The 72,089-nt window shown below is 43.3% G+C and overlaps 1 protein-coding gene across 1 annotated transcript; it reads left to right on the top strand.

Moving 5' to 3' along the window:
- The first annotated feature begins 5,849 nt into the window (after window positions 1-5,849).
- LOC145404705 (uncharacterized) lies at window positions 5,850-49,988 on the top strand. The gene is made up of 3 exons (XM_080276256.1): window positions 5,850-6,108; window positions 44,664-44,795; window positions 49,890-49,988. Exons 1-2 carry the CDS (start codon window positions 5,850-5,852, stop codon window positions 44,771-44,773), a joined length of 369 nt encoding a protein of 122 aa, XP_080132382.1. The 3' UTR covers window positions 44,774-44,795; window positions 49,890-49,988.
- The last annotated feature ends 22,101 nt before the right edge of the window (window positions 49,989-72,089 follow it).

Raw genomic sequence — 72,089 nt, forward strand, 5'->3', positions numbered from 1 at the left:
CATGTGTGGGGAGGCTCCCCACATACAACCCTTCTCAATAGGGTGGAGTCAAAGGGTTTTCATCTCATCAACTCTGCTCCTCTTATTGGCTCCCTTCAACCCGTGTCTCGTCACCACACTGTTGCATCTTTATCTCTTTTCTATTGTTACTTCAATGGTCACTGCTTCTCTGAACTGTCTGCTTGCGTCCCTCCACCTCTATGCACCCGTCTAGTAACAAACTCTCATCCCTTTTCTGTCCAACTCTCTTACTCAAGAGCCAACCGTTACTCCCGTTCCTTCATTTATGCAACAGGTCAGCTCTGGAACTCTCTTCCTCTGTCTGTATTTCCTGCTTCCTGTGATCTCCAGTCTTTCAAATGCAGTGTATCCAAGCACCTTGAAATGATCAGATCTTGAAATTGGCTCTCTCTCTTGTATTGTTTTTGTCTTTTCGTTGGAACTAACAGTTTGCAGGCTCCTGGCCTTTGGCTCCTTCTTCCTAGCATTAAAAAAGAAAAATGCTTAGTCCCAGGCTCCTACACTTCTCATGGGGCAGTGTAGGATTGGATGATGGATGGATGAAAAGATTATCTGTTTGGGATTGTAGCAACAGCCCTCTGTCTGTGTCAGGGTTGTTGATATGCCAGGCTGATGCCCTGGTGTTGAAATCACCACCCAGGATGATGCTGGGTATGTTAGTGATGTCTGTTTGTGGAGAGTAATTGTCTGGTACTCTGGGGGATGATTGGGGGGGAATGTGTGTATTGGCGATAGTTGTGTGTGATTTGTTACCAGTGCGTATTTTAATTAATTGTATTTCTGTTGCGGTGTCATGTGGGGGGAGAAGTGACTTTGTGTTTGCACTGGTATCTGAAAAGTTGATGGATTTGTGTACCAGGGTGATGAGTCCATTGCCACCACCATCAGCCTGGTCTTGTCTAATGGAGGTGAAATTATGAAATGTAGATGTTTTTTGTGTTCTGTGTAGTTTTGTTTCATGTAAGATGGCAGTGTGTATGTTTTGTTGTTTGATGAATTTTGTGATTTCTTGTTTTTTGGTGTTTATGCCATCTGTGTTTATTGGAAGAATGTTTATGTTGTGTGTACAATGTGTGTTGGGTGCTGCAGCACAGGGGGTAGGTAGGGGTGTGGGTGGAGGGGAGGGGGTAGGAGAAGGTTGTGATGGGTTCAAGGGGTGGAATGGGAGGGTTTGGGGGATTGGATGATGTGGGAAGGATCAGTGGGTTAGGCTGAGGAGGTGTGGAGGAAGTAGGAGTGGGTTTGATGGGAGGGTTAGTTGGTGGGGGGAAGGAGCATAAGGAGTAGGTCCAGGTGTTTGTGTAATGTTTTCTGGATGCAAATGTTGTGCAGGTGTAATGTGTCCAGTTCTTGCAGGAATTGCACTGAATTGAACCCTGTGTTGGCTTGAAATGATTGTGTGTGTGTGTGTGTCCGACTCTGGGCATAGGCTTCACAGCCTGCTTTCAAGGCCTAGTAGCCCTCCTACATACTGCACACCTCTACATGTCATGTTGGACATATGTGTTTGTTGGTGGGTCCAGGATTGCTGTCAATGTCCTCGGCTAGAAGAAGTCTTTGAAAAATGACCACCGGGGAGTCATTTCTCGGTGTAGAAAAAAACGGTGTTGTGTGTGTTCTGTTGAGAGATGTGGTACTTGCCCGGGTGACCGAAGCCACTCCCAGGTTCTCGGGCCCCTTGAGGAGCCGGGGGGATTTCAGGTGGTTTGGCCCCAATGCTGTCCTCTCTGCTTCGAAAGCTTCTAGGGGGTGGACCCACGGCGAAGACGCTACCACTCCAGGTCCAGGGAAGAGGTAGATCAGATATTCATTCTTAGGTCTTAAGTGGAAAAGTTTCTAGAGAAGGGAAAGAAGTTGTATGCAGCCTTCATGGATTTGGAGAAAGCATATGACATGGTGGATAGACAAGGATTGTGGAAAGTATTAAGAATATATGGAGGTTGAGAAGTTGATGAATGCTGTGAAGAATATGTATGAGGGTGCTAAGGCTGCAGTGCATGTGGATAGTGAACTGAGTGAATTTTTCTCTTTGAAGGTGGGATTGAAACAGAGATGTGTTATGTTTCCATGGTTGTTCAGTCTGTATATGGATGGAGTTATAAAAGAGATACAAGGTAGGGCAGTGGGTGTTGGAGCTGCCCTAATGAGAGAGAGCAGTGTTTGGAAACTCCCTGTGCTGTTTTTTGCAGATGATACTGTGTTGTTAAGTGATGACAAAGGGGAGCTGCAAGGCTTGGTGGATGAGTTTGGGAGAATGTGTAAGAAATGGAATCTAAAGGTGAATGTAGGGAAGAGTAAAGTTATGGTCTTTGAGAGAAGTGAAGTCAGTGAATGTACAGTGAGGTGGGATGAGGAGGAAATGGAAAATGTGAGTACGTTTAAGTACTTGGGTAGTGTGATGAGTAAGGATGGAATTTTTAGAGGGTGAAGTGCTTGAAAGGGTACAACAAGGAAGAAAGGTTGCTGGTTCCTTGAAAGCAGTGATAAGAAACAGGGAAGTGAGCATGAAAGTGAAAAAGTTACTGCTTGACAGTATTGTGATACCAACTCTAATGTATGGAAGTGAAGCTTGGACGTTATTGGAAGGACACAAGTCAAGAGTGGGAGCAGTGGAAATGAGTTATTTGAGAGGAGCCTGTGGAGTCACATGGAGAGACAGTCTGACAAATGAGGAAGTGAGGGAGTGTTGTGGTTTGGATGCAGATGTGATAGGAAGCGTTAGGAGAAACACATTGAGGTGTTTTGGCCATGTGGAGAGGATGGGGAGTGAGATCTGATGAGGAGAGTGTATGTGAGTGAGGTGGAAGATGGGAGAGGGAGGGGGAGGCCAAGGATGAGATGGAGGGATGGGGTGGAGAGGTATATGAGAGAGGGGGATGTGAGCTGGGAGCAGGGCAGTGAAATGGTGGGGGACAGGGTGATATGGAGGCAATTTGTTTGTGGCCACCCCTTACAGGAGTAAAGGGTCAGGCAATAGATAGATAGATAGAGGATGACAACAACGATATTTAATTTTCACCTACCAGATTGACTAAAGAAGTTGATATAAATATTGGTAATGATGATGATGATGATGATACTGTTGTTTTTCACGTAACCAAATCGCTAAGTTATATTGGCTTCCCGTTTCACCCCATCATTTTCATAAAATATTTTGTAATGGTATCTCCAAATGATTACTTTTATCATTTAAACTTGAGGTACCGGTTATTAGATATGACCAAAATCCGTTGACTACTGTGGTGCTGTCCTATACAGTATAACTTGCTGGCAGCAACAAGAATAGCTATCTTAATGAGTTGAATTGTTGAGTGTGGGGATATCTTTTTCTTTGTATACCTGCCATCTAATTTTATATAGCTAACAGTGGATAGACTTTTCAGAATTTAAGGGTTAGATGTAGCCAAATAAACCTCTTCAGTACAAGAGGCCTTTCTTTAAGTATAATAAATTATCAGGTGGCAGCAGGATTAAACTGAAAATGACATCACCCATATTCAAGGAGTTAATCTCAGTATTGACTGAAGTGTGCCATAGGTATAGTAGTAGGCACAGGAGGTTACCAGTAGATTGGTTTCTCTAACTTAACTCTGGTTGTACAGTCTAGGTCAAGCTCTGGCTGTAATGGACTACCATTTTATTATGTGCGTTAGTTGGAGGGGAGAGAGAAAGAGGAAGACCAAGGATGAAATGGAGAGATGAGGTGCAGGTATATGAATGAGGGTGGTGTGAGCTGGAGAGATTATAGCCTGATGGTGAAGGTTAGGATGGCAAGGAGGTGATACCTTAATGGCCAGCCTTTCTGGGATTACAGTACAGTATCTGGATATAGATAAAGATATTTTAGTGATAGTAATGTAGCTACTACAATATAGATTTGTATTAAGCTGCCATGCTGAAGGATGGTTGTGATGTAAAAACAAAGTGCAGATATTTGCCATGTAAAGTGCCACCAGGGATATAGGTCAGTTTTTTAATGTACTGTACTGCAGCAGCAGCCATGTAGTGTAGTTAGTGTTGCTTGGTACAGAGCTGGCAGCCTATTAGCAATGGTGTTCAGTCTTGCTGCAGACAATTAGTACCACTCCAGCTGGGTGTCCATCCACTTGTTGTGAATAGATAGGGTTACTGAGTAGTTAGGGTAACATCTTGAGATGCCAACTGTGGTAATTTGGTTGATGCAGTTGCCTTTCATCCCAAGAGAAAATCCACCAAATCTCAGAGACCCAAGTTATGGAGGTGAACATTGCAATTTAGTGCCTCATGGTGCCTGCCTCAGCCTCTGCCATGGCTACCTGAAATACATGAATGGTGCACAGTACGGTAACCATTCATTAATGACTTAATTAGTGTGGGACTGTTTGTTCTCAGTTATATATTTATTCTGCCTATTTCCACAGGCTGTGCTCTTATACTGGGTGTTCATCAGCATCTCTGGCACAACAGGGGTTTCTCAGGATCCCAGGTGATAGTGCCAGGGTTTGAATTCTGAAGCAGACACTTTGTGCCACTCAACACAGGTGTTGATCCATCCTTCATGAGCTGGTGAGTGAAGTGAGTACCTAGGGTAACACTTAGGAGAGATAACTATGGTAACATGGATGATGCTGTGGCTTTTTGTCTCAGGATGACTGATGCACCACAGTCTCAGTGTCCTAAGATTACAGAGCTGGACACAGACAGTCCTCACTGTAGTAGCAGTGGTAGTTGTAGCCCTGAGTTCATCTGAAATGTGAGCCTGGTGGACTGCAAGGTGAAGTTACCCATCTCTGGCAGTTGAGGTATGTTTGTATAATAAGCAGAGGAGCCAGTAGGCTTTATCAGTGCCACCACATGAAGGCATCCCTCTCCAGCACCATTCCTCATTGTAAGTCAGGATGTGTTGCTAAATGTCACAGCTCCTTCCAGAAATGAACTGCAAATTGAAGGAAACTTTATAAGAAGTATTGTTTAATTTACCATGGACTTAATTGCATAACAAAAAATTGGCAGTTGCTAATGAGAACTAATTGCACCATATTAGGAAAATAGATGATTAGAGCTCATTGAGATTAGGAGACAAGAAAGTTCTATGTAGTGTACTGTAGGTGTACTTATGTCGTTTGCTGAGCCTCATGTTGATAGGTCTCCCGCTGTTGTACGTCCTCTTTCAGTACACTCAGCCCCCTGCTATCGCGCCTAATTGGTCACAGGAAACACGCGTGATAGTTGAACTGAACAATCAATGGGAAAAATTCTAATTGGTTTTTCGGTGGCCCATTTTTTTTAACTTTTAACCACTTTATGCCTACGATTTCCTGCCAATCTCTCCTCTGACATTAAATAAAGCATTATTATATTAATAATAACAGTATAATGAATAAATAAGCAACATAAAAGGCCATCAAACTTACTTTTTTAAGGATTAAGGAAGGCTTGGGTGGTTTGAAGGGTTCCGAGGCTTGGGAGTGGCTTAGTTGCCGCCAGCGCCCTCACAGGCCTGACGCTCTCTCCTCAAAATATTTTTTCTCCTCTGGTCCAGGTTGTCCAAGAAAACATCATAGTCAAAGCCCTCGTAGTCTGGCTCTTGGCTGGGAGGGCCTGGCTGTGGTTCCTGGCCAGGCGTGGGCTGAGGTTGAGGGGCCGGTTCGGGTGTAGGTTCAGGGACTGGGTGCTGACGAAAATAATCTGTGATTCGTCGCTGGTGTAGGGCATTCATGTAGGCATGGTACTTGTCCTCATAACCTTCAAGGGCTTTATTAATGTAGGATGTACGCTGTTCGCTGTTGATAGTGGTATCTTGCTCTAGAATGTGACGTATCTGGCCACCCAACTCAATCAAAGTCTTAATGTCCTTCATACTCAGCCCCTCCTCAACTTTCTCTCCTGCATCCACCTCTTCTCCTGGGCTATCCTCAGCTTCCTCAGCATCTTCTACTAGAATATCTTCGGCAGTAACTGGTGCTGGTCGTAACATATCTCGTATCTCGTCGCCAGTTGTGCCCTCAAACCCACGGCCAGCAGTACCTCTCGCCTCCTCAGCTGCAGCCTCCAGCTCTGCCACCACTAACTGGGGCTCGCCTGGTACCTTAACCTGCCTGTCCTCAGGTAAACCCTCCATGATGTTGCGCCATGCGTGATTTATTGTTGCTGGGGTAATGTTATCCCTACGTTCGACCACCAAATCAATCGCCTGCTTTATCGTAAAGCTCTTTCAATATTTTAACACCTTTTGTTCTGATTCAGTGTCTGCAGCTGTGGCCTCAGCCTCATCTTCTCCCTCACTGTCAACCAGATTTTGTATGAGTGAGGTGTCCTTAGTAGCCTGCCGCATCAATCGAAATTGTTGCCTAGAATATGCAGCCTTCACCACAGAGATAACCTCTTGATCTAGAGGCTGAATGAGAGAGGTAGTGTTGGGCAGCAGGAACTCCACAGTCACATTCGGGTTTTCTGACCTCAGAAGAGGTGAATGGCCAGGTGCATTGTCTAATAAGAGCAATATGTTGAATCTAATATTGTTGGTCTTGCAGAACTCCTCAGCGTCGCTGAGAAAACATTCATTAAACCAGTCGAGGGATAGTTTGGCCGACATGTATCCTTTCTTAGATGACAACCAGTGAACATTAAGTTTTTTCATGTTATATCCAGTGTAAGCTGTTGGTTTTTTCGCTCGGTGGACAACTGTAGGCTTGAGGCGGCAGGTACCAGATGCATTCATTGCAAATAAAAGGGTAAGTCTCTCTTTTATTGCCTTCCTCCCACGCACTCTAGCAGACTTGGAAGTTATGAATGTGCGACAGGGCATTGCCTTCCAATAAAAATTTCTCTCATCCATATTGAAGATTTGATTGGGGGTATATTGGCCAGCTTCAATGATTTTCCTGAGTGATTCCGGGTACATATGCGCAGCATCTTTGTCACCACTTGCAGCCTCACCACTTATTTTAATATTTGTCACCTTATGCCTCATCAAAAACCTATCCACCCACCCCTTTGAAGCGAGAAACACTGGTGGGGTTTCAATTCGAAGTTTCTCAGCCACACCTTGATAGTTCTCTTTGGCTGTCCCCATGATTTCTTTAGTGTCCACAGCTAAGTTTCACGTAGCCTGTCTCTCTAGATATCGACTTTATAACTGTTCTGTCTTCAGGAGCACTATGTTTGAACTTCTTCTTGCATCTGAGGCAGCAGCTGAAGAAGCAATTTTCATGTGTTTCTCAATATATTCTTTCTTTAAATAAATCCTCTCACAGTAGACTTGTTCACTCCAAACTTTTTTTGCTACTCCTCTCTATATCTCACCACCATCAATAAGCTTGCAGATTTCTAGTTTGTGGGCATATTTCAGGTTTATTTTTGGCTTTACATCCCTTGAACTTCCCACCAGCTTCTGCTCGGCGATGGTGGGTGGTTTTTTGTGCGGTCTGTCAGCCATTATATCACACACACAAAAAAGTGTAAGGAATTCCTCTTTCACTGTCAGCAGAGAGCTATCACGCATTCAACTGAAGTGGCGGGACGGTTGGGGAGCGTCAGCCAATCACGTAGGAGGATGAGTCGCAACGTTCCGGTGCGGCGTTCAGAACCCGGGCGATTCAAACTCGATGCGTGATAGCGGTCTTGGGGTGCGTGATAGCATGTATGGTTGTGCATTTGATGTCTGCGTGATAGCAGATAAACGCGATAGCTGAACGTGTGATGGCAGAGGGTTGAGTGTATGTCTAGATTTCACTTCATGTCATTTTTGGAAGTGTGTTTTAATCATAGGGGCATTTGTTTTAGTATAATAGGAGGAGTGTATGGTAGGATACTTATTGACAGAGTTAGAGAAAGAACAGAGGAATTAGTTGGAGAAGAACAGGGAGGATTTAGGAAGGGAAGAGGTTGTGTAGATCAGATATTCATTCTTAGATCTTTAGTGGAAAAGTTTTTGGAGAAGGAAAAGAAGTTGTATGCAGTTTTCTTGGATTTGAAGAAAGTATATGACAGGGTGGAGAGACAAGGATTGTGGAAAGTATTAAGAATATACAGAGTAGATGGGAAGTTGTTGAATGCTGTGAAGAGTGTGTATGATGGTGCTAAGGCTGCAGTGTGTGTGGATGGTGAACTGAGTGAATTTTTCTCTTTGAAGGTTGGGTTGAAACAGGGACGTGTCATGTCTCCATGGTTGTTCAATCTGTACATGGATGGGGTAATAAAAGAGGTACAAGGTAGGGTAGTGGATGTTGGAGTGGCCCTGGCAGGAGAGGGTAGTTTGGAAACTCCCTGTACTGTTGTTTGCAGATGACACTGTATTGTTGAGTGAAGACAAAGGAGAGCTGCAAGGCTTGGTGGATGAGTTTGGGAGAGTAAGAAACTGAATCTAAAGGTGAATGTAGGGAAGGGTAAAGTCATGGTCTTTGAGAGAGATGAAGTCAGTGAATGTACAGCGAGGTTGGATGGTGAGGAATTGGAAAATGTGAGTACGTTTAAGTACTTGGGTAGTGTGATGAGTAAGGATGGAGGTTTGGAGGGTGAAGTGCTTGAAAGGGTACAGCAGGGAAGAAAGGTTGCTGGTTCCTTGAAAGCAGTGATAAGAAACAGGGAAGTGAGCATGGAAGTGAAAAAGTTACTACATGACAGTATTGTGATACCAACTCTAACGTATGGAAGTGAAGCTTGGATGTTGCTGGAAGGACACAAGTCAAGAGTGAGAGCAGTGGAAATGAGTTATTTGAGAGGAACCTGTGGAGTCACATGGAGAGACAGGCTGACAAACGAGGATATGAAGGAGGTTTGTGGTGTGGATGTGGATGTGATTGGAAGTGTTAGGAGGAACACATTGAGGTGGTTTGGCCATGTGGAGAGGATAGAGGGTGAGAGACTGATGAAGAGAGTGTATGTGAGTGAGGTGGAGGGGGGAAGAGGGAGAGGGAGGCCGAGGATGAGATAGAGGGATGGGTTGGAGAGGTATATGAGAGAGGGGGGTGTGAGTTGGGAGTGGGGCAGCGAAATGGCGGGGGACAGGGCAGTGTGGAAGCGATTTGTTTGTGGCCACCCCGAACGGGATTGAGGCGTCTGGCAATAGATAGATAGATAGATAGATATAATATATATATGTATATATATATATATATATATATATATATATATATATGTATATATATATATATATATATATATATATAATATATACAGTCGGCGCAATGGAAGTTTGGACCCTCTATTTCGCACCATATATTTGGTAGGGTCCAAGAAATATTGTAGGAAAATTCCTGTAGTCGGTGGATTTTTTTTCTGGTGGCTTCTAGCAACCTTACAGGCTTAACACCACATGCTGTGAGTTTATGAGCTCAGTGCCTGCCTGACTTTGGATGGAAAAGCATGTCAGATTTTCTTGTCCTGCCTGGCCCTTGTTAATTTCAAAGCTCTCACCCTCCTCTGCCTTAGTGAATCATTGGAGATGGGTCCCAAGCCACTAACTGATGTTGAAAAAACCCGAATTTTAACTGTGAGAGAGGAAAATGTAAAAATTAAGGAGAGGCTTCAGTGCAGCAGTACAGCTGGGGATCTTGAAGTCTTTCTGAAGTTGATGCTGTATGTTTCTTTCAGACACATCTTTCAGCAATTCTGGGTACATATCTTTCAGTTGTCTAGCAGTCAAACGTGGGTCTTTTATCACAGCTTGCTTCAGTAACCTGTCTGTAGTTGGTGATGTCTTCCTTTTAGGTCCTAGCCTGTCTTTATGTTGGGGAATTGTGTTTTTTTGGCAGATGGCGGGCAGCAGCGAGGGGTGCCATAACGGTAGATTTTCCTCGCCCAGTTTGAATACAAATATCCTTAATTTTTACATTTTCCTCTCTCATAGTTAAATTCGGGCTTTTTCTACATCAGTTAGTGGCTTGGGACCCATCTCCAATGATTCACTAAGGCAAAGGAGGGTGTGAAAACGAGAGCTTTGAAATTAACAAGGGCCAGGCAGTATAAGAAAATATGACGTGCTTTCCCATCCAAAGTCAGGCAGGCACTGAGCTCATAAACTCACAGCATGTGGTGTTAAACCTGTAAAGTTGCTAGAAGCCACCAGAAAAAAGATCCGCCGACTACAGGAATTTTCCTACAATATTTCTTGGACACTACCAAATATATGGTGCGAATTAGAGGGTCCAGACTTCCATTGCGCCGACTGTGTATAAATATATATATATATATATATATATATGTTTGTGTGTGTATATATATATATATATATATATATATATATATGTTTGTGTGTGTATATATATATATATATATATATATACATACAGTATATGTGTGTGTGTGTATATATATATATATATATATATATGTATATAGTATATGTGAAGCGCCTGAAAAATGGAAAAGCAGCTGGGGTTGATGAGGTATTTGCAGAGATGCTTAAGTGTAGTGAAGAGAATGGAATGAAGTGCTTGTTAGAGATACAATAAAACCTCTACAATTCGGCATCCTTCAAGTCGGAAACTTCTACAACTTGGGAAGGCTCCAAAGTATTCATTTAAAAAATCATTCATTCATTCATTCATTGCCAGACGCCATGTATCCCAGACGGGGTGGCCAATGGCTTAGAGTTAATTGTTTTACAGGGAGGGGCACAAATCCTCCACCAACCCCACTTGACACGTAGGGAAACTCAAAATTCAAAAATTCCCAAAAAAGCACACGTTACAGGAAGAGAGTCGGCAAAAATTCCCCCAACTCGGTAAGATGCCGAGTTGTACAGAAATGTTTACCGGTAAGTGTTTAGTGCTTAGTTCTCCAGTATAGCACAAGTGATAAATACATTACAGTAATGGCCTTTATAGTGTTAATTGTGCATTACATAGTGTACAGTGTCAAGTACTGTACAGTAAAGGTGTGCCCAAAACTGATCTTGAGCCCCCCTAACACCTCCAAAAAATACCAAAAGTCCTCCTCCATGCCTGGAATACATCCTACAACTGCATGGAATAATGGTAAGGCAGCTTTTACTGTTTATTGTAAAAACTTTAAATTTTTGTCCATTTTTTTCCATTTTTCCTTTTTTTGTGTGTGTGTGTGCTGAAGGGGAACTTAACCCGCCCTGTCCAAGTCGACGTATGGGTACGTTGCAACATTTTGCATTTGCCAATCCCGGCGATGTACTGGTACGTCGTGCAATTGCAAGGTCCCTAATTTGCACAATTTTCAATTTTCATGCGTGATTTTTCGTAATTATACACGGGACACCTTCCTCTATTCCTCTACAAGATGCCAAGCAGGGACAATGCCTTACACTGCATAACCTCCCCCCTCCCCCCCTCACGCCATTGTCTCGGCAATTCACCTGTTGCCAGTGACCTGGCCAGTAAAGACATTCAGGGCCAGAGTGATTCCCCAATCGATGACAATGTGGAGGACAAAGTTTACATAGCATTAGAGGAAGAAACAGTCAGAAATAATGATCAGGTAATGTGGCAAAAGAAGGTCAGATATGGTGATGAGTTAGTGAGTGAAACAATGCTTATAATGCCTATATTACTGTTTGAAAACTAATATACTCTCGTACTACATATAAATTCGTACCAAGTAAATAAACAAATACAGTTTACGAGTGATGTGAAATAGATACCCTCCCATAGAACTCGTTTTCTTTGGTGCCAGCATGTTAGAAAACCCAGTCAGGTAAGGAGGTACTGGTACCTGGATCAAGTATTTTCAACCTCAGGTGAACGATTTCTCTATGAATTTTCGATGTTTCTCACCAAAAGCGGAGGTTTTAGCCAAAAAAAAAAAAAATTGAAAATACCTCAGGATTGGGGGGTGTCAGAGGTGCGAAATAGCTCAGGACGTGACGGGTTAAAGTGCATCCCTATAACTTGGCAAATAGGCTAACTCGGCAAGGCTTGCACATGTATTATGCCAAGTTGTAGAGGTTTTACTGTATGTAAGAAGGCATAGATGAGTGAAACTGTGCCTGCAGAGTGGAAAAAGGCTGTGATTATACCCCTGTACAAAAATAAAGGTGAGCGAAGTGAGTGCAAGAATTATCGTGGCATAAGCTTACTGAGTGTGGTAGGGAAGGTATATGGAAGAATTAAAATAGAGAAAGTAAGAGAGATATCAGAAGTCCTAGTGAGTGATGAACAGGGTGGCTTTAAGAGTTGCAGAGGATGTGTGGACCAAATATTTGCAGTGAGATAGATAGTAGAGAAGGCTTGTGAGAAGGACCATAAGGTGTTTATGGCATTCATGAATCTGGAAAAAGCATAAGACAAAGTGGACAGAGAAGGATTGTGGAAAGTTTTGTGCTTGTACGGTGTAGATGGTAAGCTGCTAGGTGCTGTCAAGAGTTTTTATGATGGTAGTGAACCATGTGTAAGGGCTAATGGGCATCTAAGTGAATGGTTCACGATCAGTGTGGGCGTGCAACAAGGTTGTGTGATGTCCCCATGTTTGTTCAATATATATATATGGATGGGATGATGAGAGAAGTAAAAACCTGAGTAATAGAGAGTGGGATGGCATTGGTAATGAATGGTGATGGATGGAATATCTCAGGTTTGTTGTATGCTGTTGATGTAGTACTGCTTGCAAGTACCGAACAAGAACTTGGTAAGCTAGTGCAGAGTTTTGCTGATGTCTGTAAGCGTCGTTCCTTGAGGGTAAATGTATAAAAGAGTAAAGTGATGGTTAATGAGAGAGAAGGTGACTCCTAGTGCAATGTAACAATGAATGGAGAGAGACTGGAATTGGTGAGAGTTCAAATACCTTGGTACAGTGATAGAAAAGAGAGGAAAATGTGCAAAAGAAGTGGAAAGTAGAGTGACACAAGGAAGAAAAGTAGCTGGTGCAATGAAGGCCTTGATAAGAAGCAGATACTTGAGTGTTGCAGCTGCACGTGGCTTACATGAAGGAGAGTTAGTGTCTACTTTAACATATCGATGTGAGACTATGGTGTGGCTTGAAAATGAAAAGTCAAGAGTAAGAGCAGTGGAGATGGAACTGCTGAGGAATGTATGTGGAGTACAGAGGATGGATAGGATACGAAATAATGTGATTCGTGAAAGATGCGGAGTGAGGAAGTCGGTGGACACCGGAATTGAAGAGAGTGTACTGAGATGGTATGGTCATGTGGAGAGAATGGATAACAATAGAGTGGTGAAAAAGGTGTATCTGAGCGAATTCGAAGGAGGGAGGCGGCGAGGTAGGCCAAGGAGAAGGTGGAGAGATATGGTGCATGAATGTGTGAGGAAGTGAGGTTTGGAAGTTGGTGAGGCTAGGGAACTGACAGGAGATTGAGCTGGCTGGATGAATTTTGTGAGGAGAAGTGCATGATCAGGGATTTTTGGCACCCCTTTTTAACATGGCAGCGTCAGGATTGACTCTGTTAGATACGATTATGTGAAGCTACAGAACGTGGTGAATGTTTCTTGTGTATCCGATAGAGCCAGGATTCCAGGGGCTTGATTGATGAGTGAATGGAAGCGTGGCCCATTGGATTGGGCAAATTTAGGCTGTCTGGACATTGCTACTCCTCACCCTGCCCTAGGGTGGGAAAGGAGGTCCGTATGAGATATATATATCACCCCGTTTGGGATACATGGCGTCTGGCAATGAATGAATATATATATATATATATATGTACATATGTACATATGTACAAGGTAGGGTAGTGGATGTTGGAGTGGCCCTGGTGAGAGAGGATAGTGTTTGGAAACTCCCTGTAATGTTGTTTGCAGATGATACCATGTTGTTGAGTGAAGACGAAGGAGAGCTGCAAGGCTTGGTGGATGAGTTTGAGAGAGTGTGTAGGAAACGGAATCTAAAGGTGAATGTAGGGAAGAGTAAAGTGATGGTCTTTGAGAGAGGTGAAGTCAGTGAATGTACAGCGAGGTTGGATGGTGAGGAATTGGAAAATGTGAGTACGTTTAAGTACTTGGGTAGTGTGATGAGTAAGGATGGAGGTTTGGAGGGTGAAGTGCTTGAAAGGGTACAGCAGGGAAGAAAGGTTGCTGGTTCTTTGAAAGCAGTGATAAGAAACAGGGAAGTGAGCATGGAAGTGAAAAAGTTACTACATGACAGTATTGTGATACCAACTCTAACATACGGAAGTGAAACGTGGACGTTGTTGGAAGGACACAAGTCAAGAGTGAGAGCCGTGGAAATGAGTTATTTAAGAGGAGCCTGTGGAGTCACATGGAGAGACAGGCTGACGAATGAGGATATAAAGGAGCGTTGTGGTGTTGATGTGGATGTGATAGGAAGCGTTATGAGGAACACACTGAGGTGGTTTGGCCATGTGGAGAGGATGGAGGGTGAAAGACTGACGAAGAGAGTGTATGTGAGTGAGGTGGAGGGGGAAAGAGGGAGGGGGAGGCCGAGGATGAGATGGAGAGATGGGGTGGAGAGGTATATGAGAGAGGGGGGTGTGAGTTGGGAGCAGGGCAGTGAAATGGCGGGGGACAGGGCGACTTGGAGGCGATTTGTTTGTGGCCACCCCAAACGGGATTGAGGCGTCTGGCAATAGATAGATAGATAGACATATGTACACACACACACACACACACACACACATCTGGTAGACGGGAGTTCGCGCCTCGCTCAGGTTGCGAAAAGTTTCACTGACGAAGTGGGTGGTTACTGTCCCCCTTGAGCAAGGGGACGGGTGTGTGGGTGTGTGAAGGTAACAGCCTTGCCCTTAGATCGGACTATATGAGCTCTCAGCTCCCTTCCGGGAGGGTAAAAGCTGACGATCACGACCATCAAGTGATCCTGACCGACCCGGTGAATTACACAGGATGGAAGAAAAAGGAGGAAGGTAGTAGAACCATGTCATGACAAGTATATAAACAAGATGATAAAGTTGATGTACTCAAATGTGGATGGAATGGTATCTAAATTACTAGAGATGAATGATTATGTCAGAGAAAATGAACCACAAATAATATGCCTAACTGAGACAAAATTAACACCAAGGATATCCAATGACATACTAAACTTAGAGGAATACAATATATGGAGAAGAGACAGAAATTTAAAAAAAGGAGGAGGAATTATACCCCTGGGGGTAGGGGGGTTTTCAAGAATACTCCCCCAGTATCCCTGCTTGTCGTAAAAGGCGACTAAAAGGGTTGGCGGAGGGTTAGTGCCCCTCCCCGGAAAACAACTAACTAAAAAAACAAACAAGAAGCCTCGGACAAGGACTGACCAAACGTTGATGACCCAGGACCGGACAAAGGACTTGGTAATGTGTACATGGAATGTAAGAGGAGCGAATGATGAGGTGAAAGAGAGAGAGATTGTCCAGGTGCTTGAGGATGCGAAAGTGGATGTATGTGGAATAACTGAAACAAAATGGAGAGGAGAAAGTGTGAGAGAATGGGAGTATGGATGGGGTATATGTGCAGGAGTAGATGAGAATGAGAGGGCAAAGGAAGGAGTGTGTATAGTTGTGAGTAAAAGATGGAAGAAGAGCATAAGACAGTATGGATCAGTTGGGTCAAGGATTGTGTGGGTAAAGTTGAAAGTTGGAATACAAATGTGGGCGATTGTGTGTGTGTATGCGCCAACGCAAGATCGTGCTAGAAGAGTGAGAGAAGAGTTCTGGACAAATGTGGAAGTGTGCATGGAAAAGTTTGGAAGGAGTGAGAGAGTGTTTTTGATTGGTGATATGAATGGTAAAGTTGGTAATGTGAAGGTGGATGGAATAGTTGGTGAGTGGGGTGTGCCTGCTGAGATAGATGAGAATGGGAGTGCGCTAGTGGACATTTGTGCTGGGAGGGGGTTGGTAATAGCCAATACCCTCTTCAGGCATAAAATGATCCACAGGTATACATGGCGAGTGATGAGAAGGGTGGGTGGTGAACTGAATGAAAGGAAGGCAATGATTGATTATGTGTGTGTGGATGAAAGGATGCGAAGATGTGTAAAGGATGCAAGAGTGTATAGAGGTTGGGGGAGTGGACTTTCTGACCACTACTTGGTGGTGGCCAGAATTAGGTTGCAAGTAAGATGGAGGAATAGAAGAAGGGAAAGACGAGAGGAAGGAGTAGTTGCAAGGAGAGTGGAAAGGTTACAAGAGGATGAGAAAAAGGCAGAGTATAAGAGAGAAGTGGAGGAACGATTGGGCAAATATGAATTGGAGCAGATGGGAGACGTGGAAGGTGTGTGTAAGATATTTACAGAAGAAATATGTGCAGCATGTGATGTGGTGTGTGGAAGGAAGAGAAGACGGAGGGGGGTGCAAGGAACAGCGTGGTGGACTGAAGAGGTGAAACAGGCTGTGGCACAAAAGAAGAAAGCATACAATGAATGGATGAGAAATAGGGGCGTGGAAGAAGTTGAGAGGCGGAAGAGAGAGTTATATGTGGAAAGGAAGAGAGAGGTGAAAAGATTAGTAAGAGAGAGTAAGAAGAGAGTGGATGAGGAATTTGGAAGGAATTTGAGTGTAAAGTGGAGGGACTGTAAGAAAATGTTCTGGAGAGAAGTGAAAAGAGTAAGACAGGGTGGAAGTGAAGTTAGCAGGGGAGTGAAAGATAAAAATGGTAGATTACTAGTGGAGAAGGGAGAAAAAGTGAGCAGATGGAGAGAACACTTTAAGGAATTGTTGAACGTGGAGGATGGAAGTAATGCGAGTATAAGTGGCTGGGGAATGGCTGGGAGAAGGAGGGAGGTGAGAAGACAGGAAGAAATCAGTAGGATGGAAGTTGTGGAAGCAATGAAGAAAGTTAAATTCGGGAAAGCCCCAGGAATTGATGGAGTGTGTGGTGAAATGCTGAAGCATGGGGGAGAGATAGTAGTAGAATGGATGTGGAAGATGTGCAGATTGGCCTGGGAGGAAGGTAGAGTCCCGGAGGATTGGAAGTCAGGTATAATTATTCCCTTGTACAAAGGAAAAGGGGAAAAAGAAGTGTGTGGTAATCATAGGGGCATTTGTCTTCTTAGTATAATAGGAAAAGTGTATGGTAGGTTACTTATAGACAGAGTTAGAGAAAGAACAGAGAAATTAGTTGGAGAAGAACAGGGAGGCTTTAGGAAGGGAAGAGGTTGTGTAGATCAGATATTCATTCTTAGATCTTTAGTGGAAAAGTTTCTAGAGAAGGGAAAGAAGTTGTATGCGGCTTTCATGGATTTGGAGAAAGCATATGACAGGGTGGATAGACAAGGATTGTGGAAAGTGTTAAGAATATATGGAGTAGATGGGAAGTTGTTGAATGCTGTGAAGAGTATGTACGATGGTGCGAAGGCTGCAGTGCGTGTGGATGGTGAACTAAGTGAATTTTTCTCTGTGAAAGTTGGTTTGAAACAGGGATGTGTCATGTCTCCATGGTTGTTCAATCTGTACATGGATGGGGTAATAAAAGAGGTACAAGGTAGGGTAGTGGATGTTGGAGTGGCCCTGGTGAGAGAGGATAGTGTTTGGAAACTCCCTGTACTGTTGTTTGCAGATGATACTGTGTTGTTGAGTGAAGACGAAGGGGAGCTGCAAGGCTTGGTGGATGAGTTTGAGAGAGTGTGTAAGAAACGGAACCTAAAGGTGAATGTAGGGAAGAGTAAAGTGATGGTCTTTGAGAGAGGTGAAGTCAGTGAATGTACAGCGAGGTTGGATGGTGAGGAATTGGAAAATGTGAGTACGTTTAAGTATTTGGGTAGTGTGATGAGTAAGGATGGAGATTTGGAGGGTGAAGTGCTTGAAAGGGTACAGCAGGGAAGAAAGGTTGCTGGTTCCTTAAAAGCAGTGATAAGAAACAGGGAAGTGAGCATGGAAGTAAAAAAGTTACTACATGACAGTATTGTGATACCAACTCTAACGTACGGAAGTGAAGCTTGGACATTGTTGGAAGGACACAAGTCAAGAGTGAGAGCAGTGGAAATGAGTTATTTAAGAGGAGCCTGTGGAGTCACGTGGAGAGACAGGCTGACGAATGAGGATATAAAGGAGCGTTGTGGTGTGGATGTGGATGTGATAGGAAGCGTTGTGAGGAACACACTGAGGTGGTTTGGCCATGTGGAGAGGATGGAGGGTGAAAGATTGACGAAGAGAGTGTATGTGAGTGAGGTGGAGGGTGGAAGAGGGAGGGGGAGACCGAGGATGAGATGGAGGGATGGGGTGGAGAGGTATATGAGAGAGGGGGGTGTGAGTTGGGAGCAGGGCAGTGAAATGGCGGGGGACAGGGCGACTTGGAGGCGATTTGTTTGTGGCCACCCCAAACGGGATTGAGGCGTCTGGCAATAGATAGATAGATAGAACTAAGAAAAATCTAAAAGTCAAGGAAATAAACCTAGATATACCATCACAAGTAGAACTGATTGCAGTAGAGATCGACACATCTGAAGGTAAAGTAATTGTAGCCAATTTGTACATACCACCCAGATCAAACACATGGGAAAGAGACGAATATGAGGACCTGGCAGAGAGTACAATTCAGAGTATATGATCATTGCTACATAAAATGGAAGAGAAATCGGAAAGAATTATACTAACTGGGGACTTTAATACAAATATAAATTGGAATACTCTAGATATAAATAGCCAAGAAAGCTGTTGGGACCAAAAGCTCCTGGATCTCGTACAAGAGTTTTTCTTAACGCAACACGTGAGGGAGACCACCAGAAAAAGAGGACTTGATGTACCTTCAGTGCTAGATCTAATATTTACTAGGCAAGAAAATGACATTGACAGTTTAATATATCACCCTCCACTCGGCAAAAGCGATCATGCAGTACTAAATTACAACTTCAGGATAGCATATGACATAGTAAACAGCAATGACAGTTACAAAAAGAGCCTAAACTATAAAAAGGGAAATTATCAAGACCTAAAGAAGTATTTCTTAGAAGTTGATTGGGAAAATGAGCTTAGAGGACAAGATTTAAATCCTGTATATAAAAAATTTTGTGAATTTTATGAAATAGGAGTCCAGAAGTACATCCCACAGCACAAAGAAGCAGATAAGAAAATACAGAAATGGTTCAATACAGAATGTAAAAAATCAAAAGAAAGAAGAGATTTGTTGTGGAATAGATACAGAAGACACAATAGTGAAAGGGCGTATAATAATTACAAAGAGGCAAGAAACGACTATACAAGAATAAGGAGGGAGGCCCAAAAACAGTTTGTGGAGGATATAATAAATAAAAGTAGTGATCAACCAAAGCTGTTTTACAGCTATATCAGAAGCAAAACCAAAGTAAAAGATATAATACAATCCATTACGGATGAGGGAATCACTTATACACAAGAGAAAGATATTTGTGAAGCACTAAATAAGAATTTCCAATTAGTTTTTACAGAAGAAAAAAATTTTGAGAGGGACTATGTGGAACACGCATGTCCACACATACTACTAGATATACAAATAGCAGAAAAAGTAATACAGGAGGAGTTAAGTAGATTAGACAGAGGAAAAGCAAGTGGTCCTGATGAAATTTCATGTTGGGTATTATGAGAATGTGCAAAGGAGTTAAGTAAACCATTATTTTTAATTTTCAAGAAATCCTTGAGTCAAGGGAAACTACCTGATATTTGGAAAAAAGCAAATATAGTCCCCTTATTCAAGAAAGGAAATAGACAAAATCCTCTCAATTACCGACCAGTATCACTGACCAGTGTTGTAAGCAACGTATTAGAAAAACTTATAAGAAAAGCTTGGGTAAATCATCTAGAAGAACACAGTATGATAACAGAAAGACAGTTTGGTTTCAGAAAAGGAAAATCATGTGTTACTAATCTGTTAAGCTACTATGACAGAGTAACAAACACAATACAGGAAAGGGTAGGATGGGTGGACAGTATCTATTTAGATTTCAAGAAAGCTTTTGACACAGTACCACACCAAAGACTTTTATGGAATCTGTACCATCAAGGAGGAATTCGAGGCAAACTGTTTTGTTGGATGCAAGACTTTCTCATAAAAAGAGAAATGAGGACAGTACTAAGAGGAAACTACTCATCATGGAAAGAAGTGACTAGTGGAGTACCACAGGGTTCGGTGCTGGCACCAATCATGTTTTTAGTGTATATAAATGATATAAACAGTAACACTGGAAATGAGAGCTATCTGAATATGTTTGCAGATGATGCAAAAATACAAAGGAGAATTACTAGCACAGACTCTTGTAGGGAGCTACAAGAAGAATTAAATAAACTTCATGAATGGAGTAGTACATGGCAAATGGAATTCAATGTGGACAAGTGTCATGTAATCAAGTTTGGTAAAAGTGGAAAAAGACCTGATTGGGATTATAAGTTAGGAAATAAAACCCTATACACATCAGAAAGAGAGAAAGAGCTAGGTGTGATTATCAATAACAGACTATCTCCGGCTGACCACATCAGCAAGAAGGTACGGAACATGTATACACTGCTTGCAAATATGAGAATAGCATTCACATACATAAATGAAGACATGCTAAGAAGGATAAGAACATCATTCATTAGACCAGCCCTGGAATATGCATCAGTAGTCTGGAGTCCTCATCTCAAAAAGCATATAGACAAGATTAAAAAAGTTCAAAGGGCCGCTACAAGATGGATACCAAGCTTAAGGGACCTAAGCTACGTAGAAAGACTAAATAAACTAATCTACCAACACTACAGGAGAGAAGGAAAAGAGGTGACATGATAATGCTATATAAGTGCATATCAGGGAAGGAGAAAATAGACATAAATGATTACTTAACATATGGAGAAGCATCAGCAAGAGGACACTGCAAAAAACTGCATAAGAAGAGAGGTGATAAAGACATAAGGAAATTCAGTTTCCCAAACAGAGCAGTTGATCAATGGAATGCACTACCGAATGAAATAGTGTGTGCCAAAACAATTCACAAATTTAAGGATATGTACGATAAATATGGTTTAAGACACGGGACAGTACGAGCTTGACTCATTCCTATAAAGATACAATTAGGTAGGTAAGAACACACATATACAGGCATACCCCGGTTTAACCCCTTAACCGCGGGGCGTCACTTTCATGACGCTTGGGAGCAAGGGATCATACCGTGGGACGTCACTTTTGTGATTCTGCGTTATTTTGAATTCACCCGGGCTTCCAAGTGTGGGCTTGTATCATCTATCAGTACTGCCAATGTCCAACACTAGTCAGCACTCCTAATCTCATCTGTACTCCCATCCATTGTTGACAATTTAGCCATTTCTCCCCGTTCTTGACTCCCCCCCTCCATTACCCTATCCTCTCGCCTGCCCGGCCGTGCTACGCTAAGTGAATCTTCCCTAGAATTTTTCACTGATTTCATCCATTGAAATAAGCCCTATGCCCTATTCTTATACCAAATAATATATACAAGAAAGAAATAAGGTGAGAGTGCCATACACCTGGAGTTGGCTAATTATCACCTGACAACACCTCACGTGCACTCGTTCGCTAATTTTCACTGTTCTTTTCCCCTTGAAATATGCCGTATAATCTATTTTCGTAATAAATATACATATAAGGAGGGAAGGGAGAAGCCTAAGTGATATTTACATTCACCTGGAACTACCTAATTTATAATGTATTGTCAAGATTTCCTGCCAATCATTTCAGTGCTATACATAGCTGTTTCAAGAGCTAAGGTTGGTAGTACTGAATATCCCCTAAGTAGGCCTCCACCTGGCCCTCCCTTATCAGTTCACTCTCATCTTCCGAAGTGGAGGTACGTCTGTTTCCTCTTGCTGACTTCAGGGACTTTTTCACCCCCATGCAAAGGGCCCTGTGACCTTTATCCCCTACTAAACCTCGTGTGGAAAGAGGCAAAGGGCTGACAATTGATAAAAGAGTGACAACGATCTTTCTATTGAGTAAAACAGTGCAAGTGGAATTGTAAATAATGTGTAAACAGCAAGTGATAGTAGTGAATGTAAATATACGTGAACAATGGAAAATAGTTTTATAAGTTACTTCAAGTGACAGTGCATAACACAGTGTAAATAAAATAGAAATGTAAATAACGTAAATAAAATAGAGAACGTAAATAGAAATGTAAATGAGTAGTATTATAAGAATACGAGTATATACCCTAGGAGTAATGAAAGTGAAAGTTTCACTCTAGCATGTCTGAATACTATGAGTTATGAGAGTGAAGATGAAAGTGACATTCACTCTCAATGCTAGTATACAGGACGAGAAAGTGAATGCTACGTATTTTATTCAAGAAATTGAATCCCTACAGTGACAATAAACTAATACTACTGAAGGAAACTTATGGATAAAGACTGTAGATATATATAAGTGTTATATAGTAATAGAAATATAAAGTGTGAGGGGTTTTATGAATAATAAATGACAGAGTACCAAGAGCGAACTAGCGCAAGTGCGGCGGTCATACGCGCTCTTAATTTTCATTGCTTTCACAGTGGGTTTTTTTTTGGAGTATGGATCCCAAACTACTTGAAAATCATAGAGTAGTGTTTATAGTGTTAATATCTGGCTGTGATAATCATATTACGGGTTGTCGAGAAGTGTAAAGTGGAGACTTCGTTACCCAACTTCAAAGGTCTCCACAAGTCCTACGGTAACTGACGAAGGCTCAACAAACATTCCAGGAGAAAGCTGAAGGTATGTGCCATAAGCATATGTAATTTTAATATTCTAGAACTAATAACTGATTTTTGGCAAATATTTTTTGAGAGTCTGTCGGAGCCCGAATAACCCCGCGGCACTCGCAAAACATCGGTAAACATGCCCGCGGTGTGGGGGTTAATGATCTAATTGGTTGGGTAAATCCCCATCGTTAGGCAGGGTATCATATATCAGGGTACTTTTGACATGCATTTCAATGTGGACCATTTACCAGCCTTGGGTTTCCCCCAAACCAAGTCCAAAACCCACCCAGATGAGCCTAAAAACAGGTTTAAAAGCAGTCTAAATGGCCTAACATCTGTCAAGGAAGCTAACTCAAGCCTAACACCTGTAAATAACTCACTGAAAGCAAGAAATAAAGCCTGAAAATCATAAGGAATACGTTTGAAATATCAAACACCTCTCATCACTGACTTTGAAGTCCATGTCCAGTCCTGGTCTTCATCTTTGCTATCCCCACCCCCTCCCCTGAGGCTAGGGGACATGTGGTGCTCCTCAACACTGAATCATCCTCCTCAGAGCTCTCAAACACGATCTCGAGGGGAGGGTCAGAGAGGGGTGGCGATGGAGTGTGATGTGATGATTCAGGCGGAGGCGATGGGATGTGATGAGCTGGCTCAGGCGGTGGTGATGAGGTGCGATGCAATGGCTTTGGGGGTGGCGATGGAGTGCAATGCGATGATAGAGGAGGTGGTGAGGGAGACAGCTGCAATAACCAGTGAGGTGGCGAGGAAGACTACTGCAATGAATGATGAGGTAGCGATGGAGTCAGTTGTGGTGGCTCTCGTCATGGTGAGGAAGATAGAGACAGTGGCCAAGGTGGTGTGGAAGAAGGAGGCCAGGACGAGGAAGGCAGTGATGGAGTGGCAGAGTGCCTTAGTGGAGACACAGGTGACCTGGGAGACGGGGATCAGCTGGAGGTTAGGTCCAGCACAACGGGCTGAGCATGTCCTTAGCGGGAGGTATCCCTTGGTGTTTCTCTGCTGGTTGAAGATTGGGGCGTTGCTCTGGTGGTTGAAGGCTGGGGAGATGCTCTGCTCGTCGAGGGTTGGGGAGATCCTCTCTGGGGCGCTGGTTTGGTGGGGGTCTGCTTGAAGAAGGCTGTGATCGTAGTCTGCCTGGCTGCCCTCTTCTCCTCCATCATCATCTTGTAGACTTTCATCCCCTCCTCGAGCTGATTAGCTGTGTCCCTGCTTCATCCTGGGAGGGGGTCGTATGCTCACAGTAAGTCAGTTATCTCATCCATCTTTGTTAGCATCTCCTTCAGGATTTTGATGTTCAGAGCTCGGACCTCAGGCACAACCCCCTCCTCCTCCTCCTCTGCCTCCTGGTGTGCCTGCTGGATCTCCATATTGAGGAGCTCCTTGTTGCTGAGCTCCTCTCTGTGACTCTCAAGAACCTCCTCCACATCATCCTTGTCAACCTCCCTGAAGCCCGCTTGTGCAACAGTTCAACTATGTCCTGCCGCACACACTCGAGAGGCGGAGCTCGCACGCCCTCGGGGAAGCCGGTGAAGAAGTGCAAGCACTCTGACCACAGTTTCCACCACACACTGTTCATTGTCGCCTGGCTAACCCCATCCCACACAGCAATTATATTCTCAAGGGCGTGATGTATGTTGTACCCTTTCCAAAACTGCTGCACAGTTGTCCTGTCATCACTGTTGCTGGCCATTAGCAACTGCTTCGTCGCTCAGCGTAGGTAGTAAGCCTTGAAGGCTGCGATCACCCCTTGGTCCATCGGCTGCAACAAAGACATGGTGCTGGGGGCAGGAACACCACCTCAGTATTGCTGGCCCATTCCTTCATCGTGGAAGGGTGACTAGGCGAGTTATCCACCACCACGACAAATCTGTTCGCCAAATTTTCACATGACACGGACCTCTTCAGCACACGAGAGGTACCAGTGGAGATAGGACAAACAGATATCTGAAGTCAAGCAGGGCTTCTTGTTTAACTTCCAGATAACTCCAAGATTTTCCATAACATACCCCACCGGAGCCCTGGGGTTCTTGGAGTGGTAAACTAGGAGCAGCTTCAACTTCAGGTCGCCCTTGGCATATCTCCCCAGGAGGAGTGTCAGCCAGTCTTTCGAGGCCTTGAATCCTGGCATAGACCTTTCCTTCGTCGCAAGATGTATCTTGGAGGACATCTTCTTCCAAAAGAGCCCAATCTCGTCAAAATTCAAGACTTGCTTCGCACTGTAGCCACCCTCCGCAATGATGCCTTTTAGCTTTTCTGGAAACGCTGCCGCTGTCACCGTATCTGCACTCACCACCTCATCGTACATCTTCATGTGGTGGAGGTTTGCCCACCTCTTGAACTGGTCAAACCACCCATGACTTACCTTAAAGGTCTTGCTTTCATCCAGATCCCGCCTGACCTTTAATTCGTCCCAGAGCAAGAGAGCCCTAGTGTATATTATTGCCTGGCTCGTTGGTGCCTTGCGCCAGTTCTGATCATCCACCCACGTTTGGAGCATCCGTTCCATCTCCTCCATCACAGGCTCTCGCTGGCGGGTGATACGGGACGCGGATAAGGTTGCAACCTCCCCAGCAGCAGCCTTAATGGCCTCCTTCTTCTTGATGATGGTGGAGAGAGTCAACTGGGCCAGGTGGTGAGCCAGTGCAATAGCACACACACCTTCACCTTTGTCATGGCGCTTTACCCTTTAATGCATAATCGCATCAGTTGATGGGAAGAGAGTTTTATGCCAAATAGCCTAATTGCATCAGTTGAGTGGAGCCTGTAAAAAACTGTGGAGTGCTTCCTTTGCCGCGATTATGACGTACATGGCTTCTTGCCAATGAGAACTCACCCTTAACGTGGCGGGATGGGGGATCGGTCCAACCTAGGCAGTGGGGGGGCATCCCCCCTCTGGGCCATGTCGGTGCCACCCTCTACCCCACTCCCTCACTCCCTCCTTGTCTCCCATCATGCTCCCATCCCTCCACGCACCTGCATCTCTCTACGCACCTGCATCTCTCCTCCCACCACCACCTGTGTCCCTTCCCACCCACTCTTGCCCCTCCTTCCACCCTGCTAGCCTTGTGTCCCCCCGAACCCCACCCCATCCCTCCCTCCTTGTCCCTCACTACCCTCCCACCCCTTACAGACCCCCGAGAGGTATCAGGCCGCCAAGATGTCACAGAACACACTGAAGTGTTTTCATTTCATGCAAAAAGTTGGTTATTTTTCCAACCCCCATACCTATAGGCCTATTCCCCACAGCCTAGTAATCTCCCCACACCTACATACACCTGTTTTCATGGGTGGTATAACACATGGTTGGTATGACAAAACTCTTTGAAATGACCTGTTTCAATAAGAAAAATAGGTAATCAAAATTTTTGCATTTTAGATTGTTTTCGAGGGGTAACTACTATTAACTTTTTTGACCTTTGACGTGTGATTGTGCTGTAACCATTAGGCCTGCTCAGGTGTGGATTGTGTTGTCAGGTGTGTAAATTCTTCCTACTTAGCCAAAACACAATCAATTTGCCCTTGGTGCCAGTCACCAAAACCCCCCTGAATTGCAGCAGGGGGGGGGGGTACATGCCTGAAATAATTGTGGACTCAGGGGGTTAAGAATTTCCAGTTTCACTTCTAGTAACACAGTCTTACGCACACACTTCGCAGGAACATCACCAGCACCACCACTAGCAGGCCGCTTACCACCACAACTAGGGCCTCCACTAGCCTCACCACATGCAGCACCCTTACCAGACATAATCACACTTATTTCGGGGCAAAATCACACAATATTGCACTCCACACACGTATCATTGCTGTACGCACGGCACTGCTCGAACACATTTACAATGCACTACGATAGCAACATGTGTAACATTGGTGGTGCAATATGATGCGCGGTGGGCAAGCATAAGGGAGATTCTCATCCTGAGATGGCCGGTGTGAGAAGAGCAATTTGGGTGAGTGTGGGGCGAGCGACGGCTGTGGCATCTGTGTGAGCATTTCTGCACATCTAGGGGTATCGTATATCGAGTTATTACTGTATATATATATATTTATATGTACTGTATATACAGTGCTCGTCAGAAGTATCGAGCGGCCTGCGTCCCTCCTAAGAAACAAACCTTTCAACATTGAAAAAACATATAAATAATGCATTTTATTTACCTTTAGTGCTTCGTAGGGTAGCCTTTATGCTTCTTCATAGACCTGAGACATCTTGGAAGTGAAAGGGCAAGGCTCCTGAGGTGCTGGAGGGGTATTTTGTCCCAGGAGTCACGAATGACAGCGTCCAGCTTAGGCAGAGAGCTCACGTCCTTCCCTTGGAGACTCTTCTTTACGAGGTACCAGAGGTTTTCAGTCGGGTTGAGGTCTGGGCTATTTCCTGCCCAGTCTTTCATGAATGATACCTCGCAGTCACGAAGCCTATTGGTGACCGGTTTGTCCTTGTGAGCAGGTGCACCGTCCTGCTGAAACACTCGTGCACCTGTTAGCTCGAAGGAGTCTGGTAAATGATCACACAGAAGCTCCAGGTAAACATCCTGATTCACTCTAAGGTTCTTGGGAAGTACAACAAGCTTCCCCAAACCCTTCCTTGAGAAACAGCCCCATACCATGAGTGAATCAGGATGTTTTACTGTGCTTTCAACATACCATGGGTCAAGTGGGTCAGTACCTTTCCGCCGGTACACACATGCTCCTCTGTTACAGGTGACACAAAACGTTGCCTCATCAGACCACAACACTGATAACCATTGCTCCTCACCCCAGTTAAGATATTTGTTAGCAAAGGCAAGCCTACAAAGTCGCTGGTTCTTGGTGAGAAGAGGCTTTCTCACAGGCCTGTGACTTTTGTAACCAAGTTCATGGACCCTACAAGACACTATTCTCACAGACACCCCACCAAACACTTCCGGGTTGCTCTCCTTTATTTTCCTTGCACTCACACGAGGATTAGACTCCACTGCACGTTTTAAAAGATTAACAGACCTTGGGGAAGTTTTCCTAGGCCTACCAGACCGCGGTTTCTTTGTGGGAACTTCACCACTGTTTTCCACTCGAAACCGCGCACCACCGACGCGACGCACTGTTGATCGAGCCACACCAACCAATTCACTAATTTCCTTTGTCTGGTGGCCTGCCTCCTTTAGAGCAATGATCTGGGATATGATTTCACTCGATAGTTCACGGGTAGGTGCCATAACAAAGTTTTGAAGGCCAAAACACTGCAGGACACTCGGTAAAAAATGGCGCAAAAAGAGAGGGAGATGGGGCGGAGTTCCTCTCTCTCAGGCAGCCCGTAGGTGACTGAGGCAGGAACCAACCAGCGCGTCGGAAGGCCTCAGGCTACTGTGACGTCATGCTAGCGCCACAAACTTGTGGCTCAATTTTTACCACCAAAAGTGGGTGATTCTTTTTTTACCATAAGTAATGCGCGCCCGGCCATGGGCGCTCGATATTTCTGACGAGCACTGTATATACAGTATTCCCTGTACTATCCGGACGCCCACTGTCCGGACTCCCCACTTACTGGACATTGTGGGCCTGGACCCTCAGAACCAAGAATGGCCAAAAAAAAAAAGAAAAAAAATCTGAGAGTTTTTTCCTACCCACAATTTGAAATTGGTGCACAACGCCAAACAGCTGTGTTTATGCACGTCCTCTTCACCCCCTCCTTCCTCCCCCCTCACCAGTTACCACCTAACCACCATTGTGAGGAGATGTTCATCACAATGGATGCCGCACGTGCTCGTTTTTGTGAGTAGACAGTGAATAAACTGCAATACCCCACCACTAGACCACATGGAAATTTGGCACCTGTGTGAGCATTTCAGCACATGTAGGGGTAATGTATATCGAGTTATTACTGTATATATGTATATATATATATATATATATATATATATATATATATATAGATATATATATATATATATATATATATATATATATATATATATATATGTATATATATATATATATATATATATATATATATATATACATGTATATACATATATATATATATATATATATATATGTATATACATATATATATATATATATATATATATATATATATATATATATATATATATATATATATACATGTATATACATATATATATATATATATATATGTATATATATATATATATATATATATATATACATGTATATACATATATATATATATATGTATATATATATATATATATATATATATATATATATATATATATATATATATATACATGTATATATATATATATATATATATATATATATATATATATATATATATATATATATATATATCGTTTTCGTTTTTAAAGGCTCCAACCTGCTTGCATGTGTCGGCCTTGGTCACCTAATGGCGGCTCTCCACACTGCACGATCCATTGCAGCCTCCCTGTTCAGTCCCTTAACCCTAAGGTCACACTTAATGACCTCGTCCCATGTCTTTCTCGGTCTACCCCTCATAACCCCACCCCCAATATTAACACTTCTCACCTTCCTCACCCAAATATCATCCTCCATCCTCTCCACATGTCCAAACCACCTCAATCTACCTCTCCTCATCACAACACCAATACACTCCAGTCCCATCCTACCTCTCAACTCTTCCATTGTAAACCCAGCCCCTCCAGGCCTTGGACGCAGGGACGCACTGCACATCCACCTAATCATTGTCATTTCTGTACGTCTGAGCCAGCGAATGTCTTCCTCCTTCACTGCCCAGGTCTCACTGCCATACAGCATTACACTCCTAACACATGCTGCATACAAAGACCCCTTAGCACGTAGGGAAAGCCCTCTCAATGTCAGGAGAGGCAAGAGCTCCCTGAACTTCTTCCAACCACTTCTCACCCTAGCCACAGAGCTAGCCCCAGCCCCACCTCCAGCACACATGTCTCCCAAATAACAAAACTCTTCCACACACTCAAGAGATTCACCAGCAAGTTCAATCCTTTCACGTCTGACGATCTCCACCTGCTCACCCCAGCACGCCATACACATAAAATCAGCATTATCTCGCAGTCTACCTCTGATACCACGACATCTCTTATGCACCCATTTATCACACACACTGCACAAGATGGAATTACAGTATTCCCTGTACTATCCGACGCCCACTGTCCGGACTCCCCACTTACTGGACTTTATGGGCCTGGACCCTCAGAACCCAAAAATGGCCAAAAAAAAGAAAAAAATCTGAGTTTTTTCCAACCCACAATTTGACATTGGCGCACAACGCCAAACAGCTGTGTTTATGCACGTCCCCTTCACCCCTTCCTTCCTCCCCCCTCACCAGTTACTGCCTAACCACCATCGTGAGGAGATGTTCATTGCAATGGATGCCGCACGTGCTCGTTTTTGTGAGTATACAGTGAATGAACTGCAATACCCCACCACTAGACCAAATAGAAAAATACAGTGTTGTGTAGTGTTAAGAAATTAGAATTTAGAGTGCAAAGGATTAAGTGTGGAGTGCAAAGTGGCAGTTGAAACTGGAGTGGCACAATTAAGAACAGAATGTGCAGTGTTAAACAGTCATAACTTAGAGTGCAAAGAATTAAGTGTAGCATAACACTGGATTACTGTACATGCTTCAAGAGCATTTTCAAAGTTAGGCTGGGTTAGGGTCCGGATAGTGGGCCTCTGCCTCCTGGACTGGTACTTATGACCCCTGCTCCCTGGACTGGTACTTATGAACCCTAACCTAGCCTATCTTTGAAAGCCACCTAAATAACTCCCTACCGGACATGCATAGCACCTATTTAAGACCCTATTCATACCAATAATGGACATAAAGCATGAAATAAATGAAAAGGAACCAGAGAATGAGGAATTAGAAGTGAGTATGGAAAATATTAGCAGTGTACAGGGTACTAACAGCACATCTGTGGCCGCCTCCTCTAAGGCTCTGGCAGTGGTGAAAATGCTCTTGAAGCACATACAGTAATCCAGTGTTGTGCTACACTTAATTCTTTACACTGTGAGTTATACTTGTTTAACACTGCACATTCTGTACTTAATTGTGCCACGCCAATTTCAACCACCACTTTGCACTTCACACTTAATCCTTTGCACTCTAAATTCTAATTTCTTAACACTACACAACACTGTAAATTCCCATGTGGTTTAGTGGCGAGGTATTGCAGTTTATTCACTGTTTGTTCACAAAAACGAGCACGTGCGGCATCCATTGCGATGAACATCTACTCACAACGGTGGTTAGGCGGTAACTGGTGAGGGGGGAGGAAGGAAGGGGTGAAGGGGCCGTGCATAAGCACATCTGTCAGGGTAGGAAGGAAGAGGTGAAGGGGCCGTGCATAAGCACAACTGTTAGGGGAGGAAGGAAGAGGTGAAGGGGCCGTGCATAAGCACAGCTGTTAGGGGAGGAAGGAAGAGGTGAAGGGGCCGTGCATAAGCACAGCTGTTAGGGGGGGAAGGAAGAGGTGAAGGGGCCGTGCATAAGCACATCTGTTAGGGGAGGAAGGAAGAGGTGAAGGGGCCATGCATAAGCACAGCTGTTAGGTGCTGTGCGCCAGTTTCAAATTGCGGGTGGGAAAATATTCAGATTTTTTTTTTTTTTTTGGGGGGGGGGCATTTTTGGGTTCCGAAGGTCCCACAATATCCAGTAAGCGGGGAGTCCGGATAGTGGGCGTTCAGATAGTACAGGGATTACTTATATATATATGTTTGTGGTAGGTGAGAGAGCTCACCATCCACTCACTCGATGTAGTGCTGCTGTCGGGTGTCTGCCCTTTCCTCTCCTCTATCCTTCTTTCCTTCCATCCTCTTCCATCTTCCTGTCCTTCATTCTTTCCTCTTCCTTCTGCATATTGGTGACTTTACACTCCCTCTTCTGTCTTTCTTTCCCCCATTCTTTCCTCTTCATTCTGCCTGTGGGTGACTCTACACTGACTGACAAGCCAAATGGTTTCCTGTACACCAGGAAACTATTTACTACACTGGGTGGTAACCATATAACCAGATTATGGCGCCTGGTGGTTTAGTGGGTAATTATGTGGCTCCAATCAGATTGAGCCGTTGAAGGTTTATGTCCAAGGGATGGTTGAGGTTTATTGCTCATGTAATGCCATTCAGGGATGAGTGAGGCCGGTCAGTCTCATCTTAAATGTCTGGACCAGCTTCCCTAGCCCTGGGTTCCTACGCTCCTTATGGGGCACCGTAGGATTGGATGATGGTTGGATGGTTGTACGTATATATATACAGTACAGTAGAACCTCTTTGGTCCAGACCCCTTTAATCCGGACTTCTGTTAATCCGGACAAAATTTAAAAATAATAAGCTCCAAAAATATGTTGAAAGTAATTCTAAAGTAATTTTCAGTATCGGCACGGAAAGCGATCATCATTCGTTTAGTCTCGGATCACTCTAGGTCTCAACATGGGCTCCTGTTTAAACTCACGCTAGCATTTGTTCCATCAACTAGTTCACCAACCACTAATATTTTTACACTGTAATTCAAAAGTTAATCCTCCGTACCATGCCCCTTAATGCAAGTATAGCTTCTGCAATGAATAAAGGTGTTAAAAGGAGGAGTTTACTTACACAAAAATGGGTCAGAATATTCTGCAGTGTTCAGTGATTACTGTAGGTTATTTTTTGTACTTAAATGTGCTTTACTTGTACATCAAACATTAGCTTCTTGCCCATATGGGCATTACCAATATGCCAAAGATGATAATGTATTTTTTGCCTTCATAAGGTTTATTTTTATTCCAAATATTACAGTTAACTAATTAATTTATTTTTTTGCCTACACGGGCCTTAGTCACTTACTACAATTTAAAATGTAGGCTAGTTTCTTGTCATGGCCTTACCTGTAAATTATGCAATACAAAACTATCGTACATGATTAGTTTGGTTATTTTAGTATCCTTTCATCTTTTGCAGTTACGTAGGGTTGACACATGCCACATATGTTAATAATTAACAAACATACCATATGTAGATAGTTTTTGGTATGAACTGGAGATTACCCTGATGGTCCGGACAATCTGCTAGTTCGGACAACCCTTCCCCCCATATAGTCCGAATGAGAGAGGTTCTACTGTATATATATATATATTTACACCCACCGGTGTGGGAGAGTTGTTTGTCTTTTGCTTTGTGTTTCCACCTCTACCAAGTGAATTTTTTGGGCAAGAAGTAACTGGAAACTCCTCTAGTGTTGGCAGGAGGTGGCGAAACACTCTGCACATCAGTGCTTGCCCAGAAGTTAGAGTTGGAGTATATGTTCCCGTCGCTCCAAGCTTGCACCTCCCTCTTTTTTCGTATGCATTGCAGTTTGCCCTGTTATTTTCCTAGAGTTGAGTTGCCATGCCTGGAAAGTATTGCTGAAGGGATGAGAGGGTCCATATCATTGCATGGAGGCAGGATAATGTCCCTATCAACACGATTTGTGAACGTACTGGATGCGCAAAGTCTACTGTCATGAAGATTCTTGTTGCAAGGAGTGGCCTGCCACCTGATGTCGTACTAGAGCACAAGCATGGCGGTGGAAAGAAAAGGACGACTTCCAGAGGCATAGATATGCTTCTGAAGAGGGAAGTAATCAAGAATCATCGACTGACAGCAGCAGAATTGAAGAGAATGCATCCCCAGCTGTTACAAGATGTCTCAATTCAAACTATCCAACACCGCTTGCAGAAGGGGCTGGGTTTGCCAAGCTGCACCTCAGCCAAGAAACCACTTCTCACTGACCACATGAAGAAGCAGCGCATTCAGTTTGCCAAGAAGTATGCATACTGGACATCGGATGAATGGAGAAGAGTTATGTTTTCCGATGAAAGCACAGTTCAAGTGTTCCAGGTGTGTTCTGCGAAGAGTCATTGCCCTGCCTCCTGTAGTCAATATGACCCTGCTTACATGGTGCCGACTTTTAAGCACCCACAATCAGTAATGGTATGGGGGTGTTTCTCAGGTAAAATAGGAAGGGGAGGCCTCTGCTTTCTTCCTAAGAACTTGATGATGAATGGTGGCTGGTACATTCAAGTTCTGAAAGATCATTTGTTAAACTTTTTTGCTATTCATGGGTGCGACTTTTTCATGCACGATTCAGCTCCATGTCACAAGTCAAGAAAGGTGACAAAATGACTTCAGGATAATCGGCTTGAGGTCCTCAACTGGCCTGGCAACAATCTGGATCTAAATCCGATAGAAAACTGCTGGGCAAAAGATGAAGAAAATCATGGCAGAGAAGAAGACACCCAATCTGGACAACCTTAAGACTGAACTGACAATCGTTTGGTGCAAAGAAATGTCCTTCGATTACTTTAGAGATCTAAGCGATTCCATGCCAAAACGCATCCAACTGGCCCTGAAAAACAAGGGAAACATGATTTCATATTAATGAATGGCATTTCATGAACAAACTTTGTGATATACTATGATTTCTGTGTTTTTTAATACCTTGTGGGGGGAGGTCCTAAGTCAGTTTGTAGTATAAATATATTAGGGTTGGCATTGATTAAATCAAATTGATTCAGTGATGTGAGTAAATCTGATTTTTTTTTTTTTAATCAAAAACTTAACAAAAATTAATTCTGAAGGTTTATAAAAGTTTTTTAAAACTTTGAGTTAGCATTCATTTATTCAGATACTTAAGCATTAAGTTAGCAGGTTTTGTAGAATGGCACCATTAGAAATTGCTACATTGTATAACAGAAAAAATATTTTTACATTTGTGTAACTAAGTATTGAAATTATTTGTACATCCGAAATAATAAGCCATAAATCAAACCAAAGCCATAAGACTGGGTAGGCTATGCTTGGTCACTTAAGGCCATGTCATGATAATATCAGCTTAAGATTTTTCTGTGTGGTAATATAGTCAACTTTGGAATATGCTGTCATGCCTACCTCTGGCAACTCAACCGTAACCAGTAGTGTACAGACAGTACTTGAATAGGTATGTACCTGGATTGTGGGCAGTGGCTTTCAGCCTGAACCATCAGTGGATAGACAGGACATGAAGTTAACAGTATTCATTATACTGCTTTTGAAATATTAGCTGTATAATAATCAAAAATCAAATAAAAAAATAATCAGGTAATTTGAATAAATAAAAAATCATTGTTTTTTATTTTTTGGTTTAAAAAATAAAAAATCACCAACCCTTGTGTATATATATATATATATATATATATATATATATATATATATATATATATCCATCCATCATCCAATCCTACGTTGCCCCATGAGGAGCATAGGAGCCCGGGGCTAGGCAGTTGGTCTTGACGTTTAAGATGAGAGTGACCAATCTCACTCATCCCTGAGAGGCATTACGTGAGCAATAAACCCCAACCATCCCTCGGATATAAACCTTCACCGGCTCAATCCAATTGGAGCACAATAATTACCCACTAAACCACCAGGCGCCAAAATTTGGTTATATGGTTACCACCGAGCGTAGTAAATGGTTTCCTGGTGTACAGGAAACCATTTGGCTTGTCACTCAGTGTAGAGTCACCCATAGGCAGAAGGAAGAGGAAAGAATGGAGGAATGAAAGACAGAAGAGGGAGTGTAAAGTCACCTGTAGGCAGAAGGACGAGGAAAGAACGAAGGAAAGAAAGATAGATGAAAATGGAAGGAAAGAAGGATGGAGGAGAGGACAGGGCAGACACCCGAGAGCAACACTACATTGAGTGAGGGGATGGTGAGCGCCCTCACCTATATATATATATATATATATATATATATATATACACACACAGTATATAAACACACACACACACACACACACACACACACACACACACACACCATCTAATCCTGTGTTGCCCCATGAGGAGCGTATGAGCCCGGGGCTAGGCAAGTTTGTCCTGAAATTTAAGGTGAGAGTGACTAGCCTACTCACTCATCCCTGACTGGCATTACTATCTATATACCTAGGCTGCTTCCCCCAAGGAAAGGGAGGTAGCCGAGACAGGACGACACATTCCCCATTTACTCATCCATTCAAACACATTCATTCACATCTTAGCCCCAAGGGAAGAACGGACAGATCCTCACCGCACCACACCGCACAAGGGTCAACTGCGCAATGCAAGCAGTGACATCCGCAGCAGGGCCCGACAGCAGAGCTGGTTTACCCCTGCCACATCATAACAGACCCATCCCCTTACCCACACCTGACCTGACTAGCTGGTCAGACCAAATGCGGGAGAATATCCCCTCAGGGCTGCGTCATCACTTATTCATTCACAATTTCTCTCTATTGATTTCTGTCACGCACAGCCACTCTTCCTTGCTCAACAGACATCCCTCTCGCATCCAGTGCTCTCTTCACACTGTCCATCCATCCTATTCGTGGTCTTCCTCTCAGCCTTACACCTCTCACATCAGATCTAGTTATCTTTTTCACCAATCGCTCATTATCCATTCTCTCCATATGCCCAAACCATCGCAACACCCTCTGCTCGACTCTACCAGCCATCTCCCGAACAACTCCAGTTCTCCTTCACAATTCATCCTTTTGCACTCGATCCATGCGCGTCACTCCACACATACTCCTCAGACACCTCATCTCCATTACATTCAAACTTTTCCTCTCTGCTACACCCATATTCCATGTTTCAGCCCCATATAACGCAGTCAGTACCACAGCACCCTCATACAACCTTCTCTTTACATCCATTTTAAGCGAATGACATCTAAACACTTTTTTAATTCCTCCCAGCACCTTTCCTACTTCATTTATTCTAAACTTCACTTCTGCATCTATTCTTCCATCATCAGCAACATGTGACCCTAGATATTTAAAACACTCTGCCTCCTCAAGCAACTCGCCATTCAAAGCTATATTCATCCCCCTACCATCTACCAACCTCGTACACTTCATCACTTTACTCTTATTCTCATTTACTTTCAATTTCCTCCTTTCACACACCCTTCCAAACTCCTCTACCAACTGTCTCAGTCTCTCCTCTGAATCAGCCACCAGTGCAGTATCATCTGCAAACAGCAGCTGCTTCAGATTCCACTCTCCACCATCAACATTCACCAGACTCAGACCTCCACCTAAAACTCTTACATTCACCTCCCTTACAACACCATCCATGTAAATATTAAACAACCAAGGCGACATCACACATCTCTGTCGCAGCCCCACTCTCACAGGAAACCAGTCACTCACAGCATTTCCCACTCTTACACACGCTCTACTATTTACATAAAAACTTTTCACTCCTTTTAGTAACCTACCATCAAGTCCATACAATTCTAAAACAGTTCACAAAGCCTCCCTATCAATTCTATCATACGCTTTCTCTAAATCCATGAATGCCCAAAACACATCCTTGCCTTTCGCTAAATACTTTTCACACACTTGTCTCACAGCAAACACCTGATCCACGCATCCCCTCCCTCTCCTAAAGCCACACTGCTCTTCACCAATCACTCCCTCTGTACCCTCTCTAACTCTCATAATTAACACTCTACCATAAACCTTACCTACAACACTCAACAGACTTATACCCCTAAAGCTAGTACATTCATACTTATCACCCTTGCCTTTATACAACGGGACCACACAAGCACTTGCCCAGTCAATTGGCACCATACCTTTCACAAAGCACACATTCAACAATCTTACTAACCAGTCAACAATGGTCACTCCACCACCTTTCAGGCATTCCACAGCACACCCATCCATACCTGCAGCTTTCCCTGTTTTCATCTCCTTTACTGCCTTCTCCACTTCCTCCTGCGTGATCAAAGAATCATTCAACCCTCCCAACACATTTATTCCTTGCACCCTTCCATCTGCCACAATCTCAGCCACCCTTTCCTCCTCTACATTCAATAATCTTTCAAAATACTCTGCCCATCTCTTCCTTACTGCATCCATCTCAATTAACATCCTTCCATCCTCTGCTTTTACTCGTTCTTCCTTCCCAGACTCTCCTTTTCGCACCCTTTTCACCTCCTTCCAAAACATTTTCTTATTCTGTTGAAAATTCTTTGTAACCCGCCTACCCCACCTCTCATCTGCTGCCACTTTAGCATCACGCACAGCCCTTCTCGCCCTATTGCTCTTTTTCTTATACGTTTCATATGACATCTCATCCTTCCTCTGCAGCCACACTTCATATGCACGTCTCTTCTCAGCCACAGCCATACTTACTTCCTCGCACCACCATTCACTTCCTTTTCTTACACCACCACCCACACGTCTCACACCACACACCTCTTCTGCATGCCCCACCACAGCACTCTTAAACAACTGCCATTCCTCCTCCACACTGCCATTTTCCTGATCTTTCAGTGCGTTCCACTCATCTTTCAATTTCTCCTGATACTCCATCTTTTTCTCTCTTTTATCCAACTCACTTTCAAAACCTCCCTGCCACACCCAACCCTCCTAGCTCTCACCCATCTCTTACCTACTCTTAACTTTCCCTCCACCAGGTAGTGGTCAGACATACCTCCACCCTCCCCTCTCAGAACCCTCACATCCAACAATCTTCCTATTACATTCCTAGACACAACCACATAGTCCATCAAAGCTCTATCAACAACCCTTCCTCCCTCCTGTCTCACCCATGTATACTTATAAATATCTTTCTTCTCAAACAGCGTATTTCCAATCACCATCTCTCACTCAACACACATCGCTATCATTCGTTCCCCATTTTCATTTCTTCCAGGCACACCATGCATACCAACTACACCTTCAGCTGCTACATTTCCCACTCTAGCATTCAGATCTCCCATCATTACCACATTCACATTCGCTCTAAAACTCAGCAGACACTCATCAACATCATTCCAGAAAGACTCCCTCTCTTCTTCATCCCTTTCACTACCAGGCCCATATGCACTCACAAACACCCACAACTCACGTTCAAATTTCGCTTTCACCCACATCAGTCTCGATGACACCTCCTTCCATTCAACCACACACTGCTGTACTTTCGGACTCACTAACAAGGCCACACCTTCTCTTGCCCTTCCTCTATCAACACCTGACATTCTTCCATTCACACTTCCAAACATAGACCCACCCTTCCCTTTCATCTTCGTTTCACTCAAAGCTAACACATCCAACTTTCTTCTCACAAACATTCTTCCAATCTCCTCCCTTTTAGCCTCAATTGTACTACATCCACCAACATTCATAGACCCTATCTTCAGGGTCACCTCTCCCGGTGACGACTCGAGGTGCCTGGAACCACTGTCTGACTCTCTTCTTCATTTCTGCAGCATTCGCGGCCTTTCCTCTAACTTTCGCTCTGTTGAGCACCACCTCTCCTCCTCTAAACCTCACCTTCTTTTTCTAATGGAGACTCAGCTGTCTGAGGCAACTGACAGCAAACCCTTTTCTGTATCCTCCTACTTTCTCTATACTCATTTCAAAGCCAAAGGTGGCTGTTGTGTATACATACGCAACAACTTATCTTGCTCTCGTGTTCCTGAACTTGATTCTTCTGAATTCTCCACACTCTGGCTTCGGCTTTCCTGTCATTCTCTGACTAAATATATCTGTGCTGTTTACTTATCCCCTAATTCTACTGACTATCAAAAATTCTTCGACTATCTTACTTCTACGATGGAACACATTCTGTCCATTTCTCCTTTCTCTGAAGTCTCCATTCTTGGAGATTTCAATGTTCACCACCACCTTTGGCTCTCCTCTCCTTTCACTGATCCACCTGGTGAACAAGCCTACATCTTTTCTATCCTTAATAATCTAGAGCAGCTTGTACAGCACCCTACCCGTATCCCTGACCGCCTTGGAGAGAGCTCCAACATACTTGACCTCTTCCTCACAACCAATCCTTCTGCTTACTTTGTTAATCTTTTCTCTCCGTTGGGCTCCTCCGATCACAACCTTATTACCTTAACCTGTCCTATCACTCCGGTACGGCATGTGGACCCTCCAGGGAAACGTCGTCTGTGGCATTTTGGAGCCGCAGACTGGGAGGCCCTCAGGCAGTACTTCTTTGATTTTCCCTGGAATAATTATTGCTTCCATGGCCGTGAGCCATCTGAGTGTGCCTTGCGCATTACGGAGGTTATTCTCTCGGGCATGGAAGCATATATTCCTTTCTCTCCTTTGACTAACGCAAGAAAGCCTTGATTTAATCACGCTTGTTCTAATGCTGTCCGCAACAAGGAGAAGGCCTACAAAAGGTACCGGAGCCAACCCACCCCTGAATCACATCATCTTTACGTTTCTGCCCGGAATCGTGCTAAGTCTGTTCTTCGCTCTACTAAAAATAATTTCATCCATACTCAATGCTCTCAACTCTCCAACTCGAATTCTTCCCGCTCCTTCTGGCACCTTGCCAAAAATCTTTTTAACAACTTTACCTCATCATCCTTCCCTCCTCTTTTCTACTCTGATGGTTCTGTAGCTATTTCTTCTACTGATAAAGCAGATCTCTTCGCACAGACTTTCTCCTCCAATTCCACCTTAGACGATTCCGGTGCTGTTCCTCCATCACTTCCCCCCTCTGACTTCCTCATGGCTGACATTAAAATTTCTTCAGTTGATGTATTTTCTGCCATCACTGGCCTCAGTACTAACAAGGCATATGGGCCTGATGGGGTCCCTCCTGTTGTTCTCAAGAACTGTGCTTCTGTGCTTACACCCTGCCTAGGCAAACTCTTTCGCCTTTGTCTGTCAACTTGTACCTTTCCTTCTTGCTGGAAGTTTGCTCTCATTCAGCCAGTCCCAAAGAAGGGTGACCACTCCCAACCCTCCAACTATCGTCCAACTGCTTTATCGTCCTGTATTTCAAAAGTTTTCGAGTCAATTCTTAATAGAAAAATTTTAAGGCATCTTTCCTATCACAACCTTCTTTCCGATCGTCAGTATGGGTTCCGTCAGGGACGCTCCACTGGCGATCTTCTCACCTACCTTTCAGATTCCTGGTCATCCTCCTTTCAGGACTTTGGCGAAAGCTTTGCCATTGCACTTGACATCTCAAAGGCTTTCGATCGAGTCTGGCATAAGTCTTTAATTTCCAAACTGCCCTTCTACGGTTTCTATCCTTCTATCTGTGCCTTCATCGCTAGCTTCCTTTCTGGTCGTTCTATAGCCGCTGTTGTAGAAGGCCATCGTTCTTCTCCTAGATCTATCAACAGTGGTGTTCCTCAGGGCTCTGTCCTATCACCAACTCTCTTCCTTTTATTCATCAATGATTTTCTGAGCTGTACATCTAACCCTATCCACTCATACGCTGATGACTCCACCCTTCACCTTTCCATTCGGTTCCCGCAACGCCCATCTCAACAGTTACTTCAACAAACAAGGGATGAGGCTATGGCACACCTAATGTCTGACTTGGCTCGTATCTCTGACTGGGGTAAAAATAATATGGTTGTCTTTAATGCATCTAAGACTCAGTTCTTACACCTATCGACCCGACAAAATCTTCCACAGGTATACAGTACTCGTCAGAAGTATTCAGCGTTGTCCGCCAGGCGCGCAATACTTATGGCCCAAAAAGAATCACCCATTCTGGGGGGTAAGAATTGAGCCACAAGTTTGAGCTCCGAGCATGACGTCACGGTAGCCTGGGGCCTTCCGACGCGCTGGTTGGTTCCCGCCTCAGTCGCCCACGGGCTGCCTGAGAGAGAGGAACTCCGCCGAGTGTCCCTCTCAAATTGCGCCATTTTTTACCGAGTGTCCCGCAGTGTTCTGGCCTTCACAACTTTGATATGGCACCTACCCGTGAACTATCGAGTGAAATCATATCCCAGATCATTGCTCTAAAGGAGGCAGGCCACCAGACAAAGGAAATTAGTGAATTGGTTGGTGTGGCACGATCGACAGTGCGTCGTTGGTGTGCGCGGTTTCGGGAGGAAAACAGTGGTGCAGTTCCCACAAAGAAACCACGGTCTGGTAGGCCTAGGAAAACTTCTCCAAGGTCTGTTAATGTTTTAAAACGTGCAGTGGAGTTTAATCCTCATGTGAGTGCAAGGAAAATTAAGGAGAGCAACCCGGAAGTGTTTGGTGAGGTGTCAGTGAGAACAGTGTCTCGTAGGGTGCATGAGCTTGGTTACACAAGTCACAGGCCTGTGAAAAAGCCTCTTCTCACCAAGAGCCAGAGAATTCGTAGGCTTGCCTTTGCTAATAAATATCTAATCTGGGGTGAGGAGCAATGGTTGTCAGTGTTGTGGTCTGATGAGGCAACGTTTAGTGTTACCTGTAACAGAGGAGCACGTGTGTATCGACGCAAAGGTAGTGACCCACTTGACCCACGGTATGTAGAAAGCACAGTTAAACATCCTGATTCACTCATGGTATGGGGTTGTTTCTCAGGGAAGGGTTTGGGGAAGCTTGTTGTACTTCCCAAGAACATCAGACTGAATCAGGATGTTTACCTGGAGCTTCTGTGTGATCATTTACCAGACTCCTTCGAGCTAACAGGTGCACGAGTGTTTCAGCAGGACGGTGCACCTGCTCACAAGGCCAAATCGTTCACCAATTGGCTTCGTGACTGCGAGGTATCATTCATGACAGACTGGCCAGGAAATAGCCCAGACCTCAACCCCATTGAAAACCTCTGGTACCTCGTAAAGAAGAGTCTCCAAGGGAAAGACGTGAGCTCTCTGCCTAAGTTGGAAGCCGCCATTCGTGACTCCTGGGACAAAATACCCCTCCAGCACCTCAGGAGCCTCGCCCTTTCACTTCCAAGACGTCTCAGGTCCGTGAAGAAACGTAAAGGCTACCCTACGAAGCACTAAAGGTAAATAAAATGCATTATTTATATGTTTTTTCAATGTTGAAAGGTTTGTTTCTCAGGAGGGACGCAGGGCGCTCTATACTTCTGACGAGCACTGTACCCACTAATGTTTAATAATGTTCAGCTTAATCCTGCGTCATCCTTGAACATGCTTGGGGTTTCATTTACTCGGGACTTATCTTGGAAAGATCATAATACATCTCTTGTAAAATCTGCTTCCAAGAGATTGGGTGTGCTAAGCCGACTCCGCTCTTTCTTTATCCCTGCACAATTGTTGACTCTATACAGGGGTTTTACCCACCCCTGTGTGGAGTACAACTCTCATGTGTGGGGAGGCTCCCCACATACAGCTCTTCTCAATACGGTGGAGTCAAAGGCTTTTCGTCTCATTAACTCTCCTCCTCTTACTGGCTCACTTCATCCTCTGTCTCTTCGCCGCACTGTTGCATCTTTATCTCTTTTCTATCGCTACTTTAATGGGCACTGCTCCTCTGAACTGTCTGCTTGCATTCCTCCACCTCTAAGACGGGCGCGTAACACCCGTCTGGCAGCAAACTCTCATCCCTTTTCTGTCCAACTCTCTAATGCAAGAGTTAACCGTTACTCCCAGTCTTTCATTTATGCAACAGGTCAGCTCTGGAACTGTCTCCCTCTGTCTGTATTTCCTGCTGCCTATGATCTCCAGTCTTTCAAACGCAGTGTGTCCAGGCATCTCAAAATGATCGGATCTTGAATTTGGCTCTCTATTGTATTTTGTTTTTCTCTTGGAGGGAACTGTAACTGCGGGCTCATGGCCTTTGGTTCCTTCTTCCTCGCATAAAAAAAAAAAAAAAACCTCCATCCCCCATCCCTTTCTCTGGCCTGTCTCTTTTTAGGAACTAAAAAACAGAGGAGGGGGTCCCTAGTCCCCTCATCCCGCCCCTTTTAGTCGCCTTTTACGACACGCTGGGAATACGGTGGCAGTATTTTTCCTAACACAACCTGGCCGCAGAGTAGTAGTACCACCCCATAGTTTCGGCCAGATTGTATCCCCCCCACCACAGGGGGAATTACATGAGCAATAAACCCCAACCACCCCTTGCATATAAACTTACACAGGCATAATCCAATTGGAGCACCTTAATTACCCACTAAACCACCAGGTGCCATAGTTTGTTATTATAGTTGCCATCTAGCATAGTAAATGGTTTCCTGGTATACAGGAAACCATTTGGCTTGTCACTCAGTGTAGAGTCACCCACAGGGAGAAGAAAGAAGGAAGGACAGACAGAGGAGGGAGTGTACAGCCACCCTTAGGCAGGAGATAGAGGAAAGAATGAAGCAAAGAAAGACAGAAGAGGAAGGAAGAGAGGAGAGGGCAGACACCCAAAGCAGCATTACATCGAGGTACAGTATTGTAGGTCTCAGGATGGAACTATGTAGGTAATGAACTGGGGACTGTGTGAGTTTTTAATATGGTTGAAGAACCAGGATCACCTTTCATGAGGGTTGGAAACCCTGATATGTGCATGAAATATTTATGGAACTGTGCATGACAAGGGTTGCATCTTATTTGTTTTATTTATTTATTCCACCCTTCTTTCCTTTCATCCTCTTCTGTCTTTCTTTCCTTCTTTCTTTCCTTGTCCCTCCTCCTACCCGGTGACTTTACACTCCCTCTTCTGTCTTTATTTCCTTCATTCTTTCCTTTTCCTTCTGCCTGTGGGTGACTCTACACTGAGTGACAAGGCAAATGGTTTCCTGTACCCCAGGAAACCATTTACTATGCTGGGTGGTAACCATATAGCCAGATTTTGGCACCTGGTGGTTTAGTGGGTATTTATTGCGCACCAGTCGGATTGAGCCGGTGAAGGTTTATATCCAAGGAGTGGTTAGGGTTGAGTGAGGCTGGTCACTCTCATCTTAAATGTCGAGACCAACTGCCTAGCCCCGGGCTCCTATGCTCCTCATGGGGCAATGTGGGATTGGATGATGGATGAATGGATGGATTTATTTTTAGTTATGTATTTATTTTCTTAGCAAGTACTTGATGGAATGACCCTATACATAAAGTGTATATGAAGCATTTACATATTTGTGTGCAGATAAATTTCCTTGTGAATTGTAGCCAGCATTTTAAAATCTTGAGTGACCTGCGAATAATTGGTTCATGCCTCTGAACATGCTGTTAATAGTGTTACCACTGTTGTATTTTCCTTTTCCTTGTCTTTGTATCCTGCTTTACGCTATCTACAGTTGGGAATAAAAATGATGATGATGGTAGACAAAGTCACACTCTAAATTCATCTTATTTCCACAGCTTGGAGAAATATGAGAGTCATCTTTATGGTGGAATAAGGATGACAGTGAAGACATCACACCTAAACTCATCACCTTTTCCCCTCAGCTTTGGAGAAACTTCAAAATATAGCTGCGGGTGATGATGGAATGCACTTCAAGAAGACTGGAAAGGGGCCCGTCGTTCACACATACTGGTACAAGCATGAGTCCTACTAAGGTCATGGGAGTATAGGACAAGGTTAGAGATATAAGTTAAGGTAAGAGATGATTAAAGCCTGGCCATGTGGAGGGTGAGAGACTGATGAGGAGAGTGTATGTGAGTGAGGTGGAGGGGGGAGAGGGAGGGGGAAACCATGGATGAGATGGAGGAATGGAGTGGAGAGGTACCGTATATGAGGGATGGGTGTGTGAGCTGGGAGCAGGGCTGTGAAATAGCAGGGAACAGAGTGACCTGGAGATGATTTGTTTGTGGCCACCCCTTCATGGGATTAAGCATCTGCTAATAGATAGATGGCTAAAGTTTGTTTGTTTCACCTGACAGAGATCTATAACCTCTTCTCAGCTTAGTTGATGGCTGGGTGTTGTCAGATTGGAGGATAAATTTGACTAGTAACCAAGGAGCTGCATTCCTACCTCATAACAAAGGCACATTGAATTTCAAGTAACTGCAATTTAGTAGTTGTGAGAGTAATCCAGTTCTATAAGATGAAAACAGACCAGCAATAGCAAGACAGGAGATAGTAGGGTTAGAAATACCTAATAAGGTCTGGGATATTGAATGATGTCTGGGATTGCTAGTAATGTCAGGAATATCAAGTGAGGTCAGATGGATAGGTAGTAAGGTTTGGGATGAAAGCAGGGTTGGGATTGATTAAATCATTGATTTTTATGTTTAAAAAAAAATCATGATTTGTTCTGTACTTTTTCTGATTTGTTTGATTTTTAAATCTAAAAGTTAACAAAAATAAAATTTGAAGGTTTATAAAAGTTGTGTATAATTTGTATTGGCATTCATTTATTCAGATACTTAAGCATTAAGTTAGCAAATTTTGGAGAATGGTGCCATTAATAATTGCTGCATTGTATGACAGAAAAAATATTTTTACGTTTGTATAAGAGAGAAGTGGAGGAACGATTGGGCAAATATGAATCGGAGCAGATGGGAGACGTGGAAGGTGTGTGTAAGATATTTACAGAAGAAATATGTGCAGCATGTGATGTGGTGTGTGGAAGGAAGAGATGACGGAGGGGGGTGCAAGGAACAGCGTGGTGGACTGAAGAGGTGAAACAGGCTGTAGCACAAAAGAAGAAAGCATACAATGAATGGATGAGAAATAGGGGCGTGGAAGAAGTTGAGAGGCGGAAGAGAGAGTTATATGTGGAAAGAAAGAGAGAGGTGAAAAGATTAGTAAGAGAGAGTAAGAGAGAGTGGATGAGGAATTTGGAAGGAATTTGAGTGTAAAGTGGAGGAACTGTAAGAAAATGTTCTGGAGAGAGGTGAAAAGAGTAAGACAGGGTGGAAGTGAAGTTAGCAGGGGAGTGAAAGATAAAAATGGTAGATTACTAGTGGAGAAGGGAGAAAAAGTGAGCAGATGGAGAGAACACTTTGAGGAATTGTTGAACGTAGAGGATGGAAGTAATGCGAGTATAAGTGGCTGGGGAATGGCTGGGAGAAGGAGGGAGGTGAGAAGACAGGAAGAAATCAGTAGGATAGAAGTTGTGGAAGCAATGAAGAAAGTTAAATCAGGGAAAGCCCCGGGAATTGATGGAGTGTGTGGTGAAATGCTGAAGCATGGGGGAGAGATAGTAGTAGAATGGATGTGGAAGATGTGCAGATTGGCCTGGGCGGAAGGTAGAGTCCCGGAGGATTGGAAGTCAGGTATAATTATTCCCTTGTACAAAGGAAAAGGGGAAAAAGAAGTGTGTGGTAATCATAGGGGCATTTGTCTTCTTAGTATAATAGGAAAAGTGTATGGTCGGATACTTATAGACAGAGTTAGAGAAAGAACAGAGAAATTAGTTGGAGAAGAACAGGGAGGCTTTAGGAAGGGAAGAGGCTGTGTAGATCAGATATTCATTCTTAGATCTTTAGTGGAAAAGTTTCTAGAGAAGGGAAAGAAGTTGTATGCGGCTTTCATGGATTTGGAGAAAGCATATGAGAGGGTGGATAGACAAGGATTGTGGAAAGTGTTAAGAATATATGGAGTAGATGGGAAGTTGTTGAATGCTGTGAAGAGTATGTACGATGGTGCGAAGGCTGCAGTGCGTGTGGATGGTGAACTAAGTGAATTTTTCTCTTTGAAAGTTGGGTTGAAACAGGGATGTGTCATGTCTCCATGGTTGTTCAATCTGTACATGGATGGGGTAATAAAAGAGGTACAAGGTAGGGTAGTGGATGTTGGAGTGGCCCTGGTGAGAGAGGATAGTGTTTGGAAACTCCCTGTACAGTTGTTTGCAAATTATACTGTGTTGTTGAGTGAAGACGAAGGGGAGCTGCAAGGCTTGGTGGATGAGTTTGAGAGAGTGTGTAAGAAACGGAATCTAAAGGTGAATGTAGGGAAGAGTAAAGTGATGGTCTTTGAGAGAGGTGAAGTTAGTGAATGTACAGCGAGGTTGGATGGTGAGGAATTGGAAAATGTGAGTACGTTTAAGTACTTGGGTAGAGTGATGATTAAGGATGGAGGTTTGGAGGGTGAAGTGCTTGAAAGGGTACAGCAGGGAAGAAAGGTTGCTGGTTCTTTGAAAGCAGTGATAAGAAACAGGGAAGTGAGCATGGAAGTGAAAAAGTTACTACATGACAGTATTGTGATACCAACTCTAACGTACGGAAGTGAAGCTTGGACATTGTTGGAAGGACACAAGTCAAGAGTGAGAGCAGTGGAAATGAGTTATTTAAGAGGAGCCTGTGGAGTCACTTGGAGAGACAGGCTGACGAATGAGGATATAAAGGAGCGTTGTGGTGTGGATGTGGATGTGGATGTGATAGGAAGCGTTATGAGGAACACACTGAGGTGGTTTGGTCATGTGGAGAGGATGGAGGGTGAAAGACTGACGAAGAGAGTGTATGTGAGTGAGGTGGAGGGGGGAAGAGGGAGGGGGAGGCCAAGGATGAGATGGAGGGATGGGGTGGAGAGGTATATGAGAGAGGGGGGTGTGAGTTAGGAGCAGGGCAGTGAAATGGCGGTGGACAGGGCGACTTGGAGGCGATTTGTTTGTGGCCACCCCAAACGGGATTGAGGCGTCTGGCAATAGATAGATAGATAGTAACTAAATATTGAAATTATTTGGACATCTGAAGTAATAAGACATAAATAAAAAACTAAAGCCATAAGACTAGGCAGGCTATCCTTGGTCACTTAAGGCCATGTCATGATAACATCAGCTTAAGAATTTTCAGTGTGGTAATATAGTCAACTTTGGAATATGCTGTCTTTACCACTGGCAACTCAGCCTTAACCAGCAGTGTACAAACAGGACTTGAACAGGTATGTACCTGGATTGTGGGCAGTGGCTTTCAGCCTGAACCATCAGTGGATAGACAGGACATGAAGTTAACAGTATTCATTATACTGCTTTTAAAATATTAGCTGTATAATGAACAGAAAAGCCAAATACAAAAAAAATCAGATAAATTGAATACATATATATATATATATATATTTATATATATATATATATATATATATATATAAAATTTTTTTTTTTTTTTTTTTTTTTTTCCTTTTTTTTTTTTTTTTCAAATAAAAAAATCACCAACCCTGGATGAAAGTAAGATGAGGGATAGGAAGTAAGGTCGAGGTAAAATTATTGCAGGAGGTAAGTCAAGATGTTGTATGCAGGCAGCAGGTATTGATGCACAGCAGTTCTGAACACAAGTATACAACACAGAACAACCACAGAATCACAGCCATTTGGTTCTTCTAAAAGTCAAAACCCGTAAATTCTGAAAACCACAGATTCTCCTCATGGACGTACATTTACTCCTCATGAACTTTAATTTATTTGTAACAGATTTAACTCAAGAATTTACTTTTAATAGAAGCCATCCCCAGTCATTATGTTAGACAACATATAAAAAATAACAGCTTAAAAGTTTTTTCCCATAGAACATAAATAAACATGGTACAAGACAGAATAAATAATAAAGTAATACTCACTCGATGTAGTGCTGCTCTTGGGTGTCTGCCCTTACCTCTCATCCATCCTTCCATCCTCTTCTGTCTTTCCTTCATTCCTTCCTCATCCTTCTGCCTGTGGGTGACTCCCTCTTCTGTCTTTACTTCATTCTTTCCTATTCCTTCTGCCTGTGGGTGATTCTGCACAGAGTGACAAGCCAAATGGTTTCCTGTACACCAGGAGGCCATTTACTATATTGGTTGGTAACCATATAACCAAATTTTGGCACCTGGTGGTTGAGTGGGTAATTACGGTGCTCCAGTCGGATTGAGCTGGTGAAGGTTTATGTCCAAGGGATGGTTGGGGTTTATTGCTCACGTAATGCCATTCAGGGACGATTGAGGCTGGTCACTCTCATCTTAAATATCAGGACCAACTTGCCTAGCTCCGGGCTCCTACTCTTCTCATGGGGCAATGTAGGATTGGATGATGATGATGATGATGATAAGTTCATTCATTCATCTAATCCAGTGTTGCCCCATGAGGAGTATAGGAGCCCAGAGCTAGGCAAGTTGGTCCTGACATTTATGATGAGAGTGGCTAGCCTCACTGATCCCTGAGAGTGGCATTACATGAGCAATAAACCCCAACCATCCCTTGGATATAAACCTGTACCCGTTCAATCCGATTGGAGCACCGCAATTACCCACAAAACCACCAGGTTCTGTAATTTGGTTATATGGTTACCATCCAGTTTAGTAAATGGTTTCCTGATGTACAGGAAACCATTTGGCTTGTCACCTGTGTAGAGCCACCTGTAGACAGAAGGAAGAGGAAAGACAGAAGAGGAAGGAAGAAAGTAAAGGGCAGGCACCTGAGAGCAGTACTACATTGAGTGAGTGGATGGTGAGCACCTCCACCTACCACCAAATAAGTAAGTACCCAATAAAATTAAAATTGATATTAAGTATGGTATGTACTTTACTCATCATTCCAAACATGTATGTGGTAAATAGAAACATACAGCACAGCAACAGCAGATGCTCTCACAACACCAGTTCTGACTTCTTAGAATTCAGATGTTGGACTGAAAACAACAACTGCATTGCCAGAACTGCTGTGACGTCAGCCTTATATTATTCTTGCTGTCCTGGATGACTTCATTCAGTTTTGGAGATATGCACTGTTGTGAGGAGGTTGTTTCTGACCCTTTCAGAGAGGTGCTGATAAGGCTCTCACACATGTTGGTGCTGTGCAATTTGGTTGGAGCAGCTGTGGCATGCACCTGAGAGCCAGACCTCCCGATATATCCCTGAACCTTACACTGGAAAGATTCTGGTCTGATCCTACTGTGGTGTTGTCTGTCACAAGAGGGCGCCAGATACCAGTACTATGTATGTACTGTATTGTATGAGTATGACAGCCCCACAAAAGCAGTTACTTATCTGTGGTTGATGGGCCTGCTTAGCCAGCTTGACCAAGGTTAAGCAACAACAATCTGAGATGAATAAAATTGTTTAGTGGTAACAAGAACATACTGTAATAATCAGCATAGTGAAGAAGTTAAATTCTCAATCTAAACATACAGGCACTAAATATCATTGTAGTTATTATGAGATAAATAGGAGTGAGAATAAGCCATTTTATGTGTTTGGTTTCAGTGCTATGAATAGTTCAGATGAGTGAATAATACTCACTTACTGAAGCTTTGTTAAACCTAATTTTCATCTTGTTCATTTTCATTTTCAAGTCTGTCTTAAGATTTTACCTGTCTGGATCAGGTACCATTTCTTGTACTGTTGTTGCTCCTTTACATGCATGCCATACATGTATACATGAAAATGATGCAGCTAAGAAATCCCTATATTGGGGATGGCCATGGTAAAGCCAATGTCTTATATGGACTGGAATCTATCCTCTGATTCACGGAAATTTTTATTCCCACCTAAAGATGGTGTAAAGGGCATCATTATCATCATCATCCTGATCCTGAAACCAACCTAAAGATTACAATTGGCAACATAATTATCATCTTGACATCTTGTTGCCTTTACTTCAAACTCATGAACCTAGTGGACTACAGGAATTAAGCCACATCAACAGAGCATTCCTATAGATTTTCTTGAGAGTATGTTAAAGGACAGTTTGTGTTGTGATAGTGCGGAGCAAGTTAAGTGTGTTGTGGTGTGTAGAGATAATCATGGGAATTGATTTGCAATCCAGAGTGTGAGTGGGGGGGGGGGAGCCAGACAGAAAGCAAGATGGTGAGGTGAGCTAAAGATATTTGTTGGGATTGGATAGAACAGGCTTACAGTCAGTATGTCATAATGGAAAAGGTTAGGGAGGCCTTTGTCCAAAATTAGACTGTCTCCAGCAGGAGATGTTGATGAAGGTTCTTCTTGGTAATGATGATGATGATGATGATGATGATGCCATCTTACACTTTGCTCAGATTGGAATAAGGGTAAGATTGATGGTGGTGGTGGTGGTGGTGACAGAAAAGGGTAAGTGTGTAAATGAATTGGAGTGGCTCAAGATGGAATTAAAAAAAAAAAAGTGGCCAGTACTGTGTAGGCCTTGATACAAGACAAAACGGACTTAATACAGAGGGTACAAGAGGACTGCATGAAGGAAGCACGGAAGACCAAGAAGATATACAACTCTGCTGTATATGGTAAATGTGTTGCAAGCAGGCTTATAACTTGTACAGAATGGCAGGTAGGCATTTACAAAGTTCCTGTTGATCCTGGCTGCACTTTCACCTTTAAATACCAAGTTCTCCTCACCTTTGGATCATCGCTCATGGGATCATATTCTGGGTGGCACAGACGACTTCAGAACACCTAATCTTAGTTATAAATTTTGCACACACCAACATTTTCTCCTGTGGTGTTATATCATTGTAATATAATTGGCATCAGCAACATACGAGAGAATAATAAAGTGTAGTGTGCAGAATAATTTGAAAAGGATGAAATCTAGAGCAACCTGGGAAACCTATACCCCATGTTTATGCTGTTACGAGAAATGTTACACACTTTACTGTTTCCTGTTAACGGTCTTGAATGTTAAGCACCATATGGTCTGTTGTAAATGTCCCAGTCAGAGTTATGGCCTTTCATGGGTCTTCAGAAGTGACTGGTGGAGGTTTGTCAGTCATGTAGTGCCACTATAGGAAGTAGACTAGTTATCTACCCTTGTATATGTATATATACTGAAATATGGTAGCCTAGCCTTGCACTCCTAACTACACATCAGAGAAGGCAATACGACACTGGATGTTGCTGTTTACATTGTTGCAGCTCATGGCAGGCAAGAATTGATGTAACTTTTTGGATGACTACTTTCCCCTTTATACCACATTGTTCTCATTTAATTTTGCTTGTTATTGACAACCTCTGAATCCTCCCTCATCTCTCTCCCTCCCTCATTTTCTCATATTAATTTTGTTCCTAGTACCCTTATTTTTCTTCTTCACTAACCATTATGTTGCTGTTTCTCCTCCTCACATTCCCCCCATCTTTATTTTCATGTCATCTTGTCTTTCTTCTTTCATATCTTTTCTGTTCTCTCTTCTTATTTTCCCCTCCTCAGCTTCCTTATGCCTCTCCTCCTCCTCCTCCTCCTATCATAATGTCATGCTTCTCCTCTTCCACTTTCTCCTCATCCTCTTCCTCATGCCACTGGGCCTCTCCCTCCCCCACTTCATCTTCTCATGTCATTCCTCCTCCTCATCATCATATCTTCCTCTACATCTCATGCCTCCTCCACCACCTCCTCTTCCTTTCCTCCTCATTGTCCTCTGTATCTTCCTCACATCATCCCCTTCTCCTCCTTCATCAGTCATTCCACCATCCTAATCCTCCCTTAGCCGCTCTTCCTCATCATGAAGCCTCTCTTCGTCCTCCCCCCCTTATCTTGCTATTCTCTCGCTTTCCAGTCTTCCATTCCGTCTTCCGCCATTCAACTGCTTTTTGTCTTCAGATACTCCTCTTTCTGTATTTTTCACCTCCATATTTTCCTCTCACACCCGGCTTCCTCCTCCCCATTTCCCTCGGTATCTTCACCTTCATTAATTGCCCACGTCTATCTCTCTTCTCCCAAAACACTGCGTACCTCTTCTGCGACATTTTTTCCAATTCATTCTTGCTGCCATTCATTTTGTTCAGCTTAGGAAAAACTATTGTTCTTATTCTTATGCACTTCCAAATAAAGTTACGCATCTACAACAGGTTTCTTATCCTATGTTATATAAGTTCTGGGTAAAAGAAAATATGAAGGCTCTTTAGTAATCAAGAGGTTATTGAAGGTTTTCTTATCCTTTCATTTTGAAAAAGTACAAGCAAACATGCTTGTAGTGCAGTAGTGGCACCATCTACCAGGCTTTTTTATTAGAGGGTTCCTCCTGGCTGGAAAACATAAGGTATGTGAACTACAGCTCTATTTTTCCTGTTCATGAGTCTGTGCAGACAAGGTGTAGTTCACATATTTGCTACCAGATGGCAGCACCAGTCTTCTCAGGAACAGCAAAACATAAGCCCCCTTCCCTGTGCAACGAAGAATAGTTCAAAGAATGACCAATAGATGGCAGCACCAGTCATTATTAGTGCTGCCATCTATTGGTCATTCTTTGAACTATTCTTCGTTGCACAGGAAAGGGGGCTTATGTTTTGCTGTTCCTGAGAAGACGGGTGCTGCCATCTGGTGGCAAAAATGCGAACATTGACTCCAGACAGAAGGTGTAGTTAACATTTTTGCCAACAGATGGCAGCACCTGTCTTCTCAGGAACAGCAAAACATAAGCTCCCTTCCCCGTGCAACGAAGAATAGTTCAAAGAATGACCAATAGATGGCAGCACTAACAATGACTGGTGCTGCCATCTATTGGTCATTCTTTGAACTATTCTTCGTTGCACAGGGAAGGGGGTTTATGTTTTGCTGTTCCTGAGGAAACAGGTGTTGCCATCTTGTGGCAAATATGTGAACTACAGCTCGTCTGCAAAGGGAAGGTGCCTTATGTTTTGCTGTTCATGAGTCTGCATCAAAAGGTGTAGTTCACATATTTGCCACCAGATGGCAGCACCAGTCTTCTCAGGAACAGCAAAACATAAGCCCCCTTCCCTGTGCAAGCAAAGATAGTTCAAAGAATGACCAATAGATGGCAGCACCAACAATGATTGGTGCTGCCATCTTTTGGTCATTCTTTGAACTATCTTTGGTTGCACAGGGAAGGGGGCTTATGTTTTGCTGTTCCTGAGAAGACTGGTGCTGCCATCTGGTAGCAAATATGTGAACTACACCTTGTCTGCACAGGAATAATAGAGCTGTATTTCGCATACCTTATGTTTTCCTACCGGGAGGAACCCTGATAAAACAAGCCTGGTAAATGGTGCCACTGCTGCACTACAAACATGTCTGTACCCTTTTTCAGAGTGAAAGTTGCCCTTATACTGTCATGGATTAAAATAAAGCATTGTTACTGAAACATTTTATTTTTCCCATATAAACAGCATAGTTGAAAACCTTTGTGAGCCACAATACACCACTGATGAACTGAAGTACACAGTAAAAAAAAAATAAAAATAAAAAAAGGTAGAAAACTACAGGTTATGAGGGAAAAGATGGATGGATTAGGGGGAAGGATAAAGGAAGATGGGAAGGGTAGGAAGATAAGGGGAAGATGGAGAGGAGGATAAGGGGAAGACAGGAGGGAACAGTGGGGAGGACGAAAATAATAAAACCAAGGCATGGGGAGGCAGAGGGGAATAAGGGAAATAGGAAAAACATAGGGAGGAATGTGGTAAAAAAAAAAAAAAGAGGAGGAAGGCAAGAATGGGGAGGTAGGAGGTGAAATAATGGGCATGGAGTTTGAGACTCAGGGATGAGCAAGGCTGGTCACTCTCATCTTAAATGTCAGGACCAACTTGCCTTGCCCCAGGCCCCATCGGTCCTCTATGTCCATCATCCCAGCCTACGTTGCCCCATGAGGAGTGTAGGAACCCGGGGCTAGGGATGTTGGTCCTGACATTTAAGAATGACCAGCCTCACTCATCCCTGAGTGGCACCACTTGAACAACAACCCCAACCATCCCTTGGATATAAATCTTCACCAGCTCAGTCCAATAGAATAATGCTTTAGAGTTACATTTGAAATAACTGGGTTCACAGACATTTAGCCCATCACAAACACCCTGTATTATCTCTGTGATAATACTTCGTGTAGGGACAAGACAATTCTATCGATATGTTACGTGACTATTTGATGTTCATAACTGAACATAAATTCCCAAATAATCTTATTACATTTCACTGTAAAACTATTCACTCACTACATACTCCGTTGATTTGTAGGCAGATTTTGATCCCTGACTGCTGCAGGCTTTAGCAACTTTTTTTTTTTTTTTTTTTTTTTTTTTTTTTTTTTTTTTAAATTGGTGGCAGTGTCCTTAGCAAGAAGCCTTGTAGATCACTTGTGTATTGTTCAGAACTGGAAAACCTTTCATAGACATGGCCGTGGGAAGCAACCTTGTCCCTTTGTTCACACAAATGTATCCACTATAGTATGGTTATTTTTAACATTTGGCATGTGAAACCGTCTCAGATAATGATCGTGGGATGTCTTTGCAAAACACCCATACACACCACACATAGTGAAAAGTACTATAACCTCATAAACTGTATAAATTAAAGCAGGCTATACATCACACTAGCAGCTCAAAACACAGTTGTCCTGGCAGGTGTTGCCCATGTGACGTCACAGGTCAAGGCGATCAGTCATAGATGACCTGCGCAAAACCTACATTATTTTGGTCCAGAGATGAGCACACTGAGTCTCTACACTGTGTCTGCACCAATAAAAATGCAGCCTTGGTAACTTTATTGGTCAGAATAAATTGTGTATATTCTTCCTGCTAGTACCAAGTACTGTAATTTTTTCACTGTTTTCTTCAGGTGGTGACAAATGTTCCACTGCTCCAGAACAAGTAATATGGGTTTGGTCTTCACCCTGTGTTGTCCTCCATTCGGGCAGTGATGTGGTCACTAACATCTGGCAGAGTCATCATTTACAATCTGAAACACAAAATCATGGATTAATCAGTACTCCAGGGAGATATATTAATAACCAACCCTCAACCAATCCTATGTTGCCCCATGAGTAGAACCCCAGGGCAAGGCAAGTTGGTCCTGACATTTAAGATGAAAGTGACCAGCCTCACTCATCCCTGAGTGGCATTACTTGAGCAATAAACCCCAACCACCCCCTGGTTATAAACCTTAATCGACTAAATCTGATTGGAACGCCATAATTACCCACTTAACCACCAGGTGCCATAATTTGGTTATATGGTTACCACCCAGCACAGTAAATGGTTTCCTGGTGTACAGGAAACCATTTGGCTTGTCACTCAATGTCGAGTCACTCATAGCCAGAAGGGAGAGGAAAGAAAGAAGAAAGACAGATGAGGATGGAAGAAAAGAAGGAAGGAGGAGAGGAATGGGCAGACACCCGGAAGCAGCATTACATCGAGTGAGTGAATGGTGAGCACCCCCACCTACCACAGAGTCCAATAATAATACCATCATCAGAAATATAATAAAATCACTATTCCCACTGGCTCTGTAGTTCTCACAACACAGATTCCCACAATAATGCTTGAGTTACGGTCAAATTAGCCAAGTAGTAACAAGTAGTTGATAGGATGATGATGTGTTTTGTGATATGGGTGGATAAGGATGCCTACTGGTACTAGGTTATAAGTGTGCTTACATGGTATGATCAAACTGAGAATGAATCTTAACTGGGTGGTTGTGCCTTGAGGTTAAATTGGACATGAAACTGATACACTATAGGTTTAAGCTGCCCTTCTGCTGCAGTCCACCATTCTCTTTTGGGGGAATATTGATGGAGCTAAAGAATGTTTGTACAACTTGGCACTTGGTAGTAGAGCTATTCAGATATACAAATGTCACTGCAAGAGGGTATCCCTCTCCAACACCTAAAACAGGATGGTGAGAAAGGTACTGGTATCTCTCTTACTTCATTTCCCCACTTCACAAACTCACCTCTTCCTTGACCATGCCACACTCAGGATCATAACTCTTGAAGTGGAACCTGAAGGAACCTGGCCAGTCAAACATAGCCTTAGCCTTGAAGTCCCGTAACCGCACTTCTCCACGCCGCCATCCCACGGATGACAGGAACAGAGTGACAGTATATTCTGTGAAGTAGATCAACTTTGTAAATGGTTCACTTCCTCCCACTGAAACAGAAGCATATAAATCTATCTATCTATCTATTGCCAGACGCCTTAATCCCGTACGGGGTGGCCACAAACAAATTGCCTCCACGTCGCCCTTTCCCCCGCCATTTCATTGCCCTGCTCCCAACTCATAAACCCCCTCTCTCATATACCTCTCCACTCCATCCCTCCATCTCATTCTTGGCCTCCCCCTCCCCCTGCCCCTGCCGCTCCACCTCCCTCACATACACTTTCCTCGTCAGTCTCTCACTCTCCATCCTCTCCACATGGCCAAACCACCTCAGTGTGTTTCTCCTAATGCTTCCTATCACATCCGCATCAACACCACAATACTCCTGCACTTTCTCATTTGTCAGTCTTTCTCTCCATGTGACTCCACATGCTCCTCTCAAATAACTCATTTCCACTGCTGTCACTCTTGACTTGTGTCCCTCCAACAAGGTGCAAGCTTCACTTCCATTCATTAGAGCTGGTATCACAATACTGTCAAGCACTAACTTTTTCACTTCCATGCTCACTTCCGTTTCTTATCACTGCCTTCAAGGAACAAGAAACTTTTCTTCCTTGTTGGACCCTATCAAGCACTCCACTCTCCAAACTTCCATCCTTACCCATCACACTACCCAAATACTTAAATGTACTCACATTTTCCATTTCCTCATCATCCAACCTTGCTGTACATTCACTGACTTCACTCAAAAACCATAACTTTACTCTTCCCTACATTCACCTTTAGATTCCGTTTCTTTCATACCCTCCCAAACTCATCCACCACGCCTTGCAGCTCCCCTTTGTCTTCACTTAACAGCACAGTATCATCTGCAAACAGCAGTACAGGGAGTTTCCAAACACTGCCCTCTCTCATTAGGGCCACTCCAACATCCACTGCCCTACCTTGCATCTCTTTTATAACCCCTTCCATATGCAGACTGAACAACCATGGAGACATGACACAGCCCTGTTTCAACCAAACCTTAAGATAGAAAAACTAACTCAGTTCACTATCCACATGCACTGCAGCCTTTGCACCCTCATACATATTCTTCACAGCATTCAACAACTTCCCATCTACTCCATGTATCGTTAATACTTTCCACAATCCTTGTCTATCCACCCTGTCATATGAGGACCTCCCTAAAGAACCGACGTAAGCACCACTTTTTTTAAATTAAAGTTTTCCATACTACACTCTTCAGTAACTCAAGAACAACATGTCTGATCAACATGAATTTTAAAATAAACAAAGCCCTGTCCTACTCTCCAAAATATTGAAAAATGAATGAATTTGCATGATCATGTATTTTTTTATACAGCACAAACCTAGGGAGTATATCTTGGAACATAACAACACTATTAGGCTATCATAATATATTAAAATACCTGTAAGGTTGGTACAAACATATCATGTTTAAAAATTACTCAACCATGCGAAAAATGTTCGTTTGTTTGTTTGTTTGTATGATTGCATAGTTGTATACATGCATGTATGTATTTATGTATATTTATGTATACAAAAAATAAATGGTGATTAACTTAAAAAATACCTTGTTAAGTGTGTTCCTAAGTCTGTATTATGTTTGTATGTTAGTGTGATTGAGTGTATGCATGTATGTTTTCTTGTATACATACATAACATTGCTGAAGTAATCCCAGAATGCATAATGTGTGCTTGTCTGTATTTCTGTACATAAGTCATTATGTATGCATGTATGTTGGTATGTATACAATGTGTGTTTGTATGTTTGTATGCATGAGTGTACAGGTGTCTGTATGCATGTATGTATGTAACATATGTATTTTTATGTATACAAAAATAATGCTGATTATTCCCAAAAATAGTGTGTTTGTAACTATTATGTCTCTATAACTAGAGAATGTGTGTATGCATGTACCAGTATGTCTTTATGTGTTTTTATGTTTTTTATGTTTCTTTAACAATACAGACTTATACTCTTTTAATATCACAAAATGTGTATGTACAGTATGTATGTTTGTATGTTTCCATGTATGCATGACTTCCTGTATTCTTTTCATGAGTGCTTGTATATATGTATGTATGTTGACAAGGAAATCCCTCTTGAACACTGTAAAATCCAAGGAAGTTGCAATAAACATGGAAGGCACGCACACACGTGGCTGAAAACAAAGCAGTGTACACAGGTCAGCTGTGTGCAGGGTAGCAAACTAGCACTCACATAGCAAGATATGCATTGAAAAAACGATTAGAATTGTCTTTTTTCGTCTATTTCGATGAAATAAATATTATTTCATGCTAGATAAAAGAAAAAATATAGGTAAAAATCACCATAATTTTAACCCAGGAATGAAGTAGCAAATTCATAGTAAGACCCACTCTAGTTAGCGCATGGAGCGTAAAATTGGTCACTCGAGACGTGGGTTAGCGTGGCTGCCCAACACCGAACGCCGTTGTTTGATGGAGCTATGACCCCATTTTTGCCTTCTCCTACCGGTTGCTACCCTATTCCTTTTCAAGCTATTTGGAGTGGAATAACGGCGTATACGACTTTGGAGGTTGTAGCAGCACGGTAGAGGACTCCATTGACACAGAAAACAGGAAATTGAGTAGCCTGGCCAATACATTGTTGTTTTAAGGAGGTCCTCATATGCTTTCTCTAAATCCATGAAGGCCACATACGATTTCTTTCCCTTCTCTAGAAAGTTTTCCACCAAAGATCTAAGAATGAATATCTGATCTACACAACCTCTTCCCTTCCTAAAGCCTCCCTGTTCTTTTCCAACTAATTCCTCTGCTATTTCCCTAACTCTGTCAATAAGTATCCTACCGTATACTTTTCCTAGTACACTAAGAAGACAAGTGCCCCTATGATTATCACACACTTCTTTTTCCCCTTTCCCTTTGTACAAAGGAATAATTATACCCGACTTCCAATCCTCCGGGACTCTACCTTCCTCCCAGGCCAATCTGCACATCTTCCACATCCATTTTACTATTATCTCTCCCCTCATGCTTCAGCATTTCACCACACACTCCATCAATTCCTAGGGCTATCCGCATTTTGACTTTCTTCATTGCTTCCACAACTTCCATTCTACTGATTTCTTCCTGTCTTCTCACCTCCCTCCTCCTCCCAGCCATTCCCCAGCCACTTATACTTGCATTACTTTCATTCTCTATGTTCAACAATTCCTTAAAGTGTTCTCTCCATCTGCTCACTTTTTCTCCCTTCTCCACTAGTAATCTACCATTTTCATCTTTCACTTCCCTACTAACTTCATTGCCACCCTGTCTGACTCTACCTCTTTCCAGAACATTTTCTTACATTCCCTCCGCTTGACACTCAAATTCCTTCCTGATATACAATACCCCGCCTAATGATGGGGTTTCACCTATCCAATTACATCATTAAACTTGGATATGACTGTATTATTACTTGTTTTTAACTAACCTGATTATTACTCACTAACCTAACCTAACCATTCATCCATCCATCATCCAATCCTATATTGCCCCAAGAGGGGCACAGAAGCCCGGAACAAGGCAAGTTGGTCCTGACATTAAAGATGAGAATCTCTCTGTCTATCTATCTATTGCCAGACGCCTCAATCCCGTTTGGGGTGGCCACAAACAAATCGCCTCAAAGTCGCCCTGTCCCCCGCCATTTCACTCCCCTGCTCCCAACTCACACCCCCCTCTCTCATATACCTCTCCACCCCATCTCTCCATCTCATCCTCGGCCTCCCCCTCCCTCTTTCCCCCTCCACCTCACTCACATACACTCTCTTCATCAGTCTTTCACCCTCCAACCTCTCCACATGGCCAAACCACCTCAGTGTGTTCCTCATAACGCTTCCTATCACATCCACATCAACACCACAACGCTCCTTTATATCCTCATTCGTCAGCCTGTCTCTCCATGTGACTCCACAGGCTCCTCTTAAATAACTCATTTCAATCAAACAATAAAATAATAAAATAGCTTCTTTTATAGGTGGGAGGCCACAGTGACTAGGGCCAGTAAAACTAGGGACCAGAGTGACTAGGGTCAGAAGAGCTATGGGCCAGAGTGACTTGATTCCGCTTGATTCACCATGACATCTCTTATGCACCAACTTATCACAAACACTGACCAAGGTGGTGTTACTTCCCACACCCTTGCACCAAACTACTGTACACATGGGCACACTTCCTCTGCTTTGACAGTACTGCCACCAGCCCTAGATATCATCACTTTGGTTTGTTAAAGTTAATATGCATATCTAACACCTCTAGAAAAGCCTCTCAAGATATATATAGTCACAGCATGCACAAAAAAATAAGAGATATGGTTATGGCTTACTGACCAAATTAGCATTCAGTTAAATGCCCCCTCCAGTGACAGTGTACCACAGAACAGCATTTGATGGTTGTGGCTGCTCTAGTAGTGGCTATGATAGTTCTGGTAGCTGTGGTGGTGGTAGTCCTGTACAGCTAAATCCCTTGATGCTGGAAAGGTGCCCACAAACTACTTCACCTTCATGTCATGCTGTTTTTTGCCACATTTCCACACATGCACACCCCTAAAATCCACATACACACCCTAAACTCTACACACACACACACCCAAAGTCCACACACAGCTCCCCATTTTTTTATTATTTCAATTATGTAAGTAAGCTTTAGAAATACTCAGGAAGGTTTAAAATACAAAGTACAATAGGTATCATAAAAGAAATTAATGGATGAAAAAGGGAAAAAAATCTTGTCATAAACCTAACCATCATTTACCACCAACAGTTCAAGCCAGACTGACCAGTGATCAAAAGCCAGCAAATTCCATCAACCTCCCAAACTCTTTCCCTCCACTTGTTCCCTCCCCTCCTCCATCCCCCCACTAGTTTCCACCCCCTCCACCCCTCCCTTCTCCCTCCCTCCTTCCTCTCCTCCACCCCCCCCCTTCTCTCTCCTTTCTTCCTTTCCCTCCTTACTTTCCTTCCTTTCCCCTCCTTGTTTTTCCATCTCTTGCCATTCTTCTTCCCTCCACCTCATCCCCTTCCCTGAAAAGCAGCTTCCTCCATCCCACGCACCCTCATCTCTCCCCTTTTATTACCCCTCCTTCCTTCCCCTCTATGTCCTCTCACCCTTTCATCCCTCTACCCTCCCTTCCACTCCCTCCCTCCTCCTCCCTCCCCTCCACCCTCTTCCTCCCCTCCACCTGTCTCCCTCCCCTCCTGTTCTCTATCCTTTCTGCTATTCTTTTGTATGCACACAATTGCAACATACAACAAGGAGAGGATTAGAAAAAGAGTTTATTATGATACAGTGGTAACTATTGTCTGTTCAGTCACTGAGGTACATTTTATCATTTACTTGATCAAAAACTTGCCTCCTGAAAATAAAACCATTTTAATCCTACTGGGGCTCCATGAGGCAGAACCTGGATGAAAAATTAATCACAGCAGCAAACATGTAAGTTTTACAGGCTGTGTTGATGAAAAACTCCAAGTGAAATGTGCCAATGATACACTTTCAATACAGCTTAAAACTATCTATCTATCTATTGCCAGACGCCTCAATCCCGTTTGAGGTGGCCACAAACAAATCGCCTCCAAGTCGCCCTGTCCCCCCCCATTTCACTGCCCTGCTCCCAACTCACACCCCCCTCCCTCATATACCTCTCCACCCCATCCCTCCATCTCATCCTCGGCCTCCCCCTCCCTCTTCCCCCCTCCACCTCACTCACATACACTCTCTTCGTCAGTCTTTCACCCTCCATCCTCTCCACATGGCCAAACCACCTCAGTGTGTTCCTCATAACGCTTCCTATCACATCCACATCCACACCACAACGCTCCTTTATATCCTCATTCGTCAGCCTGTCTCTCCACGTGACTCCACAGGCTCCTCTTAAATAACTCATTTCCACTGCTCTCACTCTTGACTTGTGTCCTTCCAACAATGTCCAAGCTTCACTTCCGTACGTTAGAGTTGGTATCACAATACTGTCATGTAGTAACTTTTTCACTTCCATGCTCACTTCCCTGTTTCTTATCACTGCTTTCAAGGAACCAGCAACCTTTCTTCCCTGCTGTACCCTTTCAAGCACTTCACCCTCCAAACCTCCATCTTTACTCATCACACTACCCAAATACTTAAACGTACTCACATTTTCCAATTCCTCACCATCCAACCTCGCTGTACATTCACTAACTTCACCTCTCTCAAAGACCATCACTTTACTCTTCCCTACATTCACCTTTAGGTTCCGTTTCTTACACATTCTCTCAAACTCATCCACCAAGCCTTGCAGCTCCCCTTCGTCTTCACTCAACAACACAGTATCATCTGCAAACAACAGTACAGGGAGTTTCCAAACACTATCCTCTCTCACCAGGGCCACTCCAACATCCACTACCCTACCTTGTACCTCTTTTATTACCCCATCCATGTACAGATTGAACAACCATGGAGACATGACACATCCCTGTTTCAAACCAACTTTCAAAGAGAAAAATTCACTTAGTTCACCATCCACACGCACTGCAGCCTTCGCACCATCGTACATACTCTTCACAGCATTCAACAACTTCCCATCTACTCCATATAGTCTTAACACTTTCCACAATCCTTCTCTATCCACCCTGTCATATGCTTTCTCCAAATCCATGAAAGCCGCATACAACTTCTTTCCCTTCTCTACAAACTTTTCCACTAAAGATCTAAGAATGAATATCTGATCTACACAACCTCTTCCCTTCCTAAAGCCTCCCTGTTCTTCTCCAACTAATTTCTCTGTTCTTTCTCTCCTATGTCTATAAGTATCCTACCATACACTTTTCCTGTTATACTAAGAAGACAAATGCCCCTATGATTACCACACACTTCTTTTTCCCCCTTTCCTTTGTACAAGGGAAATTATAATAATAATAATAATAATAATAATAATAATAATAATAACAACAATAATAATAACAATAATAATAATAATAATAATAATAATAACAATAATAATAATAACAATAATAATAATAATAATAATAATAATAATATATATATATATACAGTGGGGCACCAATTTTCACGCCTAATTGGGTCCAAAAATAATGCGCGAAAGTGGAATTAGCGAAAGTTGGGGCATTGTCTTTATGGCAAAAAGGCTAATTGGTTCCCGGTTATCCTAAAGTAACATCAGATTTTCATTTTCACTTGTAATACAGTACATCAAATCACTATTGTACATTGCATTGTGAGATACAAACAATAAAAACTGTACAGTACACATTATATGAGGAGAAACATACCACAGAGACCAGGTTGAGGTGCGTAATGGATGTTGGGGGTAAGTATCGAGGCGCGTGGCGGGCTTATTTAGCCACGCCAGACGTATTGGCGCCACCTCTTGCTGCCTCGCTACCACTCTCCCTCTCTGCACTGTCGATTCTGGGATGTTAAATATACGGTAGATTTCACTGTTTTTTGCGCCCTTGTCCATGTGCTCAACTATCTTCCTTTTCATTTCATTATTATACTGCCGTTTCTTCACTCCAACACGATACTCTCTTTTAGCCTTGGCCTTTCCTCCCAACTTTGAATGTCCCGGCCACTTTTTATCACCACCACTCAGTGTTGCCAAGCAGAAATCTTCAAAAGCGCTAAGATCAACTTTAAAACGCGCTAAACTATAGGTAAACAGTTCAAATTTTCGCGCTAAATTGGACTTCAAAACGCGCTAGATATAGAAGAAAATCTAATATTTTTTGGCGCTAAATTACAGTAATCACTCCAATATCCGGATCAATAGAGCCATCGGTAGGTTCGGATATTGGTTTTGTCCGGATATTGGGCCCCAGCTTATGGACTTGTACTTACGGACCCTAACACAGAGAAACACCTATACAACTCCCTCCGGACATGCATAGCACCTATTTAACACCCAAATCACACCAATAAGGCACATAAATGACTGAAATAAATGCAATAGACACATAAAATGTGGGTTTAGAAGTATGTTCATACATTAATAAACATTCTGGTACTTATGGACTCTAACCGAACCTAACCTAACCGAACCTAACCGAACTCTGAAAAACACATTCCTACTGCACATGCATGAGGTAAGTTTAGTATGGAAAGAAGTACAGTATGACACTTTCTGGTAAGTATAGTATGGGAAAAAATACAATATGAAACATTCTGGTAAATATAGTATGGAAAATAGTACAACATGAAACATTTTGGCTACTTACAGCAAGTCCCTGGCCACCTCGATGAATAACCGCCTCCTCTCGGACTCTGACAGTAAGAACGATTTCCTGAAGCACTTGCACTACACTCTTCCTGAAGTCTTGCACTGAACTTAGTCACTAACACACAGAAGTCCGTTCTTTTCACAGTGTTCACTTTAGTCCAAATAATGTTCCATTAAATTTAAGTGTTGCACATTAACTTGTCCCAAGTTTTTTTAAGTTTCCAAAGCCAAAACAAAGAAGGTTAGTTACGTTAAATTTCTTTTCTACTTAGTCTTTTCTCCCAACTTGAAAACCTTAACACAACACACCGTTTTCGTCCCCGCACACCACTCAAAATTCCCGTGTGGTCTAGTGGAGAAGTTCTTGCTGTTTATTCACTGTCAGAGCCAGAGAGTATCACTGGCAGGCGTCCAAGGGGTGCATCGGTGGGTAGTGGTGATGGCGTACCAGACAGAAGACTCTGAAGACAGCCGCAAACTCACGTCGAGCGGTGACTCCACTGTAGCTGATGTGCTGGGCTGTGGCTCGGAGCATGAGGGCCTGTCTTGGGAGGCAACGGAGTGGAACCAGGGCTTGGCACAGCGGGGGTCACGGGCCTGAAAAACTGTCAATCGTTGACTGACGCAAGGACCAACGATTCTGACGATTGATGATGAGCTGCCTGAAAGCATGCACTTCCTCCTCAGGTCCCAAGGGCCCCATCTCCCTGTCGCAGTCCGGGTGTTCCAGGTAGTCTAGGACGAACTCTAGATGTTCCCGGAGTGCGCTCAGCTTGGGGATGGCTGGAGTAGTGTCCTGCTGGGCGGAGTCTGCATCATCATCGCCTTCGTCGTCGGAATCTTCAAGTTCGGGACTGACACCAGCAACCGAAGACGCGATCTCGATATCAGACAACGTCTGATACCCAGGATCGCCCTCGTCGTCGTCCAACCACTCACGAACATCGTCCACATCAACATCGTCGCCGTGCGTACGTAGCCGTGCATGGAAGTCATCCACGTCAAACCCTAGAAATCGTACCACATCTGTTCCGAGAAGCAGACGAGACCAACCATTTTCAAGAGTTTTCACAGGGACTTCCTTCCATGCACTAGCCCAGTTGTACAGCGCAGACTTGATGTTGTAGCGGCGAAAGGTTTTCCAAAGTCCGCTTGCCTCGAGTGTCACGTCCTTCCCTGCGCTCGTCCTCGTCCTCGAGAACCACCATCACCTCGTCCAGGAACTTCCGACGGTACAGGCGCTTTGTTGCCACGATCACTCCTTGGTCCATTGGTTGAATGAGAGCAGTCGTATTAGGTGGCAGAAACATTCACCTAATACGACCATTCTCAGCAACCAAGTCCTTGTCGCACGGGTGGGCAGGTGCATTGTCGAGGAGAAGGAGAGCCTTTACCTGGTCGCGAGGAATTCCCAGTGTCTTCGTCTGGTAATGTATGACCTCCTTGGCCGAAGTGATGGTGAAACCAGTCTTTGAAAATCACAGCTGTGAACCATGCTTTCAAAGAATGGTACCATACGACAGGAAGGACATCCATCACCCCACGAAGGCACCGAGGCTGCTTTGCACGGCCAACAATAACGGGCTTAAGCCGGTGCATGCCGTTAACATTGGCACAACACAAAGCAGATATCCGTTCCTTAGAAAGCTTGCGGCCAGGTACACGCTTCTCCGTCTCATTGGCGAGAGTGTTCGTTGGCACCCGAGCGATAGAATAGGCCAGTTTCGTCAGCGTTATAGACTTGACCGAGAGTGAGGCCCTCCCTGTCGATCAAGCCTTTCACCTTGTGCCAAAACTCGTCCACTCCATCCTCGTTAGCGTCCAATGCTTCGCCATGTGCTTTACGGTTAGTAAGGCCATGTCGCAGCTTGAACGCGAAGAGCCAACCCTCGGATGCCTTGAAGTCTAGGGCGTCGTGAAGCCTTGCAAACTTCTCAGCAGCAGCCTTCAGCTCCGTTCCACGTACCATCACACCAGCTGCACGTTGCTGTCGATACCAAATCAACGTGGAGCGGTCGATCTCTGCATACTTGGGAGTAAACATAACCTTCCTCTCCACGTTGCGTTTGCTTCTCGACGAGAAGTCAGCCGTGTACTGCATGAGCTTGTCTCGGGAACGCTTGATATCAAACAAAGTCGACCGGGCCAGGTTGAACTCGCGGAGAATGCGAGAGGAAGACCAACCCGCATCAACTTCTCCAATATCTCCCGTTTCTTCTCCAGAGTCAACACCACTCTCTTCCTTTTCTCAGGAGGCGGGGCCATCATCACACACACTAAGAGTAGGGCAGAGAGCAGCAGGAGGCCTTGCAGCAAGTACGGCACCACCACAAAAGCGAGCACGTGGGCAGCCATGACGAAGAGCGTAGGTCTAGTCGCGGTGAGAGACAGGAGGGAAGTGGGGAGGATGCAGCGGCGCTCTATCGGACGTCGGAGGAATGACGAACCAAAACAATGCTCTCACGCGGCGCGCGCGGCAAGTTCAAATTACGGACGGCAAAAAATCGATTTTTTTTCCAATTTTTTTGGATTTTCGGACCATTTTGGGAATGTTTGATCCCAGGACGATAAGGTTCGGTTAGTGGGGATGTTCGGTTATTGGGCGTCCGGATATTAGAGGGATTACTGTATTATGAAAAGCACTAGATCTAGCGCCAAAAGCGCTAAGTTGGCAACTCTGCCACCACTGCCTCCCGGTCCTCCCCCCACACCACCAGGCTCTCCCCCCACACCACCAGGCCCTTTCCCCACACTACCAGGTATAGTAGAGGCCATTGAACCATGAGAATCCAACACAATGGAGCTAGCACGCTCGTACACAATGGCGGGAATGGGTGGACAGAGTGTTGACATGACGTCATTCAAGATGGCGGTGGGTTGCGGGCGGGCGGTGCAGGAAATTCAAAGTTCAAAATATTGTCCCAAACCCAAAATTTGTGCGCGAAAATCGATTTTTTTCAAGCGAAAGTGGAAGTTAGGGAATATTTGGTGCATGCCGCGAAAGTGGATTCCGTGAATCCTGCTGTAGCGAAAGTTGGTGCACTACTGTATATACATATATACACACACACACACAAACAACTGGAGGAAGAGAGGTAATAAAAGTACAAAGGAAGAATATAGAAAAAGTAGAAATGAATATACAAGAATATGTAAAGAGGAAAAGAGGAACTTTGAAAAAGAGATAATTGACAAATGTAAGAAAGAACACAAATTGTTTTATAGATTTGTTAATGGCAATTGAATAAAAAAAGGCAGTAGCTCAGTTGGTAGAGAGGTGGCCTGCAGTCCTGCCAGACCCAGGTTCAAATCCCCACTGGGGCAGGGAACAGTTTAAGGATTTGAATTTAATAAAAACAGACTTTACTGATCTACCAGAAGACCCGCTGACATGTCGTAAAAATACCCCCGCTAATACCAATACACCAGTCCTGTATGAGACAGCCATAGCATGTATTCAATATGGACGGTGGGTGTTAGTGCCAAAGTGGTGACATGCAGAGGCGTATGGTATGTAGGAGGACTACTGGGCTTTGATAGCAGGCTGTGAAGCCTATGCCCAGAGTCGGACACATAAAAAAAAAAAAAAAAAAAAAAAAAAAAAAAATGTAGAAAGAGAGGTCTATAAAGATGTAGTAATGCAAGCTGAAATAATGAACAAATGTTTCCAAGTGGTTTACAATAGAGAAAGGGATTTTGTGGAGAGGGAGAGAGTGACTAGAAATGTAGTGATAAAATATATAAAAGTGGAAATACAGGAAGTGTATAAAATACTGGAAACTCAACATGTAAGGAAAGACCCAGGACCGAACGGAATCTCTAATTGGGTACTGAAGGAATGCAGTGAACAACTGGCAGATAAAATTCATGGTTTAATTGTGTATTCTCTGAAAATAAGGAAAAATGCCTTGGGAATGGAAGAGGACCAATGTGGCACCAATTTATAAGGGAGGAAACAAAGAATAAGCCCTGAATTATAGACCAGTGTCCCTAACCAGCACAGTCGCAAAACTGTGTGAGAGAATCCTGAAAGACAGATGGATAAAATATCTGGAGGAGATGAACATTTTGGCTGAGTCAGTTTGGATTCCGGAGTGGAAGGTCCTGTGTTTCCAACTCGTTGAGCTTTTACTCAAGAGCAATTGATGTGCTACAGGAGAGACAGTTGGGTGGATTGCGTGTATTTAGATTTGAAGAAAGCCTTTGACAAGGTGCCCCACAAGCACTAACATAGAAACTGGAGCACATAAGACTGAAGGGAAACCTCCTGGAGTGGATGACAGACTTCTTGAGAGACAGACAAATGAGGACAATAATAAAGGACAGGATGTCTGGATGGAGGAAATTAACAAGTGGAGTCCCACAGGACTCAGTGTTAGTGCCAGTAATGTTCCTGATTTACGTAAACGATATGGTAGATGGAACGAACAGTTATGCAAGTCTGTTTGCTGATGATCTTGAGGACGGTAGAAGTTGAGGAAGACAGTAAAATGCTGCAGAAAGACCTGGTTAGGATTCATGACTGAGGCTGGATTGGGGATATGAAATTCAATGCAAAAAATGTAAAATATTGGAAATGGGTAAAAGTACCAAGAGGGCATCAGAGAATTATCTGATGGGTAATGAACCAATCACAAAAGCAAGAGAAGAGAAAGATTTGGGAGTGCTGGTCCAGGATAGTTTGTCATCTGAAAAACACACTAACAAGACAGTTAGAGAGATGTACAATCGCTTGACAAACATAAGAGTAGCATTTCATTACATGGATGAGGAGATGATGAAAAAATTGATAGCTACCATGATCCGACCGAGGCTGGAATATGCGGCAGTAGTGTGCTCCCCATACAAAAAGAAAGATCTATCTATCTATAGTATATACCTAGGCTCCTTCCCCCAAGGAAAGGGAGGTAGCTACCTAAAAGAAAGATATAAACAAGATAGAGAGAATACAAAGAAGGGCAACCAAAATGGTCCTTAGCCTGGTAGATCTGTCATACAGAGAGAGGCTGCAAAAGCTGGATCTGCCTTCCTTAGAAGAAAGGAGAGAGGGGCAACATGATTTCAGTGTTCAGGCCATGATGGGAGTAGATAAAACTGACAGAAAAGATCTGTTTGTATGGGATGGGAGGAATGAATCTGAAAAGGCCAAGTTGCTTGAAGGATATAATGAAATATAGTTTTCTATAAAGATGCATAGACCTGTGAAATAGCCTGGACAAAGAGATTGTCCAGTATAAAAACTTAAATGAGTTCAAAGCAAAAGCTGACTTACTGAGAAACAGATAAAGGACCACATGAACACAGCTCATATCTTGTATATCACAACTAGGTAAATACACACACACACACACAATATGATAACAGGAAGGCATCATTATCATCACCATCTGGACCTCCTTTCCCACCCTAGGGCAGGGTGTGGAAGACAATTTGGTTTTAGAAAGGAGAAATCATGTGTTACTAACCTATTAAGTTACAGTACTATGACAGGGTTGCAGAAATAATACAGAAAAGAGATGGTTGGGTAGATAGCATATTACGGGATTAATAGACAGATAGACAGATAAAGATCTGACAGAGTACCACACAAAAGACTTTTATGAAAACTGTACAATTAAGGAGGAATCCAAGGTAAACTATATGATTGGATGCATGATTTTCTCAGCGAAAGGGAAATAAGAACAGTGCTAACAGGAAATTACTCATAGTGCCAAAAGGAAATTACTCATCATGGGTAGAAGTCACAAGTGGAGTTCCACAGGGCTCGTTGCTGGAGCCAATTATGTTTTTAGTATATATAAAGGATAGACAGCAACACTGGAAATGGAATCTACCTAAATTTGTTTGCTGATGATGCAAAAATACAAGGGAAAATTACTAACACAGATTTTTGCAAAGAGTTACAAGAAGAATTAAATAAGCTTCATGAACGGAGTAATACATGGCAAATGGAATTTAATGTGGACAAGTGTCATGTAATAAAGTTTGGAAAAAGTGAAAAAAAGACCAGACTGGGATTATAAGTTAGGAAGTTCAACCCTACACAGACCAGAGAGGGAGAAGGGCCTAGAAGTGATTATCAATATCAAACTATCTCCGGCTGACCACATCAGTGAGAAGGTATATAACATGTATACACTGCCTGCTAATATAAGAATAGCATTCACATATATAAAAGAGGACATGCTGAGAAAGATAATATCATTCATCAGACCAGCCCTGGAGTCCGCATCAGTAGTCTGGAATCCACATTTCAAAAAACACATAGATAAGATTGAAAAGGTACAAAGGGCTGCTACAAGATGGGTACCAAGTTTAAGGGACCTAAGCTATGAACAAAGACTCAAAAAATTAAACCTACCAACAGTACAGGAGAGAAGGTAAAGAGGAGACATGATTATGTTATATATATATATATATATATATATATATATATATATATATATATATATATATATATATATATATATATATATATATATATATTTTTATAAATAACAGAACGGAGGAAGGAAAAACAAATGGGTAAAAAAAAAAATAATCCATACACCAGATTACTGGTGTCCTCTGTTCATAAAATATCTGTAACAATTAGACTTGAACAGTTGTGGGTTGAAATTTGGAGGAAAACAACTATGGGGAAGCGAGTTCCAGAGAGATGCAGTTCGGGGAATGAAAGAATTCTGATAGGCAGAAGTTCTGCAATATGGTTGAGTGACATTCCAGTCATGAGCGCTACCAGATGTCCATGTAGCACGAGGGAAGGCATAGAGAGGTGGCACCATGGACGCAACTTCGTCTGAGCATTTGCCAAAAAAATATCTGTAAAATAATGCAAGGGAGGCAACATTCCTTCTTACTTGCAGGGGAGGTAGTTTATATGTAATGGCAGGGTTGTTAATGATTCTAACAGCTTTATTCTGAATTTTGTCTAGTTGTCTTAATGCA

Source organism: Coenobita brevimanus, chromosome 64, assembly GCF_032717465.1.
Source record: "Coenobita brevimanus isolate Jiangsu-jjx chromosome 64, ASM3271746v2, whole genome shotgun sequence".
Lineage (NCBI taxonomy): Eukaryota > Metazoa > Arthropoda > Malacostraca > Decapoda > Coenobitidae > Coenobita > Coenobita brevimanus.

Bases quoted from the DNA above. Each gene is read 5' to 3' on its own strand.
- LOC145404705 (XM_080276256.1), top strand. From the start codon at position 5,850: ATGTCCTTCATACTCAGCCCCTCCTCAACTTTCTCTCCTGCATCCACC. The intron at 6,109-44,663 runs GTAAACCCTCCA...TTTTCCCCTCAG, and splicing joins CTTAACCTGCCTGTCCTCAG to CTTTGGAGAAACTTCAAAAT.